This window comes from Phocoena phocoena, chromosome X (assembly GCF_963924675.1).
Source record: "Phocoena phocoena chromosome X, mPhoPho1.1, whole genome shotgun sequence".
Lineage (NCBI taxonomy): Eukaryota > Metazoa > Chordata > Mammalia > Artiodactyla > Phocoenidae > Phocoena > Phocoena phocoena.
In genome coordinates, this window is record NC_089240.1 from 98294250 (window position 1) to 98366338 (window position 72089).

Consider the following 72089-nt stretch of genomic DNA (forward strand, 5'->3'; position numbering starts at 1 on the left):
AAAGAGTATGGACTGTATTAGTCAAAGTATATGAAATTCCATAACAAACAAAATTATGTGGTGATGACAGAAATCAGATCAACTGTTCCCTCTGGAAAGTGCTGACTAGAAAAAGGCATGAGGAACTGCCTGGGATTCTGGAAATATTTTACATCTCATTTCAGGTGACGGTTGTATCTGTGTATACTTTTGTAAATTATACCCATCCTTATACTCTGTTTTTAACTGCTTTTAACTCTGTGTCATAACCCAACATTTTCCCGTCGGTATCCAGAAATAGGGAAGTTCAGGAATCTTTTCTAAAGAACTAGCTGGGAACTAAAATGTATACCTAGCCTTGGCATTTACCTAGGGAAAAAATATCTCAGGCAACTAGGACAATGGCTTTTTTCTCTGTCCTGCATAATTGCAAGGCTTTTATTAGATTATAAAATTTCTACCAGTTAACTATACACTTATAGGTCCCTTTTTATGATATAATCATGCAGCCATTAATGTGAATATTTCAATTTTTTTAACTCAGAAAAGTAGTAAACTGGAAATCAAAACAACTGAAGTTAAAGAATGTGTTAATTTAAATAGAGTTTTTAAAATTCTTCCAAATTTAAGAAATGCACCAAAGCTATAAAGTTAGTTTATTGGCTTAATCTAAATCTCATAAAGTAAAATTCAGGAATATAATGTAAAGTAAGGAAAATTGCCTTCTGAAATAAGAACAATGTTTACTTTATCTCCCCATCCCTACAAAAAAAAAAAAAGTTAAGGATATTTCATGTGTTGAAAGCATCTACATGCACTTTCCACTGAGCAGTCCCATTCCACTATTAGATTCAAAACACCGACACTGACAGTGAAGGAATAAAGAGAACTTACATTTTATTGTTACTGAATTAGATGTGACACCTGCCTCTTGGGGCCCTATCTGAACTGAAGCCCCCTGGCTCTGTCAGTGAGTTCTTTTCCGCTCAGGTACTTGCTGCCTATAAGAAAACAATTTGGTGCAAGAGAGACAGGCTTTTATCCAGTGGGCAGAGAATGCAGAAAGGGAGCTCTTGTTCTAAAAGTATCTTCTCCCCAACCAAAGGTCAGGGGAAAGATTTTACAGGAAAGGGGTTAAGGGTAGGGAGCCAGGTGGAATCTGACATCATCTTAATTCTCAGAAAAGGCAGGGAGTTTCAAGAATGGGGTCCACTCCTTTCTATCATTACATGGTCAGGACCACCCAGCAATGGTGCAGGAGGTGAGCAGATCTTAGCATGATAATGTGTTATAATGTGTGTATAATGAGAAAAGCGGTGAACTTTAGCCTACTTTGTGGGCCATTTTGGATCAAGCTGGTTTGGTCTGGTTTTGCTGCGGGCTTTTGTGGCTTCCTGTTTTCCTGTTGATAAAACACATCTAGCCTATAACGTTAAAGATGGTTTCTGCATCTGGGCCTGGGGCTGCCTAGTGTGGATGACATTATGAATTTGGATGCTTTAGGAAAAAATGGCAAAATCACAAATGTCAGGATGTATATTTTCAAATGGTTGTTGAAGGTGCAGTTAGGACTAGTTGATCAATCCATTCTGTCAAGCACTAGACTTGACTGATCTTTGTTCAGTTTGGGTGTGTGTGTGTGTGTGTGTGTGTGTGTGCATGCTTAGATTTTTTTTAAATGACTGAATGAACTGATTATCATGGTGTTATGCTAGACACACACTTATTTCTGTGATTAAAAATAAAATAAAACACTGTACTTGTATTATGCAACAGCAGGTAAGTTAGTCCATAAAAGCATTCACTTGAATAGGTTTTCACTTGATTAATAATGGATGTGTAAGGATCAATTGTTTTATATGTTGTCTTCTAGAAATGATTTGAAACAACAAGTAGACTATGATATATTCCCTCAGAGATTCTTTGCCCTCTAGCCAAAGACTGCCAAGGAACACACCTGTAGTTGAACCAGTTGGATTTACTACTCATTGTAGTGAGGGAGGATGCACACCCTGGGGAACCACGGTGCATTGTAGTAAGAGAGTGTTAGAAAGAACTTATTAAGGGATTTCAGCTTTGATTAGGTGATTTGGAAGATTGGATGTTGTCAAAAATCAGGGGCAATCCTATGATTGTGTGTTGCAATAAATCTTCTTTAAAGGGAGTCCAAGGATGAAACTATATTTGGTAAAGAAGTAACATTTTGTCTGAGAGCATATATATGATATCTTACAGGTGACACAGTGACCTTGTTTTGGTCTGTGCTTAAACAAAATTATGAGTGGCCTTCTTTTGTCTCACTCTGTCATGGTCTCAGAGTGACCTTGTCTGATGTTGGTGTTCTATGAGATTGTTTATGTCCAACAGAAGAACAACATGGACAAGCTGTGAGTGCCGGGCCAGCTTCCAAAAAGCCCTCAGGCCTAGCTTTAAGCATCAGACCAGTACCCAGAGGTCAGGGGCTACTTTTTTCTTTCTCACACTTGACCATAAAAAATGCAGAATTGAAAATACTGCTCTTAAAATAATTTTTAAGGATATATGATGAGAATAAAGACTAACAGAGAATCTAAAAAAGAATGAATATATGTATATGTTTAATTGAATCACTTTCCTGTACACCTGAAACTCACACAACATTGTAAATCAACTATACTCCAATAAAATTTAAAAAAAAAAGACTCACAGAGAAAGGAGTAAACAAGCAGCATGGAAGAATTAAACATGAAGCTGCATACTGGTTGTTATAGTTTTTGATGAGTATATGAGCCTTGTGGAATCCCCATCTCCAAACATCATACGTATGTAAGAGTGGAAAAATTTTCTCTTCTTCTCTTCTAGTTTCTCTGGCTGATCTGATAATTAAATGGATATAAAACAGATTAACAGATTTATGTATATATATAGTTATATATAATTAATAAACAGAAACCTGAATTAAATAGACTGAAGACACCAGAAGGGGGAGCTCTCATGCCCTGTAATGATAGCAGATCCCAACAGGAAGAAGGAAGACTCCTCTTCTTTCCTGCCAAGGACTCAGCCAATTAAAAGCCATGGACTTTTTGTTTAGTATAGCCCTCCCAACTTCCTTTTCCTTTCTATAAAAGTGTTCTTCCCTTGCTGTGCAGGGACTTGCACATGGCTCACTGTGGTTGCAGACCCTGAATCGCAATTCTTTGCTGATCCCATCTTTGCTGGAGAAATATCAGGTAGTTTATTTTTTTAGGTCAAAAATAAGAGATTTATTATATTTATTATAAGGAATTGGTTCATGGGATTATGGAGGATGGTGAATACAAAATCTGCGGTGTGGGCCAGCCAACTGGAGACCCAGGAGAGCTGACAATGCAGATGAAGCCTGAAGGCAGTCTGCTGGATAATTCACAAGTTGGAAAGATTAAGTTTATTGGTAGTTTTACGTTCTTCTATGGTTGTATTTAGCCTGAGAGAAGGAGAAATACAGATAAAGAGCAGGCTAGGAAAAAAAGAGTAAGTAAGACTTCAAATTAAAAATAGTCATTAGTAAACTCTTATCTCTATCATTTGGAATCTATAGGGAGCAAAATACACTACCCTAAAATATTCCTCTTGGGCATAAGGATTATCTTGAGCTGGATACAGGAGAAGCTCTGAAAACTGAATGGAAGTTACCTTTTTGCAAGACACATTTACATTTATAAGGGAAATCTCCATTTTAAGGGTGTCTCCCTCTGTGTACCAGGAAGAGGAGGATGACTAAATCTCTAGAAAATTTTATCAATGGAAAAGGCAAAAATTTAAATCTGTATAACAATCATACTCTTGTTTACTGTATTTTTCCTGGTAACCTCCCATAACTGATACCACACCCACCTCCAAATCTTCTTTTGTCTTTAGCTGGAAATTGTATTTAAGGTGATGCTTGGGCTGTTTCACAGAGTTACTCAGTTTTCCTGGAGGTATGCATGTGTTGGTGGGAAGGAAAACGAACAATGTAAGAGCTGTGTGTTGAGTTTTATTCAGGGTCTTACTGAGGACTATAGCCAAGGAGACAGCCTCTCAGTTGCTCTGAGAAACTTCTCTGAGGAAATAGGGAGAGAAGCCAGTTTATATATGATTTTGGCTAGGGAATATGTACAGTCAAGCATGCATCTCAGTAAAAAGGTTAGTCACAAGGATCAGATATCTGTGCTTTTCTATGTATGGAAAAATGCAAGAATATGGGTTAAACTTTTTCCAGAGATATACCTAACTATCCAAGGGTCTGTTTTTCCAAAGCACAGAGTGCTTTATCCTGTTTTTTTTATCCTGAAATCTTTTCAGGGTGCACAGTCGGTCAGTGACTGCAGTGGCTAATAATCCTTGTAGAACCAGATGGTGAGTAACATTCTTTGTTTTACACGTTGTTAAACTTACGTTTATTTTTCTCCTGTTAATGTCTTGAATTACAGAGGGGACCTCAGCTAAGATGGTACAGGGAAAATTATTTTTCTGCCCCTACCTAGGGGTGACGTAAAACTGCCCACGGTCTGAAGACTTGCCTTAAGGATCCTCGTTGACAAACCCAAAAAGATGAAATTGAATGTGCAGTACTATGCGTCCTCTCCAAATTTCTAAATTTACACTATCAGATTTTACCAAGTCACTTTCCTCAAGATAAACCAACAGGCTCACACTTGTTTGCACACCTAATTTAGAGTCAAACAGACCTAGTTTCAAATTCCAGTCTTACACTATTAAGGGCAAATTACTCAAGCACAATGAGCCTCAGCTCTCTTGTTTATAAAACTGGAATTATATTACTAATTCATAGGTACATTTCAAGTTCTACATGTGATTAAAAAATGCAAAACATGTTGGACACAGCCCAAGAAAAGACAGCTGCTATTATCATTACTGTTCCTATTATTGTGAGTATTATTAAATTGTTATGCCCACAGTCTACATTCTGATTATACAATAGAGTTGCTATACTTCATGTCCTTCAGACAATAGCAGACAGTTCCCTAAAAGCCATGTGGGCAAGGACTGTATGTTGCTAAGTATAGATAGGTTTCATAAACTTTAAACACTAAAGTTGTGGCTGTATCCTTTTGCTTAAGAAGAATTCTATTCTACCTGTCCATGAAGGTGAGCCAATGAAATATTTGTGTATAGGAACAGTGTTTTCTATACAATATCATACTGCATAATTTTTCTTACACAAAAATAAATAAAATGTTAAGACTACCAACACTTTATAATAGTTTATGGCTAAGATTTAGTCGTTGGAAAACAGACAAGTAGGTAGCCTAAATGGTGGCCCATTAAGATGATAAAAGTATCTAAATAATGCTACAATAAACATCTGATTTTAAACAATTTGTTTTCCCAGGGAACTCATCAGTATGATATGGGTGCAAAATGCATCTTTAATGATAATGTAGTAATTTGGTACAATTGATTAAAAGAAAAACTTTTTACACCAATGGCATCACCTTTTTACTGAACTCAGGTTTGGCTGTTCTCTGTTCAAAAGCCAATAACGGAGAGGCAAGTGTCAATAGAAAGGAAAGATTCTTTAATCAGAAAAGCTGGCAATCTGGGGAGACCAACTCCCAGAATTCTGCTCAGCCATGGCAGTTTTTAAAGGGAAAAAGGGGGAGGGGTAGAATCTCAGTGAATTATCAAGGCAGGAGTTTGGATTCTGCATCATTCTCCACTGCGTGCAGGCTGACCGACTCTCTCTTTAGATGTTGTTCTTGCTCACGTGATCTGCCTGCAGGATTGCTAAAGGGGTTGCTGGGGGTAGAGAGCTAGTCAATCTTTACTTAATTCTTCTGAATCAACAGGTTAATTACGTTGTTTCAAGGTTAGAGGGGAACAGAAAGGGGCAAACAGGAAAGAGGTAAAGAGCTGCTTTCAGTTCCCCACTGTCAAACATCATTCCATTTCTATGGGATTAGGGGTGAAGGTCTACCTTCTGTAACTTCTTCAGGCTGACATAGGGTACCATATTCTTAGAGTGGAAGATGTCAACATGGGTCTGTAGCATCTTTGCTGGCAATTTTAGTTGCCTGATTATATATATGAGCAGAGCAAGCTACAATTATTTTGATGCCCACAAAGATATAGATTATTATGAGCAATAATGTTAATCCCATTCTCTTGTGGCCAGTGCTTGGAATTGTGCTAGCCATAGATTCAGTACTGCTCAAGATGGATCAGCTTATGTCATGTCTATAGTCTGGTCATCATGCAGTGAGCTTGTTTTCTCCTCTGGTTGCAGTTATAGTATCTATAAAACAACTCAGGAATGTGCATCAGACACTGAGTCTGTGACTCTATTTTCCTAATCATTAACTGCTCAGTTTTGTACTTGGGGGGCCCTGTAGGGTTCTGCTGGGTTCCAATCTGACCTTTTGTTTTGTTCTAAAGTATAAAAGACAGATATAGGAGTAAAGAAAATAAAAAATAATTTGGTTTTGGAAATTTTATGATACTCTCCCACACTTCTCAACCTCGGCATCCCTCCACCCACCTACCACTCCTGGGAATACCAGAGAACAAAATACTAAACTTGCATGAAATCATAGTCAGTTTGCACTTGGCATTCTATGCAAATTTCTGGTTACAATACATAAGAGTGAGCTTTCAGAAGTAGAGAAAGTTCAGGATAGGGCAATTCAATCAGGATGGCACCAGACTTCCTCAAAGCAGCTCTGTCTGGAAGCAAGTTCTTCAATATTTTGAGGAAAAATTATTTCCAACCTTGAATTCTTTATCAACTAATCAAAAGTATAGAATTTCCAGATGTACAATATCTCAAATAATTTGCTTCCATTACATCCCTTTTAAGTAAGTGATAGATGCATTCCACCAAAATAAGGGAGGAAAGCAAGAAACAAATAAATGGGATCCAGAAAGAGGGAATTGATGAAAGAAATGAAGGCTTAAATAACAAATGGTCCAAATTGAAATAGAATGACGGAGGGCTCTAGGGAAGCTATCTCCAAGAAAGAGATAAAATAGATTACCAATGGTACTTGTATGTATTGAGAGGAAATTTACACTTTTGGAGAATTAGTCATAAGTATACACATTTTTAAAAGGGAGACAAAAGGAATTTAGGGAAATAAAAATTGTAACAGGAAGGATGTGAAATTATTCTCAATTAATGGATCAGTTGTGAATCTAATTTAATTATATTTATACCCCGAATTTCATAATTAGCCTTGTAGAAGTATTTACTTTTTAATTATGACTTAATAATTAATTTAAAAAATGTAAAATGCCACCCAAAGAGTTTAGTTCAGAATTTCTATATTTCTACTGATGAGTCAAATTCATTTACAGTAGAAGTCAAAATTGCAGAATCTTCTGGTCAGTCTGGCTTGGGTTGATTCCGCCTTTTTTTTTTTTTTTTTTTTTTTTTTTTTTTTTTTTTTTTTTTTATGCGTTACGCGGGCCTCTCACTGCTGCGGCCTCTCCCGTTGCGGAGGACAGGCTCCGGACGCGCAGGCTCAGCGGCCATGGCTCACGGGCCCAGCCGCTCCGCGGCACGTGGGATCCTCCCAGACCGGGGCACGAACCCGCGTCCCCTGCATCGGCAGGCGGACTCCCAACCACTGCGCCACCAGGGAAGCCCTGATTCCGCCTTTTTAACTAAATGCATTCCATATCGTTTCTAAATGATAAACAGATTTATTTGTGCTTTTATTTGCTTAAGGAAGCAGAAATTAATTTTAGGGGTGCTATTGTCTTCCATCAGGGCCACTTGGCTTTGCCTTTGTTCTGTTGTTTCTATATATATTTGATACAATTTCATGTAGGGTCCTCCATGTGATTTTTTTTTACTTTTGAATTCTAAAAGGCATCAATGGAATTGTTAAAGCATATGTAAACAGAAAGTTCATTTGCATGTTTAAGCACCACAGAACCAGGATATACAAACACAAATTCTTTTGTCAATATCAACTTGCATAAAATCAGAGACACAGATAAGCTGATTATTTAGAAGCACAACTGGTAATACTGGGGACACTCTGAGTGCTTGCCCTTTGGTACAAGTAAAGAAATTAGTAAAAATGCCCACACTTGACGTTTTATGATTTTTACATTGAAATATGAAAGTTTAGCCATGGATAAATTTCATATTCTAGGATTAGCATAGGAGGCAAAGAACAGAGAAAAATCTTGTTATTTACACGATGGAACAAGTCACAACTCTGATGCATGAACAGGGCTAGCCTCAAAGGTAGATATAGTCAATAATTAATTACCCACATGGTGTGATTCATACAATTCACCCAAAATAGTCTCCATCTAGCAGTGCAGAAAAAAAATCCACACTAGCAATTCAGTATTGAATGTTATCTTGTCACTTACGTAAAAATCTTTTTAAAAATGAAAGGAGTTCAAAAAAAAAAAAAAAAAAAATGAAAGGAGTTCCATCATTATTCCTAATAGTGTGTGGTTTGATAAGATTTATTTCCTCTCTGACATGAAATATGGGTTGGGCGACATGAGAGTACCAGAAAGAGGTTATGATATGTAGGGTGGAGTAAAGGGATTGGTAAAATGGGTAAAAGAAAAGTAAGACTAGGGCATTAATAATATATTTTCCCTAATTTCATAATTTTAGTTCCAGTTATGTTAAAAAATGATCCCAAAATAAGATGATAGTATAAGTCATCCCAAGATAGATCATAGGGCTGGTTGCATTATGACACAGACCTATAATCTAAAAAAAACAAAAAGCCATCTAAAGTCTAGATAGTTGTAAAGTGGCTGCAAATAGTGTCAACAATCAGGAAAATTCTTAGTTGGGTTGTATTTTCTAACCATGTTCCTCTATTCTACCTCCCCGCCTAATACACATTCTGCAAACATTTTCTGAGTTCTGTTTCCCACACCCTGAAGTTAGTACTCTGCTAGACTGTAATCCCTTAAAATACATTGTCTCTTCTTCCTTTTCTTCCTCATTCAAATCCTACACATTCTTTGAAGTTCAGGTCAGTTTCAATTTTCTTTGAGATGCAAAATTTATTCCAGAGAATTAAGCAGTGTCTTGTATTGTACACTGCTAATTCCAGTGTTAAGTCTGTAGAAGAGCAAAGTTTGCCTAAATTATTCAACATTCTTTTAGGCAGTTAGGAGGAAGGTCAAGGGTTCTTCCTGATCTTTTGGACTTTGATTGTTTTCAGCTCAAAATAATCCTCATGCCAAAGAAAATTTAGGGTGGCAAATTTTGCTCCCCAACACAGATACTGTAACTTGAGTTTCACACTAACCAAAGCTTTTAGATGGCCTCTGGAGTGGTGAAATTAACTTATTAGAATGTGTTTATTGATATAAATCAAAAAGGATAACTGCATGGTACAGAATGGGTATAATCTTCAGTCTTTCAACTAAAATATCAGATGTGTGTATAGTTTCAACTTGAAGGTACTATCCTAAATTAGGAATTATATAATTAAATAGAAGTTAGAAAGATGGTTAATTGAAATATTAATAACACAATACACTTCCCATTGCAGTTTACGAAGTTCAAAAGAACAGTTTAATTAAAACTAAATTTAATTTATTTTCAATAAAATTACATTATGACCATTTCAATGATGTTTAACAGATGAGACAAAATTATATTAATATATTTAAGAAACTAATTCCATTTGAATAATTATATTTTAATAAATGAATAAGCACCATCTATGTGCCTGAAAAATTTGATCAAAACTTGTATCATTCTGAATATCCTGGAACTATGGCTCATTATCTCTCTGCAGTCCTCCTTGCAGATACATTCTATTGGAAATACTCATTTCATAAGAAAAAATGTCCCCTAAATCCTCCTGAATTTCATAGAATTTTTAAAGAAATCTCTGTCCTCGTTTGAGATCCCACAGAAGCAGTCTCATGGATTAGTATGCAGTAGTTTATTAGAGAAGTGATCCCAGGAAGTAGCAGTAAAGGAGATGAGATGTGAGATGGGGGAAGGAAGAAACTCAATATATTGTTTTAATTAGCAGGTCAGGGTGTAGGTAACTGGTGCTCAGTCTTGCTAGGGACCTCTGGGAACAGCCCATTTCAGTTGTTCCACTCAAGGAAGAGGAGCTGGGGTGTTCATCTTCCAATCCCTGTCCCTCACTGGCTATGGCTCTATTAGTTTTCCATGGCTAATTTAACAAATCACCACTAATTTAGTGGCTTAAAACAGCACAAATGTATTATTATTGTTGTTGCTGTTGTTAATCATCTTACGATTCTGTAGGTCAGAAGTCCACTGGCTCTCAGTGAGCTAAAACAAAATGTCAGCCTGGCTGCATTTCCATCTGGAGGCTCCAGGGAACATTTCCTTTCATTTTCCAGTTCGAAAGGCTTTCCTCTGCTCAGAGCGCACTTCCTCCACCTTCAAAACCAGCAACGTTGGCTAAATCCTTTTCATGCTGCCATCTCTCTGTTTCTCTCTCTTCTGCTTCTCTCCTCCACTTATAAGAACTCTTGTGTGATTACCTTATCCAGATAATCCAGGATAATCTTCCCATCTCAAGGTTAGCTGATTAGAAGTCTTATTTTTCCTTATTTGTGTTACTTAACATATTCACAGGTTCCTAGAATTAAGACATGGGCATCTTTGGTGGGGAGGGAGTATTATCTTGCCTACCAAAAGGTTTGGTCTCCAGTGATTAAATCCCCATGGTCCCTGCCACAGAAAGTCCTAAGGAAGAGAGTTACAGCTACTTGCAGGAGAAGTCTCTTGGCATATAAGGGAATGTTGAGTACCCAATGGATATGGGTGGGGCACCAACCTTCTCTGATACAAATTCCTTGCCTTCGTTGAAACCCAGATCTTTTCGAAGAACACTATTTTACTTGCAGCCTTCTCAAGCAGATGCTATTGATCCCATGGCCACAGGTTTTATGTCTTATATTGTTAGTAACCTATTTATTCCACCGTCTCTCCCTCTTCAACCAATGTCCAGGTACCATGGTGTAGTAGTAAAGAATATGGACTCCGGAACCAAACTGTACTTCAATCCCAGTTCTTTTACCTATTTAACAGTGCAACTAGGCAAGTTACTTAATATCCCTGTGTCTCAGTTTTCTCATCTGTAAAGTATCAATAATATCTTCCTAAAAGGGAGGTTGTGAGGATTATATAACATAATATATGTCGAGTGGTTAGAAAAGTCTCTACTTAGTAAGAGTTACATTAATGTTTGCCAGATGATGATGATATCTGTCAATCTAAAGAATATTCTTTCTCATTTACCAACTTTCTATTCCATTCCTAATCCTTTCATTTTCTTGGATGACTTTAAAATCCATAAACCAACTTGCAGACCCATGACTCTCCAAACATTCACATGTACTGGATTTCATTCCCATGGCTACATTGAGGCTTCTGATCCTACTAACTGACCAAAACTTTTCATTTTTCCAGCTCATTCTCTTCCTTTACACCTGCTCTTTGAAGCTATTATGATTTTCTGTCAAATGATTCTTCAACTTTCTCTTAGTTCATCAGCTCTGAACTCAGTGTATATACTCTCTCCCAGCCTGGATCCAATGGTCAATCACTGAAGTATTTTCCGGCTAGCACCCTTAGTTCCTTCTCACCTTTTCCTTTTTATTGTGCCTACATTACCGATCACTAAATTTGGAATTTGGAACAATCTTAAAAGTAGCCCTCTTTGCTCATATATCGAAGCTTATTTGTTGATAGATGTGTGAATGTCCAGATTAGTTTTGTTGCAAAATATTATTGGCAATAATAGCTGAGACATCAGAGCTGCTTATCAATCTCCTTACGTTTCGTTAATCATTTCCTCTTTTAGTTAACCCACACAATTACTATAACCTTTGTTACTTTCTTTCGGCTTCCTACTCAATATCCTTTCTCCTCACTCTCAGTAGAGGACTTTAACTCCTACTTATTACAGAAACATATCCATTAAGAATGAATTTCAATTTCCAACAGAGAGCCATATGCCACTTTTTATACCCTGTGTATTCTATTGTCCTTTCTTCCAATTTTAGAGGAATCACTGTCTCTTCCCTAACCCAAAGCTAACCTTGTCAGTACCATGCTATGTCCCATCTCCTTCCACAACTTTTTCTTGGAACATCTTTGCCTGATTATGTATTTTCCTTGACTCTCTGTGTTGCTGTCTGCACAGTAGACAAAGTAGGCTTTGCATACTGGCCTCATAGAGAAGTTCCCCACCAATCAGCCCAGTCAGAGATTCTGGAGACCTCAACCAATTCTTCCCCACCCCCGACTCAGGGAGAAACAGGCAACTGCCCACTCTGGGCTGAGCTAGCGGGTGGAGGAGAGCTATGACATTTACCCGCTCTAGCTGCCACCTCTATTCTCCCCAAGTGACTAGACTGTGTTGGACCTGTCAGAGCTCCAGGACTAGCCAGACAGATGTTACTTCTTTTGGAAGCACCAGAAAAGTTAGAGCACTGATAGTGGATTTACTCTTTCCCTCCCCAGGGGGAAGCTGAGAGCTGAAATTTTTCAGCCATTTGCTCTACATTGAATAGAGGGGCAAATCAATGGCACCTACCAGCCCAAGACATTGACTCCATACTCTTCCAGGTGGCTAGACTGCACTGGACCCATCAGAGCTCCAAGTCTGGCAAGACAGAAGCCAGTCCTCTGGGAAGCCTCCTTGGAAAAGTTGGGGCACAAGACCCATGGGCCAACACCTTCCCTCCCCTGGATGAAGCTGGGGGTTACATGGCACTATGCTAGGGACAAGGTCTCCGGTAAGAGAGTGTCCTGAATTTCCCTACTGGCTTTGGTGAATCTGGTTTTGTGTTCTCCAGGGTGCAGGAGCCGTTCAGTTAGTTTCTGATTTCTCATATAGGGAATTTATCCATGAATTGTTGCTGAATCAGTGTGTTTGTTGTGGGAAAGAGGGTCCAGGGATCCCTAGTCTGCTATCTTAATCCAAAGTTTTTAATTTAGATGAAGTCCGACTTATGTATATTTTTACTTCACTTGATTGTTTTTTTAACTTATTCTTTATTGTGATAAAATATAAATATCATAATATTTATCATTTTAAACCCTTTGTAAGTGTACAGTTCAGTGTTATTGATTACATTCACAGTGTTATGTCCCTTAGCAGCACTGTCTATACCCAAAACTTTTTCATTGAACAATGACTCTGTGCCCATTAAACAATAACTCCCTCTTCTTTCCTTCCCCCACCCCCTGGCATCCCTTATTGTACTTTTTGTCTCTATAAGTTTGCCTATTCTAGGTACCTCATATAAATGGAATCATACAACATTTGTCCTCCCCACTTGGTCATGGTAAATATTCTTTTAAATATACCATTGAGTTCAATATGTTAATATTTTGCTTAGAATTTTTGCATCTATATTCATAAGAATGTTAAACTGTTATTTTCTTGTGATATTTTTATTTGGCTTTGTTATCAGGATAATGCTGACCTTATAAAATGATTTAGAAAATGTTCCTTCCTTGTCAATTTTGAGGAAGATTTTGAGAAGTATTGGTAAGCACACCTCAGCTGTAACTCTTTTCCATTCATCCGCGTCTCTGGATTTTGAGGTGGCAGTATGCCTTACTACTTCAGTTCTCTGATGGTTCCAAGAAAAGTAATTGACCTTTAGTTTCTTTAGTTGTTGTTTTCTTTTTTTTTTTTTTTTTTTATTAAATTTATTTATTTATTTATTTTTGGCTGTGTTGGGTCTTCGTTTCTGTGCGAGGGCTTTCTCTAGTTGTGGCAAGCGGAGGCCACTCTTCATTGCGGTGCGCAGGCCTCTCACTGTCGTGGCCTCTCTTGTTGTGGAGCACAGGCTCCAGACGCGCAGGCTCAGTAGTTGTGGCTCACGGGCCCAGTTGCTCCGTGGCATGTGGGATCTTCCCAGACCAGGGCTCGAACCCGTATCCCCTGCATTGGCAGGCAGATTCTCAACCACTGCGCCACCAGGGAAGCCCCTTGTTTTCTTTTTTTATTGTAACAACGGGAATGAATACTTCCAAGCTGTGTTCCTGTCAAAGTTGATGGATTTTTAAAAATTGTTACATTTTGAGAATTACTCTGATATTTTAGATACAAATTATTTGTCAGATAGGTTATTTGCAAATATTTTCTCCCAATCTTATTTTGCTTTTTAATTCTCTTAACAGGGTCTTTCAAAGAGCAAAAGTTTTAAATTTTGATGAGGTTCGATTTTATTAGTTTTCCTTTTTACGAACAACTTTTAAATTTCAATTCCAAGAATTATTTGTGTAGTGTTAGGTCATGAATATTTTCTTTTTTTTTCTTAGAAGTTTTCTACTGTTAGGTTTTTCTCTAGAGTAGTTCTATCCGTTACTTATAGGAGGGTGGTAATGTCTCCAACTATAATTGTGGATTTGTCTATTTCTTCTTTCAATTCTTTCATTTTTTGCTTGATGTATTTTGAGGCTCTGTTCTATGGTTCATACATATTTGAGATAATTATGTCTTCCTGGTAGATTGAGCCAAATTTTCTTTATACCAAAGTCTACTTTATCTGATATTAATATAGCCACTCCTACTTTTTAAATTAATGTTTGCAACATATAGTTGGAGTGTATTTTTAATCCACTCAGCCAATCTCTGCCTTTAGTTGGTATATCTAAACTATTTCCATTTTAGGTGCTATGTTAAAACTTAAGTCTGCCATATTGTTATTTTTTTCTCTTTGTCATTTCTCTGTTGCTCTTTTCTTGTTTTCATGTGGAGTTTTGACCATTTTTTTTAAGGCTTCAGTCTTGATTTATTTATAGTGTTTTAGGGATGCATCACTTTTCATAGTTTTCTTATTGGTTGTTGTTTATCTACGTGTAAAATGCAAAATTATAAATCTCTGAGAAGGCAACATAGGAGAAAATCTAGACAATCTTGAGTTTGGTGATGACATTCTAGATAAACACCAGAGGCATGACCTATAAAAGAAAGTATTGATAAGCTGGACTTCCTAAACATTAATTGTTTCTGCTCTGCAAAAGACATTGTTAAGAGAATCAAAAGATAAGATAAGGGAGAAAATATTTGCAAAAGACATGTCTGATAAAGGACTGTTATCCAAAACATACAAAGAACTATTAACACTCAACAAAAAGAAAACAGCCCAATTGAAAAATGGAACAAAGACCTTAACAGACACCTAACCCAAAAGATAGACAATGGTAAATAAGCATATGAAAACATGTTCCACACTATCTTTTAAATTTTATTAAGTAATATTTTATCCGTAATGTTATTAGGGAATTTCAAATTAAAATAACAATGAGATACCATTGCACACCTATTAGAATGGTCAAAATCCAGAACACTGAAAACACCAAATGTTGGCAAGGATGTGGAGCAACAGGAATTCTCATTCATCGCTGGTGGAATTGCAAAATAGCACAACTACTTTGGAAGACAGTTTGGGAGTTTCTGAAAAGAAACTAAACATACCCTTACCATATGTATGATCCAGCAATCACACTTCTTGGTATCTATCCAAAGGAGCTGAGAACCTATGTCTGCACAAACACCTGCTCATAAATGTTTACAGCAGCTTTATTCAAAATGTCCAAAAGTTGGAAGCAACCAAGATGTCCTTCAGTAGGTGAATGGATAAACAAACTGTGGCATATCCAGACAAAGAAATAGTATTCAGTACTAAAAAGAAATAAGGTATCAAGCCCTGAAAAGACATGGAGGAATCTTAAATGCGTATTACTAAGTGAAAGGAGCCAATCTGAAAGGGCTACATACTGTATGATTCCAATTACATGACATACTGGAAAAGGCAAAATTATGGAGACAGCAAAAAGATCAGTGCTTACCAAGGGCTAGGGGGAAGAAAAGGATAAATAGGCAGAGCACAGAATATTTTTAGGGAAGCAAAACTACTGTGTATGATACTATAATGGTAAATACATGTCATTATACATTTGTCCAAACTCAGAATTTAGAACACCAAGAATGAATGCTAATGTCAGTTATGGACTATGGGTGATAAGGATGTGTCAGTGTAGGTTCATCAGTTGTAACAAGTGAACCACTCTGGTGTGGGATGTTGATAATGGATGAAGCTGTGCATATGCAGGGGTAAAGGATATACAGGAAATCTCTGTACATTCTGCTCAATAATTTTGTGAACATAAAACTGTTCTAAAAAATAAAGTCTACTGAAAAATCACTGTTTGTTGAAACGTTTTTATAATGGGGGCTTTAAAATTCTTGTCAGAAAATTCCTACATCTAATTCATCTCAGTGTTGGTGTCTATTTATTGGCTTTACTCATTCATATTGCTGTTCTCCTGGATCATTTTATTACATGTGATTTTCGACTGTATCCTGGATATTTTGCATATTATATTATGAGACTCTATATCTTATTTATTTGATTTTATATCTATTTTAGCAGGTAGTTACTTTGTTGAGGTATAGCTGAGGGCCAAGCGAATGTGTATGTTCAGCTTCCTACTTGGCTTCCTACTTGGGAAAAGTAGATCGCTGACTCACACTTCCAGATTGAAAATAGTAAAGTGGAAGTTTAGCTCTGCCTTAAACCCTAGTAAAGTGGGACATCAACTTGCACTGTCATGTTGCCTCAGAGTGAAGGTGTAAGCTCAGCTTCCCACTGGACCTTGCTGAAAACAGGGGTTGTGGCATGGCGGGGTGCAGGGTGGAGAAAGAATTTCAACTCCCCTGGCTCACACCACTTTGTTCTGCCTTGCTGATGTCTGGTAGGTATGGGGGCTCAGCTCGTGCCTGGGCTTAGCTGACATGGGGATGGAGGGGGCATAGGAATCCCTATTAGCCTCTACTCACACAGTCTCGTTCAGACTTACTGATTCCAGTTGGGGGTGGAGGTTCAGCTTGCTTCTGGGCCCTGCTGATATGAGAGTGGAGGGGGTGAAGTACAGTGGTGACTACCCCACTTCACATTACCTTATTAAGTCTCTTTGTTGCCCATTGAGACTGTTGAAACTGTGTGGCTTGGGAATTAGAGCACCGCTATCTCTGCCAGATGGGAGTTTAGCAAGTTTAGCTTCTTGCTTGGCTCTGCAGTTACCACTGGCTGGGGAATGAGAACGCTGCTACCTACTTCTGTCAGGGTTGGGAATAGGGTGGAAAATCAACTGCTGCCCACCCAGCCCTGCTGAAACCACAGGGGAGTAGTATGTGAGTTTTCTGTTGGTGTTTGGCTGGAATACTGTGAGCATTCCAAAAACTTTTCTGTTATTAGGCCATACGTTTTCTGGTCCTTTCGCTAAAAGGAACAGGTGTTTCTTGGATCATTTTTTTGTCTGTGCCTGATGGCAGTTCCAGGTTGGAGGATTCTATAGGACCTTGTCCTTGATATATGGGAGGGAATAAGGAAACCCAGAGAACTAATAACCATGTCATTCCTCAAACCCCAATGTCCCTAAGCAGCCCATCTACTTTTTCCACCTTTCAGAATCTCCCTGTGATTGTTTACTGTGCTATATCCAAAGTCTTTTAATAGTAAGATGGAGGACATGGGAGGAATAAGGATACTCCACTTTAGCAGAAACAGAAGTTCCATTCTATATTATTTTAATTAACAAACTTATCTACTGAGTGACTACTGAATGCAAAGCAGCACGCTAGGCGATATGAAGAAATTCAAGAATGCTCAGTCATGTCCAATCCCTCTAGATGTTTACAACATATTTAGCTAGATTGAACATAGTGGCATAAAATGGAATACAAAGTTCATATAAGTGTAACTATACGGTGTAAAGTATTAAGGCTATCGAAGTAGAAAGAGTTCAGCGTGGGCTGATGTAGACAGGAGGGAAAGTGCAACTTAAGCTAAGGATCATTGTATTAAAAGCAATTCCATAACACAAAGTTACTGATGTTTTGAAAGGGAATGTTGGTTTGCCACTATCTGTTCGTTGTATTCTTTGATTACTTGCTTGTTTGTTGAATGGCAAAAGTGGCAGATGTTGGAGACCAAAAAAATCTAGGAAAGTGAAATAATTTCATCTTGCACCTTCAGTTTATGCTTTTATTTGGAGGACTTCATATTATATAAAGCATTTTATCTCCATGTAGTGATACCTGCCATTTCCTTGCATAGCCTCCCTACCTACCTTCCTCCTTCTCTTTCTGCCTCCTTTTCTCTTTCCCTTCTTTTCTTTCTCCCTTCTTTCTATATTCATTCAACAAACATTTGCTGAGCTTCTTTTTTTGTGCTGGATAATATTGTAGGTACAGTGTACGAGAGCTTTCTTTCTTGGAATTTGTTGACTAGTGGAGAGATTAGCAAAGTACACAATTAGCGACAATACCAAACAATATATTTTTAAAATACCATATAAGTGGTATTAAATACATACAGTAGGAATTTGGGGGACAATTATGATTTTCTATTACGCCTTCTGAAAGATCATATATTTTACCCAGAATATATCCCACTTTCCTTTTCTCCCTGCCATCTCTCCTAACCTCTTGGCCCCAAATGTCATATCTATATTTAAATTTGCATTCCAAATGTAGATTAGTAATCAAGCAAGGCTCACAAATTTAACCCCACATTTCAGTAGCCAAGCTAAACATTTTTGGGAACACTAAAGAAGGAGGACCATGGAATACTGAAGGCAAGGTCATTGAAGCTTTTTTCCAAGAAAAAATGGGAGAAATGAAGTGATACATTTTGGCATCATCCCAAATTAATTTAGAATTTCTCATTTTATAGTCCAATCACTCAAGTATTAAAACATCCTTCTATAAAAATTTGGTATGAAATGTTCCATTCAGTCCAGGAGTGAAATTTTTCCTGTATTTGAGAAAAAGTGAAAAGAAAAACAACAGATATTGAATTATAGGAGTAAGAATTTCAGATGGTTTATTTTCTTTGGAATTCATGTAACTTTAGGACAGATCCATTTATTTAAATTACATATTATAGATGGATTGTCTGAGATGGGAGTGGAGCAAAATGAAAAAAAGAGAGAGAGAAAGAAGAAAGAGAAAGAAAGAAAGAAAGAAAGAAAGAAAGAAAGAAAGAGAGAGAGAGAAAGAAAGAAAGAAAGAAAGAAAGAAAGAAAATCTGAGTTCTTTTCTGCTATGACTTTTCATGTATTTGGGCAAGATCCTCCTTATGAATAGATTGTTTTCTTTAGCCCATCCTTCTACCAAACATAGGAGGGCCTTACTTTCAATCTGAAGGCACATCACCCCCAGCAGAATCAAATCCACTGTACTCTTGGCAATCAAGTTTCCTTCTAGGCAGCTGCATGCACTGTCAATTTCTGTATGAGCTGCTCCTTCCATGAGGGTCAAGCTCATTTTAGGAAGAAAACACCTTGTGTGCCTTCTATACCAAAGAAACCTTTTCTTATCCATTTTTTCTAAAGTAAAGAATTTTGTGAAGATCCTACTTTCAAGATGGAATTTGCTGGAGACAACTGTATAAATTGTATAAAGTCCAACCATAGTTCCTTATGCTTGTTCCCTCTAACTCTTATTCTTCTTGTGTGTTCTGGTTTTCTTATTTGTCTTCTTTGGCCTATCTCTCTCGCTTTCTCACTGTTCTCTGTCTCTGTCTCTGTTTACTTCTCTCTCTCTCTCCATCTCTCTCATCCTTTCTCTCTCTCTTAATTCTACTTTCTGATTCTCATTCCTTTCTACCAACATATTCCTCTCTGTGGTAATTAGTCTTACATGTGATATATACTTCCACTTAATAACTGAGATTTTTAGGTTCATCATCCAAAAGACTGTGTTGGTCTTTTTCTGCAATTTAAAAGGACTAGGGATAAGTAGCCCCTTTCAGGAATCTCTGACCTTAGCAACAAAACTGTATTTTAACCAATCTGTCTCTGTCTTGGAAAGTTCATTCAGGCTCATGGATTTGCTTATTTTCTCTACAGAGTGTACCCTTAAGTTATATTTCTAACCAGTATTTGTTCCTTAATTTCATTCTTCTTTTTTCCCCTTCTTTAAGTCCATTACATGTTTATTTACAAAATATTAAAACTTTTCACTGAAATGTGGTAGACTGACTATACAAATGGGCAATAGCCAGACCATATATAGAAACAGAACTCTGACCCACAATCTGCAGCAACCAGCCCAGGAAACCAACACATCCTCTACAGTAATCAGCCCAGGAGCCAGCATGCCATCTAAAAGTCAGACTTGTAGGAAGTCAGGCCATGATCTCTAGCAACCAGTTCAGGAAGCCAAATAATTCCTGTAACAATTGGCCCCAAACAGCCAGGATTTGATTAATAACCAATAGCTCCCTTAATTTTTGTCCCCACTTCCAAGTTAGAACCAACCAGAGAAAGCCAAATATACTTTCCTAAGCAATCACGTATGATGCCCAGCTTCTAGTTTAGCCCGCCCTCCAGCTTCCCCATGTCACAGCCTTCAATCAGGGCATAACTGGAGCCTTTCCTTTTTTCTACTGTAAAGCTGTCCCACTCCTCTGCCTGACTTTGAGTCCCTACCAAAACGAAAGCAATGGTAGCTGATTCTGTTGCTGTAACAAGCTTTGAACAAACAGCATTTACTTGTTCTCATTTGGTTGCTCTTCATTTACTTTCACAAAATTTTGCAGGGCCCCAAGTTCAGCCAGAGGTAAGGTTTTAGGGTCTTCTCAGCACTTTCTAAGGCACATGCCCAATCTTACATATGTATGTAGCCTTTTAGATTTCCAGGAATGCACCTAAGCTTTTCAAAGGTCTTTATGGATGTGTCATTCCTCAGATCTTCCTTATAGGGTTCTGGTTAGGCTTTTGTTTGTCCCAGGTGCAGGGTTACGTAATTGCCCCTGGTTGTTTTCACCAAATCCCTATGATAAGGCTTTTCCCAAGAAGTGAACACTGAGTCAGCTCAAATAATGACAAGGCCCTGTGACTGGGGCTTTTCCAGGGAGATGTGAGACAGGTCAAATAAAAACAATTCTCTGTGGATGGGGCTTTTCAAGGGACTCCAAATCAAGTCAGCCCCCCTTAATGGCTGCAAGACTGCTGGTTTTTATAGCAACTGTGGAACAATAGATGGGAGGCTGTTTTTTTGAAGGTTGTCATTGAGCTGAGGAGAGATTTTTTGGTATAGTTTGTCAAAACATCCCAAATTTTACTGTTTTTCCAGAGGTTCAGGTGTTTCCTTGAAAAAATGTTTTTTGGATTTTTGAAAGCCTTTTGTTAATTTCTAGAGCTCTGAAAAAGTTGATTTAGACAATTTTTTTGTTAGTGTTTTCATTGCTTTTATTTTAAAATTTTTATTTATTTTTTTAACATCTTTATTGGAGTATAATTACTTTACAATGGTGTGTTAGTTTCTGCTTTATAACAAAGTGAATCATCTATACATATACATATATCCCCGTATCTCCTCCCTCTCGCGTCTCCCTCCCTCCCTACCCCACCCCTCTAGGTGGTCACAAAGCACCGAGCTGATCTCCCTGTGCTGTGTGGCTGCTTCTCACTAGCTATCTATTTTACATTTGGTAGTATATATAAGTCCATGCCACTCTTTCACTTTGTCCCAGCTTACACTTCCCCCTCCCCATGTCCTCAAGTCCATTCTCTACGTCTGTGTCTTTATTCCTGCCCTGCCCCTAGGTTCTTCAGAACCTTTTTTTTTTTTTTAGATTCATTGCTTTTATAGAGGAGCAACTTCACAGAGGCCCTCACTCTACCATTCCAGATATCCTTACATTATTTTTCCTGTACACTGATAGAACTGATGTTCAACATCACTAATTATTAGAGAAATGCAAATCAAAACTACAAGGAGGTATCACCTCACACTGGTTAGAATGGGCATCATCAGAAAATCTACAAACAACAAATGCTGGAGAGGGTGTGGAGAAAGGGGAACCCTCTTGCACTGTTGGTGGGAATGTAAATTGATATAGCCACTATGGAGAACAGCATGGAGGTTCCTTAAAAAACTAAAAATAGAATTTCCATATGACCCAGCAATCCCACTACTGGGCATATACCCAGAGAAAACCATAATTCAAAAAGACATATGCACCCCAATGTTCATTGCAGCACTATTTACAATACCCAGGTCACGGAAGCAAGCTAAATGTCCATCAACGGACGAATGGATAAAGAAGATATTGTACATATATGCAACAGAATATTACTCAGCCATATAAAGGAATGAAATTGGGTCATATGTAGAGATGTGGATGGACCTAGAGACTGTCATACAGAGTGAAGTAAGTCAGAAAGAGAAACGCAAATATGGTATATTAACACTTACATGTGAAATCTAGAAAAATGGTATAGATGATTTTATTTGCAAAGCAGAAATAGAGACACAAATGTAGAGAACAAATGTATGGATACCAAGGGGGATGGGGGGTGGGAGGAACTGGGAGATTGGGACTGACACATATACACTATTGATACTATGTATAAAATAGACAACAAATGAGAGCGTACTATATAGCACAGAGAACTCTACTTAATACACTGTGTTGACTTAAATGGGAAGGAAATCCAAAAAAGAGGGGATATATGTATAGATGATTCATTATGCTGTACAGTAGAAACTAACACATTGTAAAGCAACTATACTCCAATAAAAATTAATTCAAAAAATAATAAAATAAAATTTAAAAAAACTGTCCATATCCAATTTTGAAATTGTTTCTTATGGGAAAATCTTTCCCCAGGCAGGGTTTTCTTTAGGTTCTAGCAAGCAGCTAGAAAAGGATCAGATTATCTTAATCTAAAAGGGATTGAGGTAATTTGAGGAGGAGTTTAGTTATAAGGCCTGATGTATTTCCAGCCCACCCCACTCCTCTATATAGTCCTCTGGGGTCCCACCTGATAGCCTGGAGTATTTCTCAAAGCCCATGAACCTTCATGCTCCTTAATTACCATTTTGTTTTCTCTTAAGCCTTGTGAAGACTGTCAGCAGTTCTGCTTACCTTCTCAGTTTGTTAGCACCTGCTTTCTGGTTGGCTTTTCTCCTTCTTGTCCTATGCCACTTATAAATTGTTGACTGCCTGGAGAAGAAAAGCAGTTCAGAATGTCTGGCTCACTTCATTGTGCACTTTTTCTCTTCTTAATTTTGGTCTTATAAATCCTAACATTTGATAACCTGAAACTCCTATTTTTGTCTCCCTAGCTCTGTTTGACTGCTTTTTACCACTTTCTGCCCCTATTGTTTATTAATCAACAAATGAACAGGGAGAAAGCAGCACAGGATGTTGGATTAAGAACAGAGACAAAGAGATAACAAGATGTCTGGGTATCTTTTTATAAGGGCACTTATCCCATCATGAGAGCTCCACCCTGTTGACCTCAACTAAACCTAATAACTTGCCAAAGGCCCCCTCTCCAAACACTGTGCCATTACGTTGGGCATTAGAGCTTCACATATGAATTTTGCAGGGATACAGTTCAGTCCATAATCCCATACTTTCCTCCCACGCCCAGTTACCACCCATTCTGGCCTGAGGCTTTCTGTCATAATACTTTAATCTGCATTTTCTAGAATTTTATATAAATTTAATTATATTGTATGTACTCTTTTATGGGTTTTTTTCACTCAGCATAATTATTTTGAGATTAAACCATGTTGTTGTATCAATAGTTTATTACTTTGTATTGCTTAGTAGTATTCCATTATGTGACTGTACCATGGATTGTTTATTGATTCACCAATTGATGAACACTTGGATTATTTCCAATTTGGGGCTATTATAAATGAACCTGCTATAAACATTTACGTATCAGTTTTTGTATGGACATATGCCTTTATTTCTCTTGGGCAAATACCTGAGAAAAAAAGACTGGATCATATGGTAGGTGTAAATCTAACTGAAAACAGTTTTGCAAAACTATTTTCTAATGTGGTTGTATCATTTTTCATTCATACCAGAAGTCTATAAAACTAACTATAGTCAGTCATTTTAGTTATAGCAGTTCTAATATATTTATAATGGTATTGCATTGTGGTTTTTTTAAATGCATTCCTTAATGACTATTGATGTTGATCAATTTACATGTGCTTGTCATTCAAAAAGTTGTTTTGTAAAGTGTAAAATATTTTACTTATTTTTAAATTATTTTCTTATTATTGAGTTTTGAGAGTATACAGTGTATTCTGAATATAAGTCCTGTGTCAAATACATGATTCAGAAATATTTTATCTTAGTCTGTGGTTTGTGTTTTCATTCTCTTAACAGTGTTTTTTGGAGACAAGAGTTTTTCATTTTGAGGAAGTAAAATGTATCAATTCATTCTATTATGGCTGTGCTATTGGTGTTGAATCTAAAATAATCTTTGTCTTAATGCAAGATCACACACAAAAATCTTCCCCTATGCATTCTTCTGTAATTTGTATAGTTTTAGGGTTTACATTAAGGTCTATGATCCATATTGGATTAATGGTTTGAGGTATGAATTGAAGTTCCTTTTATTAAACAAATGAATACCTAATTTTTCAACATCATTTGTGGAACTATTCTTCCTCTGTTGAAGTACATTTGCACCTGTATCAAAAATCAGTTGTCAATATACATGGGAGTCTACTTCTGGATAATCAGTTATCTTCTATCGGCCTATTTGTCTGTGTTTGTATCAATACCACACTGCTTTGATTACTGTAGCTTTACAGTATGTCTGGAAATTATGTAGCATTAGTCCTCAAAATTTGTTCTTTTCCAAAGTTGTTTTGGCTAGTCCAGCTTCTTTGCACTTTCATATAAATTTTAAAATGTTTGTCACTTTCCAGAAAAAAACGAATGGGATTTTGATTGGGATTATATTGTCTATAAATTAATTTGAGAATTGATATTGAATACTAAGTTTTCCAATAAATGAACAAACTTTATCTCTCCATTTATTTATGCCTTCCTTAACTTCCCTCAGCAAAATTTTATGGTTTATAGTGTATAGTTTTCAAGTCTTTTGTCAAGTTTATCACTAAGTATTTCATATTCTTGATGCTATTTTAAATGGTATTGGTTTTTATTTCAACTTATGATTGTTCATTGCTAGTATGTAGAAATAAAATTGGGTTTTGTATGTTAATCTTATATCCTACAACCTTGCTAAACTCACTCATTATTTCTATCAGCTTTGTTGTAGATCTTACAAAATAGATGATCATACATAGATGATCATTATAGACATTATTTCTTGAAATATTTTTTTCTGTGCCTCCCCTCTTTTGGAAACTCCAATTCTATGTATATTAAGCTGCTTGAAGTTGTCCCTCATCTTACTGAGACCATTTTTATTGTTTGGAATTCTTTTTTCTGTGTTTTGTTTTGAATTTTTTCTTCTATCACTGTGTCTTCTAGTTTACTAATCTATTCTTCTCCAATATCTAATTAGTCATTAATCTACTCAGTGTATTTTTCATCTCATACATTGTCATTTTTATTTCTGGAACTTTGATTTGGGTCTTTAAAAAAAATCTTCCATATCTTATTTTTTGAAAATATGAAAAATAGTTGTAACAAGTTTTTAAATGTCTTTCTATGTTAATTCTAACATCTGTGTCAGTTCTGGAGTGGTTTTAACTGACTATTTTCCTCATTATCATTGAAATTTTCTTGGCTTTTTGTACACCTGGTAATCTTTGATTGAAAGCCAGGCATTGTGGATTTTACCTTGTCAGGGGCTGGATAATTTGTATTCCTAAAAATATTCTTAAACTTTTTCTGGGACACAGTGAATTTACTGGTAATCTGCTTTATCCTTTTGCATCTTACTGTTAGGCTTTGTTAGGTGGGACTATAGAAGTATTCAGTCTAGGGTTAATTATTCCCAGTTACTGAGTCAAGATCTTCATGTACATTCTACCTAAGGTCTCATGAATCATGAGGTTTTCTCATCTTTTTGGTGGGAACAAATTATTCCTGTCCTTGTCTGAATACCAGGCACTGTTATTGCTAATCCTTTAGGAAAATTATTTTCCCAGTCTCAGGTAGTTTTCTCACATGCATAAACTTACCAGTTCTCAGCTAAATGCTAGCAAGGGGTCCCTTGAGATCTTCTGATTTTTCTCTCTGTGTAGCTCTCTCCACTCTGGTATCTTGTCTTGTCTAGCTGCTTTGGTCTCCCCACACTCTCAGCTCCATCTCCTCATCTCAGAGAATCCTCTGGGCTCTGCTTGGGTTCTGAAATGGCATACGGAGGTCAAAGGATCTTACTCTCTAAATACAAGGCATCAGAACAAAATTATTTCTCTTTAGGGTCACCAGGAGACAGCAAGAACTTTCAAAGAAGTTCAATCATGGGCAGGGGGTTGGTTTTCAGTGCTGTGCAGCTGAGAATCAAGGCAGAACATTCTAAGGTAATTGTTGCAAAGTTTCCCATTTGATAAATACAAAATTTTTAGGACAGTGGTTAATATATTTTCTCCTTGATTCATAGTCATACTAAATATGTGCCTTGAATCAATGTGCCAAAGAGTGTGTGAGAAGATTGTCCTTTTGAACAACCTACTGCAGAAAACAAAATGCCTCTGACAGAGACATATTGCTCCCTGAACTGAATGTCGGAAGTTTTTATTATGATTTTTATTAAATATAGACTCAATATTTATTTCTGTCAGGACTCATCTCTGAAATTATGATGGAAGTCCAAGGGACACCATTCAATGTACAAAATATTTGTTTTCCATACACCTCATTTAAAGGGTATATTCCAATGTGTAAAAAGCTTACAAATTGTATTCTGGTTTGGAGGGTACGTGAGTGATTCAGGTGTAATAAATGCCTCTGCTCAGTAATTCCCCATTGTCAGATAAAGGAGTATTAAAAAATTACTCATGGTCTACAGAATCTAATCCAAATAATTGAAATAGTATCATCATTTAAGTAAATCTTAAAGCTTAGTACTAGGGAAATAGAAGTCTTAGGAGAAATAGGATGGCAGCTTTCAGATATTGAATGGCTGCCATGTGAAAGAGAGATTAAAATTATTCTGTTTGGCTCAGGAGAGCACAGCTCGTACCAGTGGTTCAAAATTTTAGTATGTTAAATTTGGTTTCATTGGAGACAGAATTTTCTAACAAGATTCTTCCATCTTGTAAAAAGTTTCTTCATGTAATAATTATCACTCCTTTGGTTCACAGATACTTTCCATTTTCAAAGCATTTTTTCATTTAGATTCTTAAAACAATCCAGTGAAGTAGGTAAGGGAAATGGTGCCAGTGCACTGATTTACATCAGCTTGCAGGAGCCAATTTTGTGCATCTTTTCCCAAATCGTGTTCAGAGATGTCGTGTTATTCGCTTGAAATTGACCATAACAGGAGTATTAAAACCACGCAAATTGACAAACACCACAAATAATTACCAGTCTCCACCTCCCAGCCAGTTATTAAATATTTACCAACACATCATTGGGGAAAGGCAAATAAGGAGTCTGAGGTTTAGGTAGGTTCAGTGACTTCTCCAACGTCTAACAGCAAATAGGTGACTGAGCGACTGAATCAGCTATACCTTAGGGCAGGGGCCAGAAAGTTATTGATTGTGAGCTTCCACCCTGTGTTTGTGTGACCCTCAAACTAAGAATGTTTTCACATTTTAAAAGGTTGTAAAAAAAAAAAAGTTTGCAACAGAGGATATATGTCATAGGAAAACTTGTCATAGGCAAGCAGACTAAAATATTTATTATTTGACCCACTACAGAAGATGTTTGCCAGTCTAGAGCCTCAGCTCTATTATACTCCCTGTAGCAAAGACTGCTTCTTGTCCATCAAATTCCATTTTCTACATCTTCTACAGCAATTGAGCTGTAGCTGGACACTAGATTGCCTAGCTAAGCTATATTACTCAGCATCCCTCATGGCTAGGAGTGACTAAATGACTAAGCTCTCCTCAAAGGGATAGGCATGGAAGTGATCCGTGCAATTTGAGTGTCACTTTTTAAGAATGAAGATTGCTCTTGGGATTGCTATCACTTTTCCTTCCTGCTGACTGGAAAATTTGAAGGTTGGAGTAATAATGTTAAAAAACACTTATTGAGGATGGCAAAACTCCCCTGCTGATCTGGACTACTAGAATCAGTTTGTGAAGCAGAGTCCATTTACCTACCCAGGATTTTTTTCATGGGAAAAATTTATGTGAGAAAGAAATTTCTATCTTATATTAGCCATTGTATTTTTGGATCTCTTTGTTATAGCAGCTTAGCCTTTATCTTATACCTCCCTTTTCTCTGCCCAAGGCTCTTGGCTGTGACCCCCCCCCCACAAAGTCCCCCCTGTTTCCTCTAATCTCTCTTCAATGATTATTTAAGCTTGATTACTTTGGCTTAAGTCTAGCAAATGGTGAAGCTAATACTTGAAACCAAGTTTTGTGACTTCATTATGATATAAAATAAGTATGTATGCACTGGAACTTAAATAAAAGGCTCAGTGTTTTCCTGGAGAAGAAAACATGGAAAATAACTTCAGCTAGCCTTTGATACAGTGCTTTTTTTTTAACATCTTCATTGGAGTATAATTGCTTTACAATGGTGTGCTAGTTTCTGCTTTATAACAAAGTGAATCATCTATACATATACGTATATCTCCATATCTCCTCCCTCTTGCCTCTCCCTCCCACCCTCCCTATCCCACCCCTCTAGATGGGCACAAAGCACCTAGCTGATCTCCCTGTGCTATGTGGCTGCTTCCCACTAGCTATCTATTTTACATTTGGTAATATATATAAGTCCATGCCACTCTCTCACTTCGTCTCAGCTTACCCTTCCCCCTCCCCGTGTCCTCAAGTCCATTCTCTATGTCTGCGTCTTTATTCCTGTCCTACCCCTAGGTTCTTTGGAACCATTTATTTATTTAGATTCCATATACATGTGTTAGCATACGGTATTTGTTTTTCTCTTTCTGACTTACTTCAGAGACAGTGCTTTCTTGATGTCTGTGTTGATGAGTAGAAAGGACATGCACAATACATTACTATTCCTTACTGCCATATTGGGTTTTCCCTGAGAAAATGTGTAATTAAACTAGTTCCTATGAGTTATCTTAAAAAGTAAAGCCAATTCAGTGTACCAGGGTTCTCTTTTTCCATATCCTCGCCAACACTTCTTATTTCTTGTGTTTTTGATGATAGCCATCCTAACAGGTGTGAGATGATATTTCATTGTGGTTTTGATTTGCATTTCCCTGATGATTAGTGATGGTAGGAACCTCTTCATGTACATGTTGACCATTTGCATGCCTTCTTTGGAACAGTGTCTATTCAGGTCCTTTCCCCTTTTAAAAATTGTGTTACTTTGGTTTTTTGTTTGTTTGTTTTTTGCTATTGAGTTGAATGAGTTCCTTGTATATTCCTTGAATTGCTCCTCTAATGATGAATATGAAAAGGATCTTTGGTCTCAAATGAAATATTCAAATGCCTTAAATAGTTCACCATTCCAATCCTGCTCTCTGAGACCAATCTGTAAATTACATTACACCAACCTATAATGGATAAAACGTATTTAAAATAAGGTCATGCTTGTTTGGATAAATGGAAAAAGACTTTTTGAAATGAGAAATGCAATTTTGATTTAATTTATTGAGACACTAAATCAATAGATCGTCCAAGTTGAAAGTGCACTTAGGCCAAACTTATAAATTCACATCTTCTAATATTTCTAAGCCCTGCTCTGTATCTTCTCTCTGGTTCTTGAAAATTGTCTTTGTTTTGCTCCCTAGTCTCTAGTTTGGTGGAGCTTGTCTCTCTCCTATGTGTTTTGTTTAGGTGTTTAATAGCACAGAGGATAGAACCAATGACTCTCTCTCTCTCTCTCTCTCTCTCTCTCTCACACACACACACACACACACACACACAGACACACTTTTAAAAAGGGCTTGGACTGGTCACAAAGGCATTAGAAATCCTTTTAACTTTTATGCTCCTCCCACAAACTGGTTATTAAAAGGTATAATTTCTGTGATATGGTAGAAGATTACCTTATTTAATCTTGGATCAGGGCTATTATCAGTAGTACATAAGGGTACAAAACCAGCTCCATAGACTTGGTCCTCTGGGGTAGCTACCATCAAATAAGGCTTATCTGGACAGCAAAGAGCTAAACATCAGGCTTGCTTTAAACCAAGATCATTAGGAAAAGCAGGGATAAAACATTCATTTATCCCTTTATTTATTAAAAAATATTTATTTGGGATTTACTCAGTGACATAGATTGAGCTAGTCCTGGGAAGACAGCAATGAAAAGAACAGACACGGTTTCTGCCCTCATAGAACTTATCATCTACTGCAGAAAATAACACTGAACAAATAATGACAAATAAGTTGAGTGTTATGAAAAGCAAAGCACAAGGAGCAGTGGGGTGCATAGCAGAAATGTCTTCCTTTCTTTAGGTTGCCTCTTTAAAAGTGAAAATACTCTGTGATAGCTGACTACTAATTGGTTGTAAATTATTCATTCCTTAATTTAAATTGCTAGAATCAATTGTATTTTCTCATGAGAGTAGGGATCAGGAGAGAATGAACAATAGAGTGTTTTGGGGTCAGGGAGACTGAAAATGAGGAAAATATTATATATGCTAAATTTCTTACTGGGAATTGTGGTCACCAGCTCAAATGCCAACAGTGAAGAAATAGATACAACAAGTGAAGGAAGCTGGCTGAAGGTTAGACAAGACGGTGCAGGAGTATGTGCGGTCAATATTACTAGGTCTTCCAACTTGAAGAGAAGTCAGAAGTCCAGATCGTTGTGTAAAATTTCCCAATTTTAAAATGTTGGCAGTTAATTCAGAATATGTTTAACCATTTTTAAGATTTTGTACTAAGTAAAATATATCTGTAGCCAGGATGTGAGCTGGGGTCACCACTTTGCAACTTCTGTTCTATATTATAGTTGAGAGATTTGTGAAATGAAAGAAGTAAGGAATGGAAATGAAAGGATGGTTTTGAAGATAGCAAGGAAAAAAAAAGTGATGAGTTGGCAATGGTCTACGAAGCTTCCAAAGTCACATAGAAGAATATTAACTGAACAGTTTTCTTGAGCAAAGACCTCTCAGGAAATGCAGATTTGCTAAATAGATGCTAAAGGAAATATTATATCCCATAGTCACTACTATTCTTATTTGTGTGTTTACAATTTCATTGCTTCTTATTATGGTGTTATTATATGTGTAGATGTATCAGGAAAACAGGAGCACACAGATATTATGGTTGTTATGGACCAAACTGTAAGAAAACATCTCTCAGTTGTTTAAGCCACCCGGTATGTGGTATTTTGTTATGGCAGCTGTAGCAAACTAATACAATAACAAAAAGCCATTTGTTATAGTGATCAGATCTTACATCCACCTGAACCACTAATGAGGGTGAACAAGTCAGAGAATGTGGGAAAATCTGAGAAACTGAGCACAAGTGACTGCCAAGGTTGTACCATGAAAGATTTAATGGAGATTGTTGTTGAAATTGCCATCCCTGCAAAAGCTGTTCCTTAAGTGGAAACTGCTACTTCTACTAAGCACTTGGTGATGGGCTTGAGCCTGCTGTTGACTGGTAAGGGCATTAGTTGGAAAGATGAACTAGGAATGGAACAGAAGAGCAGGGACAAGGTAGGGCTCTCTAAACTTGTCTATATCTGTCCATCACTATATCTCACTTTGACAAATCTCCTAGTGTTTCACTTCTGCCTCCCAAATATTATACAGCCAACTCAAATGCAGAACCATAGAGAGGAGAGGATTCTTGAAAACACAGCTCCCAATTTCATTTGGGAGGATTGGCGCCAAGTGGCTAATACACTTACATGCACAGAACATATCATTAACAATATATTATTTAGTTTCATTTTTCAACGTATAAGCAGTAACATACTGTATGCACTGATCTATGACTTGGTCTTTTCATTGAACATTAGGAATCTGAAATCATCCATGTTTATGAGTGCTGCCAGAGTTGCTTTCTTTTCATTCATATGTATTTAGTATGCCATAATTTACCCATTCTCCTGCTGATGTATATTTGGGTTGTTTCTCCTCTCTGGCTACTGCGAAGAGTAGTTAAACAATCCTGTACCTGTCTCCTGGCACTCATATTCAAGAATCTTTCTATGGTATAGACATAGGAGTGGGATTCCTAGGTATGGGCATTTTTGAATTTGCAAGATAATGCCAAATTAATTTTCTAAAGTAGCTTTCCCGTTTTGAATCGCAACAGAAGTATATGAGTTCCCATTACTTCATATCTTGAAAACCACTTGGAAGACTCAGGCTTTTAATTTTTGAAATTTGGAAGGCATAAAACTGCATTTCATATGGCTTTAATTTTCAATTCCTTGATTACTAATGAAAACTAGTATCTATTAATACGATTTTCGAGCTTTGTTTTATGTGAAATTCAATTCCTATAGTTAGTCCATTTTTCTATTGAGTCATTCGTGTTTTTCTCTATATTAAATCATAGGGGTTATTTATTATGTCTATCAATCCTTTTGCAGTTATATGTGTTGAAAATATATTCCTTAAATGTTTGGCTTGTCTTTAAACATTCTGTTTTTTGATGAACAGATATCTTAAGTTTAATGCAATCAAATGCATCTGTCTTTTCCTTTACTGAATTTGCATTTTGTATATTTGTAAAGCAATTCATTTTTATCTGAGATCGTGAAGATAGTCTTCCATACATTTTCCTAAGAAAGAAGAAGGCTCATCCAATTTAGGCCTAACATCTTGTTCCTCAAAACACTGCCATATTAGGTTTTTGTTTTATGGCAGCATCCCATGTCCATGTTACAAATATCTTCCAGTTAGTATGGCTGTGTGACAAATGAGCCCAACATTTATGATGTAAAACAATCATTTATCATGACTCATCGATTTCATGGGTCAGGAATTCAGACAGGGGAAAAGTGGGGATGTCTTTTCTCTGCTCCATTGTACTTGAGGCCCCAGCTGGAAGACAACACCACTGGATCTAGAATTTTCTACACTCTGCTCCAAATAACATTAGCCACTCATTGCCCGGGGACGTATTTCTGCAACATGGAGGTAGGGGAATGGTTGTGAGGGGAGCACCTCCAAATTAAAACACCATAAATTTCCACTGTTCTCATCAAGATTCAATAAATTTTCTTGAATAAACACTTCTCAAATTGTTAAAAGCCTGAGTCTTTGAATTTTTAAAAAATAATTTTGCCCATTTTCATTGTTGCTTTCTCGGGATAGGATTTGCCAAGCTCCTCACTCAGCCATTCTGGAAGTTTCTTTCCCCTCTAGTTTCTTCACCTTCATTTTTGAAAGCTATTTTTGCTGAGTAAAGAAATTGTGCTCCACGGTGTTCTAGCTTCATTATTTTCCATAAGAAATGTACTGTATTCTTATGTTTGTTCAGGTATAGATAGTAAGATTTGTCTTTCCTCTAAAACCTTTTAAGATTTTCTATTTATTGATGGTTTTAAGTAATTGGATTATAACATATCTTAGAGTCATTTTCTTCATTTTTCTTGTGCTTAGAGTTCATTGAGTTTCTTTAAACTGTAAAGTGAATTATTTTCATCAAATTTTGAAAATAGCCATTGCTTCCTCAAATATTCTTTATATTTTCTCATTTTTTCTTCTCCTTCAGGGACTCCCCACAGAGCTTGATTTTCTTTTTTACAGTGTACTTGTGCCCTATTCACTTTTCCTCTCTGTGCTTCATTTCAGATAGTTTCTCCTGTAGCATTCGCATTCACTAATCATTTATTCTGCAATGTCTGCTCTGCTGTAAATACCATTCAGTATATTTTTTTATCTTAGATATTGGGATTTTTATCTGTAGGAATTCTATTAGGACCTATTTATATCTTGCATGTCTTTGTGTAACACAGTATATTCAATTTTCCCCTAGCTTCTTGCAAATATGGAATACTGTAATAATGACTATTTTAATGTCCTTGAGTACTAAATCTATAATATTTCAGTTTAGGGTCATTTATGACTGATATATGTTTCTTGTCATTATGTTACTATGTTCTTTATTCTTTGCATGCCTCTTAATTTTGATTAGATAACAGGCATTGTGAATTTTATCTTGTTTACTGATGGATATGTTCACATTATTAAAAATATTCTTGAGCTTTGTTCTGGGGCATACTGAGTTACATGGAAAAAGTTTGATCCTTTTGGATATTAGTTTTATCTTTGTTAGGAGATACTAGGGCACTGTTTAATCTAGTGTTTAACTTTTCCTGCTAATGAGGTAAAAACTTCTGAGTATGCTACCCAGTGCTCTAAATTATGAGATTATTCACTTTGTATGCTGGGAACAGGCTTTATGCTTAGACTTCTATAAGCTCTAGGAATTGTTTCCTGTAATTTTTCTGTGTGATTCTTTCCATAGTCTCAGGTAGATATCTCAGACATATGCACTCATCAGTACTCAGCTAAATACTCTAGGATATTGCTTTACAGATCTCCAAGTTCTCTCTTTGTGCAGTTCTCTCTTCATCACTATGTTTCACTTTGAACTTTAGTGACTCTGGCCTCCCCAGACTTCCAGCTCTATCTCCTCAACTCAGGGAGACTGTGATATTCCACCTGAGCCCCACTTCCCCATCCTATGCTATAGCCTGGGGATTTATTCCAGGAAGTACTTATGTTACTGAGTCCGAGCTCCTACTTCTTGCCACATGACAGGCCAATAAATTGAGAGACAAGTTGTTGGAGCAAGGGAAAGCAACTTTACTTGGAAAGGCAGCAGACCAAGAATATGGTGGACTAGTGTCCCAAAGAACCATTTTCCCAGGTTTGGATGCTGGTTTCTTTTATAGAGCAAAGAGCGGGGAGGTGAGGAGGTAAAGTAAAAATGGTGGTAAGTTGTTGTAAATATTTCCTGATTCTGGCCACAGTCCATAGAGGATGTGTTAATTTCTTCTTTCCTCCAGCCATTCACAGGTGGGCTTGGTCAGGATGTTTCCTGTGAGCTTAAACAAAGGTATTTTAACTTAACACTCAGGCATGGGAGGCAGGGTTCCTGGAGATGGGCCATTATGTATACTTTAAGCTATAGGCAACATCATTTTAGTGATTAATTTGTAGCAAAAGCAATAGAATACAAAGGTTAAAGTAAAAGAAACAGGTCCGGTATGGAGTCAGATTTGTTCTTCCTTATTATACTTAGGCAATATTATAGAACAAATTATTTGTTCCCTGAATCTTGAGGATCACTGTTCACCATTGCCCAATACCCAGTGTTTGGAAAACTAATTTTAATATGCTTTGGGTGGTTTATTTGTTGTTTCAGGTAGTAAGGTAATGATAAAGGTAACTCTTATATTTGCCCATATATTTTCCATGTTTATTGCTCTATATTCTTTTATTGATTTTTAAATTTTGATCTGGTGTAATTTTTTTCCTTTGACCTGAAGAACTTCCTTAAACTATTTTTTGTAATGAATGAACATTTATACTGAATTATCTGGGTTTTTTTATTTACTTTTTTTTTCTTTTAGTTTTATTTTGCCTGGTTTTTTGAGAGTATTTTCACTGGCATAGAATTCTAGGCTAACATATTTGTTTTTTCTTTCAGCACTTATACCAAAAGTCTCACTGTCTTCTGGCATGTATTTTTTTCCTAATAAAATATCTGCAGTCTTTAAAAAATTTTTCTTTCTGTATTGTGCATCTTTTCTTTGGTTGATTAAATGATTTTCTCTTTGCTACTGGTTTTCAGTTGTTTGGTCAGGATATGTTTCTTTTGTTTGTTTTCTGTTTTTTTCTACTTGATGCTTGCTGAGAGTCTTAGATGTGTGTTTTTACTTTTCATCAAACTTGGAAAATTGCAGCCATTCTTTTTTTTTTTTGCTCTCTTTCACTTCTGATATTCCAGTTATACATATGTTAGCCAGATTCCCTGATACTCTGCTAACTTTGTTCATTATTATCTCTCACTGTAGCTAAGTTTGGATAGTTTCTATTTCTGGGTATTAAAGAGTCTATCCTTTATTCCTCAATATTTAGCTTGCTGCTTTTCTCAACCAATGAATTTTTTATTCTAAATAATATATCATTCAGCTCTAGAAAATCTGTTCATAGCACTGATTTTCTCCTAATTATTTTCATGTGTTTCCTTAATTCCTTGGACGTATTTATAACATCCGTTTAAAATGTTTGTCTGTAAATTCTATCATCTCTCTAATTTCTGGGTCTTTTCTGACTGACTTATTTCCATTCAAGTTATAGGTCACATTTTCCTTCTTCACATGTCTATTAATATGGATTGGATGCTTGAACAGGGTGAAGTTTACATTGCCAAGTACTGGAATTTGTTATCTTGCCTTATTCAGTGTTGGATTGTGTTATGACTGGCATTAAATATACTTTTGGATCAGCTTGATTCTTTTGAAGCCTGTTTTAGGCTTTGTGGCATGAGTCTAGAGTGACATTTACTCTAGGGCTAGTTTAGTTGTATTGCTAAGGTGTGACTCTTATGGGATTCTACTGCATTATTTAGGTGCACGACAACAACACTTCATCCTGGTTGCTTAGAATTAGAATCTCTCACAGCCCTGAGAAAGCTCTGGAAATTGTCCATTTTAGAGCTATCTTATTTTCCTTTACCAGGGTTTTCACCTTCCTCATGGATGTCTTGATATTCTGCAACAAACTCAAGGGGTCACCTATGAATATTCTAGAACTTTTTTTGAATAGTTTTCTCTTGTTCACCAATTTTAGACACCTCAGCCTTTGCAAATGCCAGTATCTATCTTCTCAAGTTAATAAGATCTCTTTTCTCTGCTCAGGTTTCCCTCCTCATACTTTTGGTCCAGAAAGTGTCTCCAGGAAGGGAGCCAAGGGGATTACAGAAATCATCTCATTGTTTTCCCTTCTATCTAGGACCTCAGTCATTTACTTTCTATTGTCTAATATCTGTGAACAGTTTTATAATGTTTTGCCCAATTTTCTAGTTTTTTAGGAGGGACTACTCCATGTTATTTCATCATGCTAGAAGCAGAAAATGAAACTTAATCTTTAAAGTTTCTCTTATGAGTTGTTTCATTTTAAATTGTATTTTCTAATTTTTTTATGTTGGTATATAGAAATGAAATTTAGTGTTTTACTATTACATCCAGCAACCTTATTTTCCTAAAATAGTTCTGATAATTTATCTGTGGTTACTTCAGTTTTCCACATAGACCATTTTTATCATGTGTAAATAAATTTTTGTTTCAAGCTTTCCAAAACTTACACTTTTGGAGTTTTTTATTGTTTCCTCACTGCTAGGATCTCTGGCCCACAGTTAATAGAAATTCTGGTAGTGAGTTATACTATCCTGTTCCTGATCTTAAAGCAAATACTACCAGCATTTCACCATAATGTCTGACCTGTTGTATAGGTTTTTCTTAAATACTTTATATTAGATTGAGGAAATTTGCTTTTATTCCTTTGTATTTCTCAAGTGTGAATAATATGGCTCCCCAAATCACCAGGGGTCAGAAATAAGCTAAAAACCATTGATCAGCATGTAAAGACTGAGGTAAGAACTCTTAATTATACTTACAGTTAACCAAGGCAAGAAAGTTTCAATGAATCAATGGTAGATGTACCTAACATCAGTGTTCCTAATTCATCAAAACTTGAGCCTGATACTGAATTTAGTTCCCAGCAGAGTTATTTATGTACCTCCAGATTAGATGGGAAGTAGTATCAGTATAGGGGTGTTACTAACTCCCAAGAAGTAGTCATTGTTGCCTAAGAGAGTAGTGTCTGTAGGTGAGTTGTGATATAATCAAATAAAATCTTTCCATTTTAGATTGCTAGAGAGAATGAGTTCAATTATTGACTTTATTTGCCAGCTGGACAAACTGAACTATTGTGGTAATGCTGGAAGTTGATGTCATTCATTGTTCTTTCAGAAAATATTTGCCCTGCCAGATAATATACTGGGAACCGAGAAACCACAGGAGAATTAGTTTCACATGGGCCCTATCCTCAGAGTTTGATGTCTAACAGACTCATGGGGTATTTGTGTCTACAGTTTTCTTTCAGAATGGCTCCAAGTCCTTTTGGTAGCACTTTACTCCCGTTCAGATGCCCAGTACTTTCGTGGTGCACCACCTGCCAGCCTAAATATAAGGCTGTCCTGCTTTCTACCCCCTACACAAAAAATAAATATATGATATAATCTTTTTGCAGAGGTTCCCCAAATTTCTCTGTTCACAGATCTTTTAATGTCTCAGTAATAGTATTCATTGTGCCCCCAGTCCAAAAGACTATTTCAATATATTAAATAGTTAATTGCAAACAAATTAGTAAGTATGTATGTCCTACTAACCTAGTGGCTAATTAAAAAATTATACACATAAATTGGAAGAAAAAATATTTAAATTTTATTCTCAAATAATCATAATTACTTACTAATGGGATACATGTGCCTGTACAACTTCTTAAATTTTTGGAATCAAATTGGACATCACCATTTCCTGTTCCACAATGGTTTTTACATGGCATTTGCTTTTTAAATACAGGAACTGCCCAAATTCCAATTTAGCAAATGCATGATGTTGTCAAAAATAGTGTAGTACAGTCTAGTATTCAGACTGTGAAATATCTTGAGCTAATAGTCCATGTGGTGTCTGACATAAGTCAAATATCATACTCCTCCCCTTTAAATTTTAAAATATCCCACAGCACCCCTGTGAAGTTCACTGTGTCTTCCTGGGGTACCTTGGTGCACAGTTTGGGAACCATATTCTGTGTCCTTTGCTCTCTGTTAGATTAGTTTTATATGAGTGCTCCTTAATTTGATGAACACCAACTTGGTAATGGATGTCAATGGCTTAATATAGTACCATTCCTGGGTAAAATTCTGGCTTTAAAAGCAGCTTTCCTCACCGTATTCAAAGTTAAAAAATCATATATACATCCAAGAATTGTACTTGGGTGGTGAGGAGACAATTTTAGACTTGGAGGGAACATTTCTGGACTCCCTCATTTACACCAGCTAGAAGACTGCCTATTTCATCCTTCAAAAGGACCAATTCTGTCCAGACTCCTATAAGCACCAGAGAACATCCATATTTCCTGTAAGGATATGTTTAATGTTGGGGCCAGACTGCTGTGTTCAAATCATGAGTCTTGTCAGTTGCTAACTCTGTGACCTTGCAAGTTACTTAACTTCCTTGTACTTTAATTTCCCCATTTTTAATATAAAGACAAAAATAGCACTTACTGAATAATCCAGGGAAAGAGATTAAATTAGATAATGTGTGTAGAGCATTTAAAACAGTGCTTGTCCTATTTACAAGAGCCAAAACTTGGAAGCAACCTAAATGTCCATCAACAGATGAATGGATAAAGAAGATATGGTACATATACACAATGGAATACTATTCAGCCATAAAAGAGAATGAAATAATGATATTTGCAGCAACATGGATGGACCTAGAGATTATCATACTAAGTGAAGTAAGTCAGAATGCGAAAGACAAATACCATATGATATCACTTATATGTGGAATCTAAAATATGACACAAATGAACTTATTTACCAAACAGAAACAGACTCACGGACATAGAAAACAAACTTCTGGTTACCAAAGGGGAAAAGGGGGTGGGGAAGAATAGGAGTTTGGGATTAGCAGATACAAACTACTATATATAAAATAGATAAACAACAAGGTCCTACTGTATAGCACAGGGAACTATATTCAATGGAAAAGAATATGAAAAAATGTATATATATATATATATATATATATATATATATATATATATATAAATGAATCACTTTGCTGTACACCGGAAATTAACACAACATTGTAAATCAGCTATACTTCAATAAAAAAAAATTAAAACGGTGCTTGTTGCCGATTAAGTGCTTGATAAGTGTCAATCATTATTATAGGCAGAAATAATAGGTATCAGTGGTCTCCTATGAATGAAAGCATATGAATGAGTGGATCTATGTCCTCTATCATTTGCCTAGACCCACGAAGAGAGTTATAGGACAGTGGGGAAGCCATAGTCTTCACCTATAATACAGTGATCCTAGCAAGTGGTTATGGTTATGTGGGTTGCCCTGATTTTTCTGGCTATATATACTGACCAAGTTGTTGACAATGTCAATTCCTTTGGAGTTAAGGAGACGGTACTATAAGGCATAGACACCAGTGCTTGAAAAGCAGCAGTATTTGGTTTCAAATTTAAAGCTGGGGGTGGGGGGAGAGAAAGGGCTTATTAAGGGCTGATTAGCATTCAGTGGAAAATAATGGTTGAGGAGAAGGTAAAAATCTAATTGCTCTCTTTAGGTCCTTCTTCCAAGTTACATTAAAACTACAAACCGAAGGGAAGCAAAAAATCAAGAGCAACTTTGTAACTTGAAAGTCTTGAGTGACATGGTATTTCTATTTTATAATACCCTGGAGTACAGAGAATCATAAAATTTCCATCCACTGATATTAGTTTATTCAAAATAACACACCACTCAAGACAACTGATAATCCCTAGCTTCCTGGATATTTCATTGCATTTTTTAAAGAAAATGCTAACAATACAGCCAATTCAAAGTCTTTTTCTCTAGGAGTCTCTAGAGAAGGATTCACATCTTGTTGAAAAAGAGGTAAGACACCAAAAGAAGGATTCATAAGGAAAGAGCTTAGTAAAGATCTTTTGTAGTTCCCCCCCAAGTATATATTGAATGTACTCCTTTTGCTGCCAATAGGATCCATCCTATACAAATCATGTGTGCAAGTTTACGGATGTACGTAGTTATGACTAAGAAGCAAGATAATAATTGAACAGGAGCAAAGTAGAGGGGGAAAATATAATAGGAATCCGATGTGTGGGACAAAACCAATGAGTCAGGAAATGGTGGGGAACCAGGATAAAGTGGGTTAAGCCTTCTTCAAAGCTTATTTGGAAAGAGGTGAAGCATAACTAGGAAAATAACACCAACTGAGGCTGGACAGCACAGGAAGCCAGTTTGGCAGCTGAAAGAGATGGAGGCCTAATAGTTATTTCAAGGAGATTTCTATGAGGGTAGAGGAAATCACTGCTGTTGTCAAGAAGCTGACTGGGGCATGACCTTGAGTATCCAACCAAAACAAACTGGATTCTTCAGGATTCAGAAACTAAGCATAATCACGGGCAGTAATAGTTACCGTCATGAAATTTCAAAACTGGTAGAAAACTGAAGTAAGTCAGACAGCGAAAGACAAATATATGATATCACTTATATGTGGAATCTAAAAGAATGGTACAAATGAGCTTATTTATAAAACACAAATAGAGTCACAGATGTAGAAAACAAACTTATGGTTACCGGGGGGAAGATTGGGATTGACATATACACACTACTATAAATAAAATAGATAACTAGTAAGGACCTACTGTATAGCACAGGGAACTCTACTCATTACTCTGTAATGATCTTTATAGGAAAAGAATCTAAAAAAGAGTAGATATATGTATATGTATAACTGATTCACTTTGCTGTATATCTGAAACTAAACCAACATTGTAAATCAACTACTCCAATAAAAATTGTAAAAAAAAAAGGAATGCTTTCGTCACTACCTCATTTTGTATATAAGGGAATGGATGCTCAGGGGGTGGAAAAGACTTGCTCCAGGATCACATGGTGAGTTAGTGTCAGAGTCAGGGCTCCTAACGTCTGCTTTATGCTGTTTCTTATCATAGAACCATCTTCAGAAGCAGGGAATTGAACAGGCACTATCACAGACACTGTAGCCAACTTTCTCTCTGTTGTCTATTTAGCATGTCTTTAACCTAGGCTTGTAATCTTTATGTAGAAATGCAGTTGACTATACAGATCATCACTCATAAGGAATATTTCCAGAACTCAACCAGAAGAGTGAATGTCTTATTTTTCTTTAATCCTTTAATATTACCAGAGAATATTTCAGGGAAACTATTAGGGGAAAGAAAAAGTTATCTTCAGAACATTCCAGTTTCAATCATGTCTGTCAAGAAAAAATAAGCACAGGGAAATGTCCCCAGCCTTCTTAAAGTTTTGCCCTACTGCCAAAAATTGTTATATCATTTTGGGTCAAGGCATTTTGAGAGCAATGTATTGGCAAAAATGCACTTAGAAAAATCTTTGAGGAAAAGGTTAATTGCAAGAGTTGTCAGTTTGGGGAAGAGAGGGGCCGAAAACGGAGGAGATCAAAGAAGACAAATGTCTGAGGTGTGATTAAGTTCTCTGGATGCATCCTGAAGGCAATGAGGACTTCATGGTGATAGAAGGGTGACAGAAGAGCAGAGGCATGTTAATTTCACACCTCTGTTTCTGGGGAAAGACAAAAACATTCCTCATTATCTCTGAATTGGCTTTTTTTTTTAATAGATCTTTATTGGCGCATAATTGCTTTACAATGGTGTGTTAGTTTCTACTTTATAACAAAGTGAATCAGCCATACATATACATACATCCCCATATCTCCTCCCTCTTGCATCTCCCTCCCACCCTCCCTATCCCACCCCTCTAGGTGGTCACAAAGCACTGAGCTGATCTCCCAGTGCTATGTGGCTGCTTCCCACTAGCTGTCTATTTTACATTTGGTAGTATATATAAGTCCATGCCGCTCTCTCACTTCATCCCAGCTTACCCTTTCCCCTCCCCGAGTCCTCAGATCCATTCTCTACACCTGCATCTTTATTCCTATCATGCCCCTAGGTTCTTCAGAACCTTTTCTTTTTTTTAGATTCCATATATAAGTGTTAGCATATGGTATTTGTTTTTCTCTTTCTGACTTACTTCACTCTGTATGACAGTCTCTAGGTCCATCCACCTCACTACAAATAACTCAATTTTGTTTCTTTTTATGGATAAGGAATATCCCATTGTATATATGTGTCACATCTTCTTTATCCATTCATCTGCCGATGGACACTTAGGTTGCTTCCATGTCCTGGCTATCGTAAATAGAGCTGCAATGAACATTGTGGTACATGACTCTTTTTGAATTATGGTTTTCTCAGGGTATATGCCCAGTAGAGGGATTGCTGGGTCGTATGGTAGTTCTATTTTTAGTTTTTTAAGGAAACTCCATACTGTTCTCCATAGTGGCTGTATCAATTTACATTCCCACCAACAGTGCAGGAGTGTTCCTTTTTCACCACACCCTTTCCAGCATTTATTCTTTCTAGATTTTTTGATAATGTCCCTTCTGACCAGTGTGAGGTGATACCTCACTGTAGTTTTGATTTGTATTTCTCTAATGATTAGTGATGTTGAGCATCCTTTCATGTGTTTGTTGGCAATCTGTGTATCTTCTTTGGAGAAATGTCTATTTAGGTCTTCTGCCCATTTATGGATTGGGCTGTTGTTTGTTTGATATTGAGCTGCATGAACTGTTCGTAAATTTTGGAGATTAATCCTTTGTCAGTTGCTTCATTTGCTAATACTTTCTTCCATTCTGAGGGTTGTCTTTTGGTCTTGTTTATGGTTTCCTTTGCTGTGAAAAAGCTTTGAAGTTTCAATAGGTCCCATTTGTTTATTTTTGTTTTTATTTCCATTTCTCTAGGAGGTGGGTCAAAAGGGATCTTGCTGTGATTTATGTCATAGAGTGTTCTGCCTGTTTTCCTCTAAGAGTTTTATAGTTTCTGGTCTTACATTTAGGTCTTTAATCCATTTGGATTTATTTTTGTGTATGGTGTTAGGGAGTGTTCTAATTTCATTCTTTTACATGTAGCTGTCCAGTTTTTCCAGCACCACTTATTGAAGAGGCTGTCTTTTCTCCATTGTATGTTCTTGCCTCCTTTGCCATATATTAGGTGACCGTATGTGCGAAGGTTTATCTCTGGGGTTTCTATCCTGTACCATTGATCTATATTTCTGTTTCTGTGCCAGTACCATACTGTCTTGATTACTGTAGCTTTCTAGTATAGCCTGAAGTCAGGGAGCCTGATTCCTTAAGCTCAACAGAACAGAAGGGGTCCAGGCGTGCCTCAACCTCTGGTCTCAGAGGGCAGGGAATCCCACCTGGGACCCCAGAAGGCTTCCTGGGCTCGAGTGGGTGGGGCAAATGCCCTCTGCTCCTCCAGTTCCAGAGGGTCCCTCTCGTCTGCCTCTCCTGATCTCCCCAGTCTCCCTTCTATGCCCCCAGGACTCACGTGGCCTGGAGAGGGCTTTGGAGGGTGGGAGATCAGCCTGGAAGCTCAGCAGACACCTTGTGCCCAAGTGGTCAGGGCAAAAGTCCTCTGCTCCTTTCCCGCTCCTCTGGTCCTGGAGGGCCCCTCCCGCCTGCCTCTCCTGGCCTCTCTCCTATGCCCCCAGGACCAACTCAGCCCGGAGGGAACCTCTGAGGACATAGGACCCGTCCCAAGAGCTGGGCAGACTTCCCCAGCCAATTGGGCAGAGGAAAACCTGGGCCCGCTCCCCCCTGATCTGAGCACCTGAGGGTCCCTGCAAGCGTGGGAACACCCCCCCGCCAGCCACCCTCCAGGGGCACTGGTCCTGTCCGGCCTCCACTTCTCCTCTCCCCTTAGTCCCCACACGTCCTACCTGTTTGCTTGGGAGTTCTTCCCATCTCCTTGGGTGTCGGGGTCCCCACACCAGCGTCCGGCAGGTGCCCTAATTTGGGGAGATGCGAACTCTGCGTCTTCCCACACCACCATCTTGACTCCACCCTCTTGGCTTTGTTTTAAGGCTATTGTATCTAGGACTTGATTAATGAATCCAGGACAAATAATTTTAAATCAAATTTTTTCTTAAACAAAAAATTTTTTTCTTAGTCAACATTTTGAGAAAAAATGCCCAATATTTCCAAGAAACATTAAAAATACCACAGTTTATATATTATAGACATAACTGACAGCCATTTCTCCCTCGATGCCTTGAACAACCTATCGCTATTTTTCGTGAAGAAAGCTGAGAAGATGCCATGCTAAAAAGCATCAGCAGAAAATTACAAGCCAACAGCAAAGTTATATGTTCTATTGACCTACCTGCGTTCCAGATCATTAAATGAATCTACTGATGACCACACAATGGAGTGTTTTCAATTTTCCATGTGAGCATCAACTAGCTCCATTAAAATGAAAGCCGTTTTATGGAAGATGCCTGACCCCCCCTAATAAGGACATCACTGAAAAGGAGGCAGAGCAGAGCATGGAAAAGAATCTTTTATATAAATTAGATAACTAATAAGGGCTTACTCTATAGCACAGGGAACTCTACTCAATACTCTGTAATGTCCTATATGGGAAAGGAATCTAAAAAAGAGTGGATATATGTATATGTATAACTGATTCACTTTGCTGTACAGCAGAAACTAACACAACATTGTAAATCAACTATACTCCAATAAAAATTTGAAAAAAAAAGAATCTTTGACAAAAAGGAAACTAACCACCTAGACTGCCTTCTTATAAATGTTTAAAAGAGATATAAGTTTGTGTATATTGTTCTATAGTTGGACCAAACTGATGGTGATCTCAGGGACCATCCTTTGTGATTAGCCCTTCTTTGAGTATTTATAATAAGGTGTGGCAGTAGAGTCACAAAGCCTACCATCTGACTGACTGCATGATACCAAGAGTTTGTTGAGGACTGTCCAGTGTGCCAAGCACAATGCTAAGCATTTTACACGTATCATCTCATTTCATCAGCCCTACAGCCATGGGATACAGCTGTGTAATACTTTATATTTGTCTCTGTATTACTGATAAAGAAACTAAGGTGAAGTAATTTGTTCCAGGTCACACAACAAAACAGTGGTAGGGCAGGGATTCATACCCAGCAAGTCTGATTCCAGAGCGTATTCCCCTGGGTTCTAATCTAACTCTAGTAGAATATATAACCAAATAAGTCAATTTGTTTGATTGGATTTGAATGTATACATCATTTTTTTAGATATATAAAATGTAGGAGCATAGAACTTAGAAATGATTGAGTCCACTTCTACACTCTGATCTTTTACAAGTAGGGAAACCGAGACATGGAGAGGAAAAACGGTTAAATTCAAGCGAGGAAATATTTGATGTTTGCTATGGTCTGAATGTTTGTGTTCCCCAGAATTCATATGTTGAAATCCTAATGCCCCATATGATGGTATGGGAAAATGGGGCCTCTGGGAGGTGCCTAAGTCATGAAGGTGGAGTCTTTATGAATAGAATTAGTGCTCATATAAAAGAGACCCCACAGAACACCCTAGCCCTTTCTACCATGTGACAATACAATGAGGAGTTTGCAACCTGGAAGAGGGCCCTCATCCAATCATGCTGGTATCCTGATCTCAGACTTATAGCCTCCAGAATTGTGAGAAATAAATTTTTGTTGCTTATAAGCTACCTAGTCTGTGGTATTTTGTTATACCAGCCAAAACAGACTAAGACAATTGTGGAGCCAGGATTAGATCAGAGACTTATGACTCCTGAAGTTCTCTGTTTTCTATCGTGATTTCTTCCTTCTTCCTTTCCTCCTTTATTCTTTCCTTCCTGATTTCATGTGCTTTTTGAATTTGTGTAAACCTGCAGCATGCCTAAATGGCTGTGCTGTATATGTTAAAATTCCTTTTCTAAATATTGTCATTGTTTTAGATTGTCTAGGTCTGGGTAAAGTCATGTGATCCAACGTAAATGGAGGAGCAGGAATAATCAGTGTCCCTCAAAGAGCAGAAAATATATAGATCATTCTTATTAATGGGAAAGGTCACAATATTACAGAGGACAATATATAAAAAATACTGTTTTATTTTTCATTTTTAAGAAACCATCTTTTTCTTAATCAGCATTATTAAGAGATTATTTATTTACAAATTATGTACCCATTTTAAGATTACAGTTTGAGGTATATATATATATATATATATATATATATATATATATATATATTTCCACAATCAAGATATACAGTGTTTCCATAATCACAGATTGCCTTGTGCCCCTTCCCAGTCATTACCCTTCTCTGACTCCCAGCCCAGGTAATCACTGTTCTTTCTGTGACTGTAGATTAAACTTGGACTTTCCCAGTGTTTTATATAATATAGAATCATAGAATATATATTAGTTTTTATCTGGTTCCTTTCCCTTAGCATAATGCTTTCAAGATCCATTCATATTATTTTGTGTGTCAGTCACTCCTTTTTTTTTCCCAGTAGTATTCCATGTCATCTAGATCATTACTTGCCAATCCATTCACCAGTTGGTGGATATTTGGCTGGTTCACAGATTTTGGCTAGGATGAGCAAAGATTCCATGAACATTCATGTTCGGGTCTTTGTGTGAATACATAGTTCATTGCTTTGGGGTAGATTCCTTAAGAGTAGAATTGCTGGGATGTACTTGTAAGGAGCTGTCAAACTGTTTTAAAAAGTTGTTGTATTACTTTATGCTCCCCACCATCAGCATGGGAGTTCCATTTGCTCCATATTCTTCAGCACTTGTCATTGCCATTCCTTTTTTTGCTTTAGCTGTTATCATGAGTTTATCTTCCTATTATTGAGGTGTAAGATTATATGTGTTAGATACAGGTCTTTTGTCAGATGTAAGTATTGTGTTTTAGGGTTTATCTTTTCAATATGTGTTTTTTGAAAACCGAAAGTTTTCCATTTTGATGAAGTCCAATTTATCAAGTTATCTTTCAAAGTTCCTACATTTTGAATCCTGTTTAAGAAAACTTTTCCTACCCTAATAAGATTTTCTCCTATGCTTTCATCCAGAAGTTTTATAATTTGAGCTTTTACATTAAGGTTTAGGATACATTTGAGATAACTGTAGCATATGGTGTTAGGTAATCATTAAAGTTATTTTATTTTCATATGGATAGCCAATTGTTTCAGCACCAGTTATTATAAAGACTTTCCTTCCCCTATTGATTTACCTTGGCACCTTTGTCAAAAATAAATTGACCATAAATGTGCTGAACTCTGTAGTCTATTACATTTATCCGTATTTCTATTTTTATGCCAGTATCATTACTGTAACTTTCAGTAAATGCTGAAATTAAGCAGTGTAAGTTTTCCAACATTGCTTTTGATTCATCTCTTCTTTATTCCCTTTTCTATTTTCAGCCTTCATTTGGAATAACTAACTTACTTAGGATTCTATTCATCTCCACATTTGGCTTATTAACTAACCATCTGTGTTTTACTCTTTTAGTCATTGCTCTAAGTTTTACAACATATATCTTTCCCTTACCATTGTCTAACTTCAAATAATACTATGCTACTTCATGTCAAATATAAGAGCCTTTCAAAAGTAGGCTTCCATTTGCCCTCTTCCTTCCTCTGTACTAATGTGTTATTGCTGTCATACATCTCATTTCGTTATTTGTGATAAACCTCTCAATGTATTATTGTTATTATTTTTAAGGAATTATCTCTTAAAGAAGTCAAAAATGAAAAAAAAACGCCTCTCATATTTACTCACATACTTCTTTTTTATGCTTTGCATTTTCTTCTGTATATCTGTGCTTCCATCTGGTATCATTTTCCTTCTGTGTGAAAAAGTTCCTTTAGCATATCTTATACTGCCAGTCCACTGAGACCAAATTTTTTCATTTTTGTTTTTATTTCACATTAGAAATATATTTTCTTTGTATATAGAATTTTAGATGTCCTTTTTTTCCCTCATAGCATTGTAAAGGAATGATTCTATTGTCTTACAGAGTTTCTGAAAAAAAAAAGTATGTTCAAAGTTTGATCATTGTTTTCTGTATGAAACATGCTTCTTACCTCTGGTTGATTATAAGATTTTCTCTTTAACATTGGTTTTCAGCAACTTGAATATGATGTACCTTTGACTGGTTTTCTTTATGTTTAATCTTCTTGGCAGCCGTTTATTAGTCTTAGTAGATTTGTGGGTTCTTATTTCTCAAAAATTTGGAAAATTTTCAGCCATTATTCCTTCAAGTATATTTCTACCCCACTCCTTCTGGTAATCCGATTATGTGTCTGTTAGAATATTTGATATTGTGTCATTTTTCACTGATGTTGCCTTGCTTTATAAGCACAGGTCACTATCCCCACCTCCCCTCCCAGGAGCCTGTGGAGCCTACCACTGCCAGGGTCCTGTGATCCAGGGACAACTTCCCCGGGAGAACGCACGGCATGCCTCAGGCTGGCGCAACGTCATGCTGGCCTCTGCCGCCGCAGGCTCGCTCGCCCCGTATCCGTACCCTTCCCTCCCCCCGGCCTGAGTGAGCCAGAGCCCCCGAATCAGCGGCTCCTTTAACCCCGTCCTGTCTGAGCGAAGAACAGACGCCCTCAGGCGACCTACACGCAGAGGCAAGGCCAAATCCAAAGCTGAACCCCGGAAGCTGTGTGAACAAACAAGAGAAAGGGAAATTTCTCCCAGCAGCCTCAGAAGCAGCGGATTAAAGCTCCACAAGCAACTTGAACCCTGCATCTGTGGAACACCTGAATAGACAATGAATCATCCCAAATTGAGGAGGCAGACTTTGGGAGCAAGTTAGATTATTGTTTCCCCTTTTCTTCTTTTTGTGAGTGTGTATGTGTATGCTTCTGTGTGAGATTTTGTCTGTATAGCTTTGCTTTCACCATTTGTCCTAGGGTTCTGTCCGTGCGTTCTTTTCTTTTTTTACTTTTAAAATTTTTTTCTTAATACTTATTTTTTATTTTAATAACTTTATTTTATCTTATGTTATTTTATTTTACCCTCCTTCTTTCTATTTTTTCTCCCTTTTATTCTGAGCTGTGTGGAGGACAGTCTCTGGGTGCTCCAGCCAGGCATCAGGGCTGTGCCTCAGAGGTGGGAGAGCCAAGTTCAGGACACTGGTCCACAAGAGACCTCCCAGCTCCACGTAATATCAAACGGCAAAAATCTCCCAGAGATCTCCATCTCAACACCAACACCCAGCTTCACTCAACGACCAGCAAGCTACAGTGCTGGACACCCTATGCCAAACAACTAGCAAGACAGGAACACAACCCCACCCATTAGAAGAGAGGCTGCCTAATATCATAATAATTCCACAGACACCCCAAAACACACCACCAGACGTGGACCTGCCCACCAGAAAGACAAGATACAGCCTCATCCACCAGAACACAGGCACTAGTCCCCTCCACCAGGAAGCCTACACAACCCACTGAACCAACTTTAGGCACTGGGGACAGACACCGAAAACAACGGGAACTACAAACCTGCATCCTGTGAAAAGGAGACCCCAAACTCAGTAAGATAAGCAAAATGAGAAGACAGAAAAACACACAGCAGATGAAGGAGCAAGATCAAAACCCACCAGACCTAACAAATGAAGAGGAAGTAGGCAGTCTGCCTGAAAAAGAATTCACAATAATGATAGTAAAGATAATCCAAAATCTTGGAAATAGAATAGACAAAATGCAAGAAACATTTAACAAGGACCTAGAAGAACTAAAGATGAAACAAGCAACGATGAACAACACAGTAAATGAAATTAAAAATACTCTAGAAGGGATCAATACCAGAATAACTGAGGTAGAAGAACGGATAAGTGACCTGGAAGATAAAATAGTGGAAATAACTACTGCAGAGCAGAATAAAGAAAAAAGAATGAAAAGAACTGAGGACAGTCTCAGAGACCTCTGGGACAACATTAAACACACCAACATTCGAATTATAGGGGTTCCAGAAGAAGAAGAGAAAAAGAAAGGGACTGAGAAAATATTTGAAGAGATTATAGTTGAAAACTTCCCTAATATGGGAAAGGAAATAGTTAATCAAGTCCAGGAAGCACAGAGAGTCCCATACAGGATAAATCCAAGGAGAAACACACCAAGACACATATTAATCAAACTGTCAAAAATTAAATACAAAGAAAACATATTAAAAGCAGCAAGGGAAAAACAACAAATAACACACAAGGGAATTCCCATAAGGTTAACAGCTGATCTTTCAGCAGAAACTCTGCAAGCCAGAGGGGACTGGCAGGACATATTTAAAGTGATGAAGGAGAAAAACCTACAACCAAGATTACTCTACCCAGCAAGGATCTTATTCAGATTTAATGGAGAAATTAAAATCTTTACAGACAAGTAAAAGCTGAGAGAGTTCAGCACCACCAAACCAGCTTTACAACAAATGCTAAAGGAACTTCTCTAGGCAAGAAACACAAGAGAAGGGAAAGACCTACAATAACAAACCCGAAACAATTAAGAAAATGGGAATAGGAACATACATATTGATAATTACCTTAAATGTAAATGGATTAAATGCTCCCACCAAAAGACACAGATTGGCTGAATGGATACATAAACAAGACCCATATATATGCTGTCTACAAGAGACCCACTTCAGACCTAGAGACACATACAGACTGAAAGTGAGGGAATGGAAAAAGGTATTCCATGCAAATGGAAATCAAAAGAAAGCTGGAGTAGCAATTTTCATATCAGACAAAATAGACTTGAAAATAAAGACCATTACAAGAGACAACAAAGGACACTATATAATGATCAAGGGATCAATCCAAGAAGAAGATATAAAAATTGTAAATAGTTATGCACTCAACATAGGAGCACCTCAATACATAAGGCAAATGCTAACAGCCATAAAAGGGGAAATCAACAGTAACACATTCATAGCAGGGGACATTAACACCCCACTTTCAACAATGGACAGATCATCCAAAATGAAAATAAATAAGGAAACACAAGCTTTAAATGATACATTAAACAAGATGGACTTAATTGATATTTATAGGACATTCCATCCAAAAACAAGAGAATACACATTTTTCTCAAGTGCTCATGGAACATTCTTCCGGATAGATCATATCTTGGGTCACAAATATAGCCTTGGTATATTTAAGAAAAATGAGATTGTATTGAGTATCTTTTCCGACCACAACGCTATAAGACTAGATATCAATTACGGGAAAAGATCTGTAAAAAATACAAACACATGGAGGGTAAACAATACACTACTTAATAACGAAGTGATCACTGAAGAAATCAAAGAGGAAATCAAAAAATACCTAGGAACAAATGACAATGGAGACACGACGACCCAAAATCTATGGGGTGCAGCAAAAGCAGTTTTAAGAGGGAAGTTTATAGCAATACAATCCTACCTTAAGAAACAGGAAACAGGGCTTCCATGGTGGTGCCATGGTTAGGGGTCCGCCTGCCAATGCAGGGGATGCGGGTTCGTGCCCCGGTCCGGTAAGATCCCACGTGCCGTGGAGAGGCTGGGCCCATGAGCCATGGCCGCTGAGCCTTCACGTCTGGAGCCTGTTCTCCGCAACGGGAGAGGCCACAACAGTGACAGGCCCACGTACTGCAAAAAAAAAAAAAAAAGGAACCATCTTAAATAAAAAAAACCAAACCTTGCACCTAAAGCAATTAGAGAAAGAAGAACAAAAAAACCCCAAAGTTATCAGAAGGAAAGAAATCATAAAGATTAGATCAGAAATAAATGAAAAAGGAATGAAGGAAATGATAGCAAAGATCAATAAAAGTAAAAGTTGGTTCTTTGAGAAGAGAAAAAATTGATAAACCATTAACCAGACTCATCATGAAAAAAAGGGAGAAGACTCAAATCAATAGAATTAGAAATGAAAAAGGAGAAGTAACAACTGACACTGCAGAAATACAAAGGATCATGAGAGATTACTACAAGCAACTCTATGCCAATAAAATGGACAACCTGGAAGAAATAGACAAAGTCTTAGAAATGCACAATCTGCTGAGACTGAACCAGGAAGAAATAGAAAATATGAACAGATCAATCACAAGCACTGAAATTGAAACCATGATTAAAAATCTTCCAACAAACAAAAGCCCAGGACCAGATGGCTTCACAGGCAAATTCTATCAAACATTTAGAGAAGAGCTAACACCTACCCTTCTCAAACTCTTCCAAAATATAGCAGATGGAGGAACACTCCCAACCTCATTGTACGATGCCACCATCACCCTGATACCAAAACCAGACAAAGATGTCACAAAGAAAGAAAACTACAGGCCAATATCACTGATGAGCATAGATGCAAAAATCCTCCACAAAATACTAGCGAACAGAATCCAGCAGCACATTAAAAGGATCATACACCATGATCAAGTGGGGTTTATTCCAGGAATGCAAGGATTCTTCAATATATGCAAGTCAATCAACGTGATACACCATATTAAAAAATTGAAGGAGAAAAACCATATGATCATCTCAATAGAGGCAGAGAAAGCCTTCGACAAAATTCAGCACTCATTTATGATAAAAACCCTGCAGAAAGTAGGCATAAAGGGAACTTACCTCAACATAATAAAGGCCATATATGAGAAACCTACAGCCAACATCATACTGAATGGTGAAAAACTGAAAGCATTTCCACTAAGATCAGGAACAAGACAAGGTTGCCCACTCTCACCACTCTTGTTCAACATAGTATTGGAAGTTTTAGCCACAGCAATCAGAGAAGAAAAAGAAATAAAAGGAATCCAAATCGGCAAAGAAGAAGTAAAGCTGTCACTGTTTGTAGATAACATGATACTATACATATAGAATCCTAAGGATGCTACCAGAAAACTACTAGAGCTAATCAATGAATTTGGTAAAGTAGCAGGATACAAAAATAATGTACAGATATCTCTGGCATTCTTATACACTAGTAATGAAAAATCTGAAAGCGAAACTAAGAAAACACTCCCATTTACCACTGCAACAAAAAGAATAAAATATCTAGGAATAAACCTACCTAAGGAGACAAAAGACCTGTATGCAGAAAATTATAAGACACTGATGATGAAAGAAATTAAAGATGATACAAATAGGTGGAGAGATATACCATGTTCTTCTATTGGAAGAATCAACATTGTGAAAATGACTCTAGTACTCAAAGCAATCTACAGATTCAATGCAATCCCTATCAAACTACCACTGGCATTTTTCAGAGAACTAGAACAAAAAATTTCACAATTTGTATGGAAACAGAAAAGACCCCGAATAGCCAAAGCAATCTTGAGAAGGAAAAATGGAGCTGGAGGAATCAGGCTCCCAGTCTTCAGACTATACTACAAAGCTACAGTAAGCAAGACAGTATGGTCCTGGCACAAAACCAGAAAGATAGATCAATGGAACAGGATAGAAAGCCTAGAGATAAACGCACACACGTATGGTCACCTTTCCTTTGAGAAAGGAGGCAAGAATATACAGTGGAAAAAAGACAGCCTCTTCAATAAGTGGTGCTAGGGACAGGTAATGGACATGTACATGTAAAAGTATGAAATTAGAACACTCCCTAACACCACACACAAAAATAAACTCGAAACGGATAAAAGACCTAAATGTAAGGCCAGAAACTATCAAACTCTTAGAGGAAAACATGGGCAGAACACTCTATGACATAAATCACAGCAAGATCCTTTTTGACCCACCTCCTAGAGTAATGGAAATAAAAACAAAAATAAATAAATGGGACCTAATGAAACTTCAAAGCTTTTGCACAGCATAGGAAACCATAAACAAGATGAAAAGACAACCCTCAGAATGGGAGAAAATATTTGCAAATGAAGCAACTGACAAAGGATTAATCTCCAAAATTTACAAGCAGCTCATGCAGCTCAATTTCAAAAAAACAAACAACCCAATCCAAAAATGGGCAGAAGACCTAAATAGACATTTCTCCAAAGAAGATATACAGATTGCAGCAAACACATGAAAGAATGCTCAACATCATTAATCATTAGAGAAATGCAAATCAAAACTATAATGAGACATCATCTCACACCGGTCAGAATGGCCATCATCAAAAAATCTACAAACAGGGCTTCCCTGGTGGCGCAGTGGTTGAGAGTCCGCCTGTCGATGCAGGGAACATGGGTTCGTGCCCCGGTCCGGGAAGATCCCACATGCCGCGGAGCGGCTGGGCCCGTGAGCCATGGCCGCTGAGCCTGTGCGTCCGGAGCCTGTGCTCCGCAACGGGAGAGGCCACAACAGTGAGAGGCCCGCGTACCGCAAAAAAAAAAAAAAAAAAAAAAAATCTACAAACAATAAATGCTGGAGAGGGTGTGGAGAAAAGGGAACACTCTTGCACTGTTGGTGGGAATGTAAATTGATACAGCCAGTATGGAGAACAGTATGGAGGTTCCTTAAAAAACTACAAAGAGAACTACCATACGACCCAGCAATCACTCTACTGGGCATATATCCTGAGAAAACCACAATTCAAAAAGAGTCATGTACCAAAATGTTCACTGCAGCTCTATTTACAATAGCCAGGACATGGAAGCAACCTAAGTGTTCATCGACAGATGAATGGATAAAGAAGATGTGGCACATATATATAATGGAATATTACTCAGCCATAAAAAGAAATGAAATTGAATTATTTGTAGTGAGGTGGATGGACCTAGTGTCTGTCATACAGAGTGAAGTAAGTCAGAAAGAGAAAAACAAATACCGTATGCTAACACATATATATGGAATGTAAGGGGAAAAAAATGTCATGAAGAACCTAGGGGTAAGACAGGAATAAAGACACAGACCTACTAGAGCATGGACTTGAGGATATGGGGAGGGGGAAGGATAAGCTGTGACAAAGTGAGAGAGTGGCATGGACATATATACAGTACCAAACGTAAAATAGATAGCTCGTGGGAAGCAGCCGCATAGCACAGGGAGATCGGCTCATTGCTTTGTGACCACCTAGAGGGGTGGGATAGGGAGGGTGGGAGGGAGGGAGACGCAAGAGGGAAGAGATATGGGAACATATGTATAACTGATTCACTTTGTTATAAAGCAGAAACTAACACACCATTGTAAAGCAATTATACTCCAATAAGATGTTAAAAAAAAAAAGTCTTTTTTCTTACTGTGCTTGGTATTGGATAATTTCTATTGCTAGATCTCCAGGTTCACAGATCTGTTTTTCTACAGTGTCTAATTTCCTGTTAATCTTATTTAGTAAACTATTAATTTCCAATATTGCATTTTCATCTGTAGATTTTTTTTCTTTTTTATAATTTGCTGTTTTCTCATATTTTTCTTTAAATCTTTGGACATATTAAGCATATGGTAAGCATTTCAGTTGCTTACAGTAACCTTCTTCCTTTGTATGCTTGTTCTATAGCTTGTTGTGGTGAGTCTAGAGTAGCCTTTATACTAGGGCTAATTTAGCCCCACTACTAAGTCATAAGCCTTCTAGGGTCTATACTGAATGCTCTGCATAGTCAGTGAGGTCTCTTCATTCTGGCTAATAGGGATTCAAATGATCCCTTGCCCTGCATGAGCTCTGGAATGGCTTGGCTTACAGATCCTGTAATCATTTTTTCTCAGGAAATTGTACCTTGACAGACATAAGGGGCTTTTACCTTATATGCATACAAATGGACTTTCAACCACTTATGCAGATTAGTGGATGTATTTTTCTGTGTAGCTCCCTTTTTTTTCAGTATTCTGCCCCTCAAATTCTAGTTGTCTCGCTCTCTTAAAACTCATATATCACTTTACTTAACTCAGCAGGAACACCAAGCTCTGTTTGAATTTACCCTCCCTGCTCAGTAGCCCAGAAATTTACTCCAGATGAAATTCAGGTAATTATAAGGCTCAACTAAGTCCTTTTTCTTTTCTCAAAGATCATAATCCTTTGTTGCCCATTGTCCAGTAACTGAAAACAGACATTTCATATATTTGGCCCAGTTTTCTACTTTTTTTAATGTGGCTGGAACTTCATTCTATACACCTTTACTTCCTTATGGCCAGAAGCAGAAACTGACATCATCTTTTGGGGAAAGAAATGGAACACCCCAATATAGGAAGTATATAGTGGTTTTAAAAGATGTCTTCTGGAAATTGATGGAGTAGGAAACTCCAGGATTCCATCTCACCACAAAAGCAGCGAATGTGCTGGCAAAAACTGTCAGGATTAACTTTTACAGAACTCTGGACTCTAGTTAAAACCTTACAACAATCCAGAGAAGGCATGACGAAGCGAGAGTAATGCAGCATTTTAGACTGACTACCTACAATCCACCAGTCCTTACACTGGGTGTGGCTATGAGGTAATGATGAAGGTTGCTGCTGTCAGAGTGAGCACTATGGACCTTATTCGTAAAGAATTGTCTGTCCGTTTTGAACTGCTTATTGGCTCATGAGAAACAAGTACATGAACTTGCCCTTGTTTTGCCTGATGAGGAATGTTCCCAGAGCCGGGTTGGCTTCCTGGTGGCATTTTCCAAAAGCATTTAAAAGCACAGGTTTTAGCCATAGCAGACTGTGGCAAGGAACAAGAGTTGGAACAAGGAATAGGCGTTATCAGAAAACCTGGGAAGGAAGAGATTAGGAAAGAAGATGTAAAGGGAGCTAAGGGATTCTAAAAGTTCCCATATGTATCAGGGATTCAAGAAGGCCATGTTCATGATCAGGACTGCCAGCACACTCAGAAAAGTCCAGAGAAAACCTAAACTTCATCTGCAGCTGATCTAAAGACTCAGTGCAAGCAGGGAGTAAAGGTTAAGGCAGAGTAATAAATGGCCTAGCTAAATACTGAAAAAGAGTTCTAATACAAATCCAGTCTGAAAAGACTGGGAGACTCTTTCTTTCTTCCTCTGTTCCTTTCTTTTTTTTTTTCTCCAGGTATTTCTTTTTTTTAACTGTCAAAACAATGGCTGACCATTTAACTAACAGAAGACAGACTTCAGTGGACACATATGACAAAGAACACAGACTTTACAAAGCAGTTTTAAAAAGTTACTAAACAAGCAAACAAGAACAAACCAGAAGAAACAGCAAAGCAAACCCCATGTAGGGGGAGAATGTGATTTCTATAGTTGCCCTATTATAATATTCAAAATGATCAATTTTCAACAAAAATAATGGGACATGCAAAGAAATGAGGAAGTATGGCCCATTCACATGAAAAAAAAATAATGCAATAAAAACTGTCAATGAAAAAGCCCTGGCACTGGATATATTAGGATAAATTCAATCAACTGAATTAAATATACCCAAATAGATAAAAGAAACTGTGGACAAAGAACAAACAAACAAAAACAGGAGGGTAAAGTCTTACCAAATAGAGAATAAAATATGGAGATAGATGTGATTAAAAGTAACGAAGTAGAAATTCTGGAGCTGAAAGGTAAAATAACTGAAATTAACCATTCACTCCAGGGGCTCAACAGCAGATCTCAGCAGGCTGAAGCAAGAATCAGCAAACCTGAAGGTAAGTTCATTGCAATTACCTGCTGAGGAGCAGAAAGGAAAAAAATGAAGAAAAGTGAATAAATCCTAAGAGACCTGTGAAATACCATCAGGTACATGAACATCCACTTCCATCCACATGATGGGAGTCCCAAAGGGACAGGAGAGAGAGAAAGGGGCAGAAAGAATATTTGGAGAAACAATGGCTAAAAACCTACCAGATTTGGGGGGAAGGGCAAGATGGCTGCCTAGGAAGACTGTGAGCTCACTTCCTCTACAGACACACTGAATCTACACCTACATATAGAGCAATTCCTCCTGAAGAAGACCTGAGGGCTGATTGACCAACTACTGCACACAGAAGGACCACATAGAAATGGGTAGGAAAGATGGAGACACGGTATCCATGGGAACCCCACTCCTGACTCAGCGACCTGCAGTAAGAAAGGATAGTGCTGAGGGGCCTGAGTGCAGACTCACCACCCTGGGACACAGTGAAGAAACAGCAGCTTAAAGGACACCTAGGCTCTAAGGGAAGAAAATCCGTTTACTAACCCTAGAGCTTCTGCCAAAGAGCAGGCAACTGCTGAAGCCCTCTCTGGGGTCAGAGGCACAGCGAGTGTCACTGAATCCCTGTGGGACTCCCCTCAGCCCAGGCCCACTCCAGCTTCAGCCCGGCCAAGACAGCCTTGGATGTAGCACTGTCCAGGGACTGTCCCTCACCCAGACCCCCTCCAGCCCCAACAGTCCTTTCAAGGTGGCCTGGGCAGCAGCGCCCCCCAGAGACTGGCCCCTGCCCTGGCTGTTCCAATTTCAGCCACCTAGCCAAGCTGTTCCACTCACCTTTAACATCTCTACAACCAAAGGGATCAGTGCTTAATTAGTATTGTTAATGACGAGGCATCATGGAATCACTGGTAGTGTACAATTTTTTAAATTCATATTTTCCTGATGCCTCAGCATCTTCACAGTCTGTGAACACCTTGCCTCGGCAAGGTGCACCAGTGTGATAAGGCTGGTCCCCGTCTCCGGTCACCAGTCTTGCCTTCCCCTGACTATGACATATTGGCATTCAAAGGCATTCTCCTACATCCTTTAGTTGTGTATTCCACCCTGACCCTCAATAAGGGCACTTGCTCATGGGCACTCTCTCTAGGTTCTCCACCTGCTTGGTTGAGCCTGCTCCCTTGGAGCTCTTCTCATATGGCCACCTGTTTGGCATACTGTGCCTCTCACCTTTAGGAGTTGTGTGTATAATAAATCTCTCTCAGTTTCATGCACCTCTCCGTGGTGTTATGCTGTGTGTCTACCTCTGACTGATCATCAACAATTCCTATTTTAAGTAACAAAAACAAAACTAAACTAGAAATGGACCAATTCTTAGAAAGACACAAGCTCCTGCAACTTACTCAAGAAGATACAGGATGCTGCTTCAATCTGCATCTATCTGATCTATTGATACATGCTATAACAAGGGTTTAAACAAAGTGCTTGGGGGGTGGTATTTACAAAAGCGTAGTTAATTTCAGCTGAGAGAATTGGCGTGAGTTTAATAATGTGGAGCTGAGGGGAGCTGCAGTGAATAAAATGAATTTTGTTAGGTGGGAAATGTATTTCAGGTACTGCGAGTAGCCATGAGTAAAGCCATGGAGATAGGAGCATATATTGCATGCTTGTTAAACTTTGAGGGCAGTGTGGCTGGGGCTTGAGTGTGTAGAGGGCTGCAGTTGGAGATGAGATTTTTTTAAAAGTACATCAAGACTAGTGGGTTAAGGGATGTAAATACAGTCTTCAGAATCTAATCTGAATGATATAGTTAACAAACCACATTTTTTTGTTCAGGGAATGAAGTGATATGATTTGTATTTGTAGACAACTCCCTCTGTATGTAGTGTAGAGGATGGATTTAAGGGTTTAAGACCTATTAAGAGATATTCAATTAGCATCAGTGAGGAATGATGAGTACCTGACATAAGATAATGGCAGTAAGAATAAAAATTATCTTTTTCTTTATTTTTTATAGTTTTACCTCATAAAATGATGCTTGACAAATTGCTTTCTCTGAGGATAAAACTATCTATGTCATCTACAGTGATTATACCCAATGAATTTGGGCTTCTGTACTACAAGTATCTGGAGGAAGTTTTATTCCTGTCTATTCAGAATTTAGCTTATAAGAAACAATAAGATAGAATGGAGATCCATTCATATCCTGTTATTTTCAGTTTCAGGACCTCAACTATGATGCTTTTGAACATGACTAAAAGATTAAAAATAAAAGCCCTATGAATACCTTGCAGATAGAGCCAGTATTTTATACCAACAGTTTAATACAAAGCTTGTCTAACAATAGGGGTATAGTAATTATGTTTTTCTTAATGAATGATTAAAAATTATAAACTTCTCTAATGGCTGTCGATAGTTTATAATTATAGTAACTGTATGTCATGGATTTTCTGGAGCAGTTACAAGTGAGGCAGCCAAAGTTCAAAACAACTTTTGCAATTTTACTCAGGACTCCTTCATGTCTGAACCTTTCTTCTGATTTTTATTCTTTGTCAATTACATTTCTGAGCACAGAATCAGAGCAGAAATATTCCCCCCCCCCATTGTGAACGGAGGACCCACAGGTGCATCTAAAACTGATCAAAATGTATTAATTAATTAATGTTACAAGTATTTGATCGCTACTAGGTGAACAAACAAGTGCCCTAAATCACCAGAATTACCCACTTAAGCCCAATAGAACTCAATGATGATAAAGTGAATTTAGAGTCAATAAATCTCAAGAAATAAAAACATGCAACTACCTAGAGATTTATTGGGTGATCATGGTGGTTTTGTTGGTTGCTTTAGTTGTTTTTTATGACCTGAAAACCCCAAAAATGATTGTTACTAGAGAAAGAAATAGGACATCATAAGTACTATATGTTCATTTTCCTTCAGCCTTACATTTGACAATTCTTTTGATTGAAATCAACTGAAGATAAGAAAATAAATGCCTCTACTTTGGTCCTGAATAATCTTATTGTTCTTTAAAGCATAAAAATTATGTCCTTTGTAATACCATCTCCAGGCAGCTCAAAATAAAAAAAGGAAAACAGACTTTGATTGGTATATATGCTGAAGGTTTGTGTTTGGAGCTGTGTGGAAGAAAGAATTATATAAAGAGGAGGGGAAAATGAGATCAAGAGGTATCCACCGATGACATTTAAACAATAGCAAAGTTATTTCTGAAACAACAGGATAAGGGGGTGTGTTACAGATCTGCAGAATAGAACGAAAACCATTGTGAAAATTCTAACTCCTGCATTTCCAGAAAGAAATACAAGAATTAATTAACTCAATGAAGAATTCACTCTTCTGAATACTAACTGAGACTTCTCATTTTCTGCTGCTCTAGCTGACAGATTTCACATTTTTACTCAACTGGTATATTAATAAACAACGTGCTGTGTGGTCTTACTTTCATGGGCTTTTTACTGACATGTTGACATGAATTTTCATTATTCTTTTTAATATGCAACACACCTTTGATTCTTTTCCTGGAGTTCAAGCCGACAAGAAAGACTTCAACTGACTGAATGTAGATTCCCAGAAAAACCTTTACCAATAGAGGTTATGAAGGTAAATTTAATGTTAATGTATAATTGGAAGGGAGAGGGGGTGAAGCTGCCTTAGAGATGAAAAATGAGAGGAACTCAGAAAGAGAGACAGAGACATAGAGGAAGGGAGAGGGAGGGGGGAAAGACAGAAAGGAAAGGAAGGAAGGGAGGGAGGGAGGGAGGGAGGTAAGAAGGGAGATTGAGAGAGAGAGAGAAAGGGAGAAAGAAAAAGAAAAAAGAAAGAAAAGAACTGTTAGAACTGTCAGGGGAAAAAGGAGAAGGCACTGACTGTAGAACTTCAGGGTTTTGTCTGCCTTTGGCAGGAGAATCTAGTAGTCAGTGAGGAGGATTTCTCCACAGGAGGCAAATTGCTTGCGGATTCTGAAAATTACACAGTACTTATAAAACAGTGAACATATCCCTGGCTACAACTACTTAAGTATTCAATTTGGTACTTCTTAGGGAAAGTTTTGCATTACGTAAATTTGTGTTTCAGAGCCTTCTCGCATTCTGGGTACAGGCTGAATAGCCTAGTGGGAAGTGACATAGCTTCTATATCAATCATTATGCAAATCTGCCTTTGGGTCTGCCTCGAGTTTAAAATATTCTCAAGTCTGGAAAAATGATCAAAGTTGGGGAAGTGATGTTTTGCCTAAATAAATGCTCTTCCTCTCAAATCAACCTACATTCTTTATTAATGACATGCATTTTTGAAAGTCAAAAGAGACAAAATGGGTGAGCAGTCATTTAAATGACAGCTTTTTTGGATATTTCCTTTAATATCAGAGCTAGAAGAAATCTGAGTCCTACTAAGGTACAGAGCTTAAAACCACTTCTCTAGGAGCTCGCATAAAATTAGTGACAGAGATGAAACTAGATCCCAGGTCTTACTGCTCCCAGACCATTCCTTTATACAAGAGCTGCCTCTGTAAAACTGCAAAGGAAAGGAGACCTTTAACTGCCCTCATTGAAACAGCAGGCGTTCTCTCCCTCCTATTTACCTGTCTCCCTTCACTAATACAGCACCCTCACCACCTGCCCCTAGATCTGCCATGTCCTAAGCAGAAACGTACCTCTATTGTGAAACCCGACTAACTCCATTCTCCAGCCCACACTGATTACAGATTTCACCTCTAGCTCTAAGCACAACATTCAAGTTTTAATTTTTCTGTGTTTATGTCCTTAATCATGTAGTACTTTGGAATTATTCTTGATTATTTCATGGGGGTTCTTTTGTCCCTTCAATTTAATTGCGAGCTCTTTAAGGACAGGGGCCATGTTTTCTACTTGCTTAATAACAACCCCCAATCCTTTGCCAACCACCCACGCACAACCTTCCACAGTAGAGACAATTGATATATGTTGTTGTTATAACTAGAGTTTTTAGTGAATCACAGGCATTTTCAAACACATTTTTAAAATGTGTTGTTTTCCTCTTTGTACATTTCTCTATTTTAAAAATTCTGTACAGTGACTCTGCATTACCTTTTAAACAGAAAATTGTATACCATTAAAAAAATTGAAAGGCCCACATTTTGTTTTCTTTAATGATTCCTTTCCTCACAGCTTCAGCTCCCACCTTTTTTCTGATGCCTCCCCAAAGCTATAAACTCTCCCCGGACTTTTCACCCAAGCTGTATACATGTATATCTTACTGCTCATGACCTATAGGTCTCTCTTCAAAGTCTGTCTTAAATCTATCCCATTGTAGTGTTTATTCAGTCAGCCAACAAACATTTATTAGGCACTGGTAAGTGCCAGGGACAGCTTTAGGTCTTGCATATACATTGAAGTAAAACAGATAAGGTTACCCAGTGAAGCTTAGTTGTTAAAAATGCACAGCAAACAGATAAACAAGTCAATAAATTTGTAATTTCTAATTGAGAAAAGTAAATTACAGGTTCAGATTTAGAGTCTGAGAGCTAGAAGGGATGTGAATGAATTTCAAACCGTTCTATTTTCTATTTCTGTTTTTAAGGTCCAGCAAAGATAAGTTAGTTTCCCAACATTACACAGCTGAACCTATACTTGTGTGGAGGCCTTGGCTCTCAGATTAGTGCTATTTTGTTTTTACATCATTCTGTTACCCTTCCATTTAGATGGCAGCTCATCATTCAAATATGTCATCTCTTAACATGTAGTATTCAAGAAAAAAGATGTTCCAAGATCTTTATTAGGTTCTAGGGATACAGTGGTAAAAACATGATCAACAACACCAAAAACAACACATGCAATCACTCTCATCATGGAACTTATCCTAGAGAGTTTGAATCTTGACAGAGGTGTGTTGGTTTTATTAAACCTTTCAGAGAACCATCTTTTGATTTTGCTTATTCTCTCATTTTGTTACCATTTTTGGATTAAATTCTTTTCTTCTATCTATTTTGTATTTATTATTTCCTTTTTCCAGTTATTTGAGTTGACTCTTTTGTACTTTTTCCACCTTCTTAATTTGGCTATAATGTAATGATTATCCTTAAAATTCCAAATTGGAAAAGAAGATTTTAAGAATATACATTTTCTTTCATGTGCCATTTTAGCTTCATCTCCAATCTGAAATATAGTGTTTTCATTATTGTTCAGTTACAAATGTTTTCTTACTTCTTTTGTGACTTCTTTTTTTTTTTCTTATTAGAGTATAATTGCTTTACAATGTTGTGTTAATTTCTGCTGTACAACGAAGTGAATCAACTAAATGTATACATATATCCCCTCCCTCTTGGACCTCCCTCCCACCCCCTCATCCCACCCATCTAGGTCATCATAGAGCACTGAGCTGAGCTCCCACTGACATGTATACACTACCATGTATAAAAGAGATAGCTAGTTACTTCTCCTTTGAACCACAAATTATGTAGAATTTTTTGTTTTTCATTTTCTTAATGCATGGAGGCTACTCTTGTTTTATTGATTTCTAACTTTATCACATATTCTTCAGCAAAAGTGGGCTTTATATCCTATTTTTAGACTTGCTTTGTGGCCTATACATGGTCAATATCTGTGTTATGTGAATGTGTAATATCTAAATAATGGGAGAAGATATATCTTCTCCAGATAAAGCTTGTTAATTGTGTTTTTCACACATTTTGTATCCTTATTTGTGTTTTGTCTGTGTAATCTTATCAATTTCTGGGGGGAATATCTGTGCTAAAATCTCCTGGTATAATTAGGGATGTGTTTATTTTCCTTTGTAATTCTATTTTCTTCTATATTTTAAGCCTAAACGGCTACAGCAGCCTGTTGCCTCTTCCTGTATCTTGCCTTTCCTCATGCAACCTCTAATTCCCTAAAATGCAAACGAGCACTTTGTTCTTCTGCACAGTACTCATTAATGGTGCATTTGTCAATCCATCAATCTTGAGTACTTCTGCATGATTTCCATGTTTGGGATCTACCCTATGTCCTCACTCCTATTTCCACCAATTCCTCATCATGAAATTTCTGCATGAATTCTTCTTCTCTTACATAAATCTCATTTCTACTTCCATGTTGTTCGCAAATCTAGGAATATCCTCCCTCCTATCCTTTACTTATCTAATTCCTACCTATTCCTTAAGGACATTTCCTACACAAAGCCTTCATATTCACCAGAACTTGTACTCATCACTCTTTTCTCAGACTTTCAGAGAACGCTGGGTCTAAAGGCATTTGATAGTTTGGGGTTTTTAACTAGACTGGAAAATCTTTGAGTGAGAAGCTGAATCTTATAACATTACAAGGTATAGCATATGGTAGGAATTTAATCCACTTATGCTGCTTAAGATTTTTATTGATGTTGATTTTCTAAGTTAAATGGAACTCAAGACTGAAGACAAAACACGTTGAAAGACCTGGCATTGTGGCTTAGTTTGGTCTAACGATGAAAAAAAACCCTATTAGTCTTATTTTCAGGGAATAAAATTCTTTCTTTTTATTGGTGTGTTAATTCCTATTTTTAAGACCAATAAAATGAAAGGTTTTACCCTTCTAATAAAAGAAACTGGAAAGAGAATAGAAAGACAATCCTAGTTACTAAACTGTAGGTGAAACATATTTATGTATGCTAGATATCACATTCTTATTACAATTCCTGCTTATATTTGACCTACATCCAAACCAAGAATAACATGCTAAGAAATAACTGTCTTTCACCTTCTTTTTCAATGGAAAAAATCAAATAAATTTAGGAGGAATTTTAAAAAGGTTAGTTACTGGTTCAATTTATTTCCTGACAGTTTATTACATGCTTCAATACACAGGATGTTTTCTGCAGAGTGATTGCTAATCAATGTCTTTTTAAGAAATGGTATTTCTTGTAAATCACAGAAAGAGCATTTGTCTCAATACCCTAATTTCTTTTCTCATAGTTTCATTTTTGGGAGTTCAAGTATATGGCACAGATTTTCATCCATAAAGAAGACCACATGAGGGCTGTGACATTATCTGAGAGTAGATCTTCCACAGAAAAACTTACTTTCAATTACTTAAAAGATTCTAGTTGGTATAAATATGGTTTAAAGATTTTTTTTCATAATCTCCTCTTCTTATTGAACTTGGAACCCTTAGGAAATGAGGTCTCAAATTCAACATGAACACTAGGCAATTCTTACCTGTCTATTCTTTCCAAGAACTGAATGATTTTTTTTGGAAGTGAGTGGTTACTTATTCTTTACTCCACTTGTTCTATAGGAAGCCCTTTCCCTAAAGTAATGCTCCTGGCCTTTCTCCTCACCAGAGGAAGAGTGGCTTAACTGATTGGAGAGCCTGGGAGAATAAACCATGAGAGCATGATTAAACCTTTTTTTTCTCTTTTTCTCTCAGCACTGGATTAACTGTCCAGCTGAGAACATGTGTTTTCACATTATCTCCATATCATGAGGTAAAGGGTATCCCCCTGCATAGTGAGGCCTGAGGTTCACCAGATATGCTGGTGACTTCAGAGCTTCTTAACCATTTATTTGTACTGTTCATCGACTCTGACACTATCTTAGGTTAAGTAGTTGCCCAAAGTCACAAAGAAGTTTAGGGTTGAAATTGGAATTCTAACATAAGCCTTTCTGACTCTGAAGATGTTTTTTTAAAAAGCGCTATACTATATTAGTCCAGATTATGTTAAATTCAAATAATGGTGAGGTCTACTTCTGACCAATATAGAATGACAAGGACCAGATTTATCCTCCCTCCTGAAACAAAAATAAACAAAATAGACAAAATGTATGAAACAATAGGTTTCAAAACACTGACTATCAAACAATGAAGGAAAGTGATCCAAGACAGAAGGGAAAACGAATTAACTGAGCACTGTGATTTGCCCCAGATTATCTGCCTGAGTTTCCAGATCTGTGCAGAGCAGGATAAACCAGGTGAAGCACCCTCGGTATCCCTGATGTAAGGAAATGGAGCTGAAAGTCCAGGGAGAACAAGGCAACTAGAGTTCACAGGACAGAGTACCACAGAGGAGAGAGTTGCACAGAGTGAGAACCATAGAGATATTTAGAGAATACCCCTATAGTGTTTGGCTGAAAATTGATAAGCACATATGTATGAAAAAAGTCACTTGAGGCCAGGGGGAAAATATAGTCCATAAGGATTTGAAAAGAGTGGCCCATGCTCATATAGGGCCAGTAATAATGCCTATTCTCACCAGCTAGATGGGAAAAACACATAATTCATGTGGCAGTGGGTGGAGTATTCCTGTCAGTAGACAGGAATAATAGGCACCAAACTGAACACTGCTCTGATCCTTCCTAATAATTTATAAAAGAAAGACTCAAAATGATCAAACTGATTCCAATTATTTTAACATCCCAAAATAAAGCTCAAGAATATTTACAGGAATACAAACATATCCAGCACCTAAAAAAGTAAAAATACCAATGTCTAGCATCTAATCAAAGATTATCAGATATACAAAGAAATAGGAAAGCATACCATAACAAGGAGAATAATCAATCAAAACTGACTCAGAATTGACACAGATGTTAGAATTAGCAGATAAAATATTAAAAGTTATTGTAACTATGTTGCATGTGCTCAAAAAGTTGACTCACATGAAACATCTGGAGATGAAAACTAAAATATATAAGATGAAAAATATACTGAATGGGATTCACAATAAATTAGACATTACAGAAGGTAAGATTATGTTATGAAGATGTAACAATAAAAACTATTGAAAATTAAACACACGGAGGAAAAATAATCCAATAAAATTAAAAGAGCAGCTATGATCTGTGGGATTACTTCAAGTAACCTAATATACATGTAATTAGACTCCTTATTGGAGATGGTGGTGACACAAAATATATTTGAATAAATAATGGTCAATAACTTTCCCAGGTTTATGAAAATGATCAATCTGGAGAAGCTCAACAAATCTCATGTGCAAGAACATGCAGAATTCTATATCAAGTCACTTCGTAATCAAGCTACTCTAAACCAGTGATAAAAAGAAAAATTTAAAGCATTCAGAAAACTTGTGGCATACTGCTAAAGCAGTATTAATGAGAATTTTATAGTATTAAATGCCTATGTTAGAGAAGAAAAAGTTGTTTCACATTAAAAACCTAAAAGGAAGAGCAAATTATGTCCCAAATAAGCAGAAAGTGGAAATAATAAAGCATAAAGGAGAATTCAATAAAATAAAAAACAGAAAAGCAATAAAACCCAAAAACTAGTTCTTTGAGAGGATTAATAAAATTTATAAACCTCTAACCAGACTGATCACGAAAAAAAAAAGGACACAATTTACCTATATTAGGATGAGAGATGTTACATCACTATATATTCTTAAAAAATAAAGTGACAGTAAATGAATATTATGAACAAATTTATGCCTACAAATTCAACAACTTAGATGAAATGGACAAATTCCTTGAAAGCTATGAACTACCAAGATCACATCAAAAAGAAATATACAATCTATCTATTAAAGGTAATACATTTTTACTTGGAAATCTTTCCACAAAAAAATCTCCAGGCCCATATGACTTCACTAGTGAATTTTGCCAAACACTTATGGAATAAATAATGTGATTTCTACACATACTCTTCCAAAACACTGCAGAAGAGGGATACTTCCCACTCATTTGATGAAGCCAGCATTAGCCTAATAGCACAAGTAGACAAAAACATTCCAAGATAAGGTAACTACAGACCAATATATCTCATGAAAATTGATGCAAAAAAAAGATGTAAATAAATTTTAGCAAATTGGATCCAACAATATATAAAATGATAATAGACCATGACCAAGTGAAGTTTATCCCAGGAATGCAGAGATGATATAACAAAATCAATCAATGTAATTCACCGTGTTAACAAACTAAAAAAGAAAAACAAACAAACATATGATCATCTCAAGAAACATAGAAAAAGAATTTGACAAAATCCAACATCCATCCATAATGAAAAAAACACTCTCAGCATAAAACAAAGCAGACAAAGGTAAATACTGTATGATATCACTTACATGTGGAATCTAAACAAGTTAAACTCATAGAAACAGAGACTGAAATGGGAATTACCAGGGGTTGGTAGCAGCAGTAAATGTTTGCTGAGTTTATTTATTTATTTATTCATTCATTCATTCATTCATTCGTGAGCTGCATGACAGTAGACCTGAGTTCCAGTTCCAATACTGTCTCTAAATTAGTTTGTGACTTTGGGTAAATCACATTACTTTTAAGCTAGTCACTACAATTTCTTTTAACTCTAATAGTCTGAGGCTAGATCTAAAAGTCCAGTCTCCGAGGTTTAGCAAACAAGACTTGGAGCTAAACATCTGAGATAGAGACAGTTCAGTTCCCTTAAAAGACAGACATCAAAACAAACAGATCAGTACTATCATGGGATAAAAAACTCCTGTCAAGAATAAGTCCCATCAAAATTATATTTTCTCAAACATAATGGCCATAATAATCATCCCACAGTTGCTTGTTTTGGAAACTTAATAAACAGAAGACTCCTATACTTCTTTCCTAAGTAATAAATTTATCAAATATTGACAGAACTCTGATAAGTTCCTTTCAGACATGTCCACAAGCTGGAAAAAAATGAATCATACTTATTCAATTATAAACAAACCCAGAAATAATTGCTATAAACACAAATAAAATTCTCTTATTTGGTTTATGAGACATACTCTTAACAATCATATCAGCAACCTGGCCTAGAGTAACAAAATCCATTATGGAGTGAGCTCTGACAGGCAAAGAGCTTGCCATTCATCACTCCCATCTTTACAACAAGAGAAAAGATGGACAAACTGAAAATCAAAGAGACCCAGAAAAAAACTTAGTTTGGAGGACAACCACTCCATAAATAATGAATAGACAGGCAATCCAGAGAACCATCGCTGACATCTGCTTCTCTGGAGTAGAAACTGCCAGAGACATAAATTGGTAAGAACACTTGAATGGTAATTCTAATGAGTTGTTGGAAGCTGAAGGTTGATGGGCATGAAAGTGAGAAACAACCGGGGTCCATGGTCTTAGCAGGACCCTCACACTTCCATGAGGTTTACAGGCAAAAATCCTACTACTTTCTCATATTAAAGAGCCAAGAAAAATCCCTTCATGTCTGTGGCAGAAGTAGGGGGAAAGTAACCATTTTGAAGTATGCCCAGAGCATTCTGCATAAGAAAGTCCCATTCTCCAGGGGGAAAGACTTTACTAGAGCCTTATGCCGCCTGAGAGAATGACATTTCTCCCACTCCAGCCCCCTCTAACCTTCAGAAACAATTGTGAAGGTCATAGGCCAAAGACATAAGTCCACTAGAGGACTGATATTTAATCAGGAGATTGTAGAAAGTGTTGCCAAAAATGCCTCTGTTCACCGGTGCTGAATAGAAATGCGGAGACAGAGTTTCGGGTGAAGTAGAAAAGAGTAACTTTTATTGCTTTGCCAGGCAAAAGGGGCACAGTGGGCTAATGCCCTCAAGACTGTGTGACCCACCCTGGAGAGGGTAGTGGGGAGTTTTATAGTGTTCAAGGAGCAGGGTGTAATCAGCTTGTGGACAGTTCTCGGATTGGTTGGCAGCAAGGTGAAGTTTCAAGCATCATCATCCTTCTGGTTTCAACCAGTCTAGGGTGTATGTGCTTGTGGTCAGTGGTTTTCATCTGGTGGGGGTCTGCTTCCTGTACAAACAACTTAGGAATGTGTGTCAGGCCTTTATCTATAGCTTTCAGGGAACTGGAAATTCAGTGATTCTGTGATGTGGCAGAATTATAGTCTAAATTGTTAGCGGTTCCCCAGCCCAACAGCTATTCTTTGTTTCTGTATCTTCACATTTCTCAATCGTTAACTCTTGAGTCAGCATTATACTTCAAAAGGCAAGGACACAGGGGCTTGTACACGGTTTCAAGAGCTCTGCTTCCCCTATATATTACAATGACACTAACAGGTCTGTAGTATGCTAACAGTGGATTACAGCTGAAAGAGCTACAAGACACAGAATCTCTCTGAGAAGGAGTAGTTATGGAACCCAAACTCAAGGATACAAAAAGAAAGACACTATAGGGAAGTTCTTGGAGGCCCAGTGATTGGGACTCTGTGCTCTCAGAGCCAGGGGCCTGGGGTTCAATCCCTAGTTGGGGAATTAAGATCCCACAAGTTGCATGGCATGGCCAAAAAAGGAAAAAAAAGGAAGATGCTACAAGAATTTGATGCCTTCAGTATCTATACCTATAGTTACAAAAAACATTAAACACAGGGCAATTCTTAGAAAATTTAATATATGTCCTCACCCTATAGGCCTATTTATCTCAGTTCCTGTTACCCCATGCATCCTGTCTGGTTTTTAACAAGAACAACAAATACATATATATATATATATATATATATATATATATATATATATATGACAGACATGCTAAAAAGAAAGAAGAAAAAACATACTCTGAAGAGACAAAGCAAGCATCAGAATCAGACTCAGGTATGACACAGATTTTGAATGATCAGATATGAAATTTCAAATAACTATGATTAACATGCTAAGGGCTCTAATGAAAAAATTAAACATTCAAGAAATGGGTAATGTAATCACAGAGGAAAATTTCTAAGAAAAAATCAAAAGGAAATTATAGACGTAAAACACTCTGTAACAGTTATGAAGAAAGCTTCTGTTGGGTTTATCAATAGACCAGACATAGCCAAGGAAAAACTTAGTGAGCTTGACAATAGATCAATAGAAACGTCCCAAGTTGAAATGAAAAAATAAAAAAGGGAAACCTCCCCCACCAGAACATCCAAGGACTTTGGAACAACTTCAAAGGAAATAATTGGAATACCAGAAGGAGAAGAAAGGAAAAATAGAGAAGAAATGTTTAAAGTAATGATGTCTGAGAAATTTCCAAAATTAATGATAGACATCAAACCATAGATCCAGGAAGCTCAGAGAATACCAAATGGGATAAACATTACAAAACTATACCTAGGAATATACTATTTAAACTGCAGAAAAACAAAGACAAAGAAATATCTTGAAAAAAGTCAAGAGTGGGGACACCTTGTCTGTAGAAGGAAAAGAATAACAATTACAGTGG